The following is a 70,665-nucleotide window of genomic DNA, read 5'->3' as shown; positions in this document are numbered from 1 at the left end:
TAGCTCTGCTGTGTACAAAGAGAGTCTCAGGTGACCAGCCACAAGGTTTTGATGTTGAGATTTTGTCAGTTATAGCATACATTTACATTCTGCATGAATAATTTGAATCCTTAACACATATAAAGGCAACACAAAGTAAACCATGACTTTAGGCTGTATCCAGAAGAGATCAAAGCATTAGAAGTTACCAAGAACGCACTGGTATTGATAATACTGATGAATGTAACTGGTGGTATCAATCCAGTGTAAGATCCAGATTTTGAACAAAAAGTTTCAGAATGATCAGCCAAATATTACAAATTTGGTAGTTTCACAACCAGAACAGTATTTCCTGGGTGTCCTCAGAAGATCTATTGTTTTAAATCCCCAAATAACATCTAATAAACACAGTCTTCTTTTATTTCATCAAAGAACAAAACCATTTCTTTTCTACAAGTCCATTTTCTTCTGACATGTGGAAAATTATTTCAGAACTTTATTGTCTACTCTAGTAGGAAAAAATGAATGGTTTGGATAAAAAATCCCATATTTTATTCTCAAACAATCATTTATTTGTTTGCTCATAAGTGAAATTATAAGGTCTGAGATGTATATTTATATGAACATAAGACTTTAACAAATGTCTTCTTGTAGACATGATTCACTCAAAACATTTATTTAAAGTAATACATCATGTTAGACACTGGCCAAATTAAAAAGCATATTAAGCACAGTTCATTGTCATCTTTCTAGACCTGACAACAGCAATATAAAACTGGAGGACTCTAACAGTTTAACTATTATTTTTATTTCCTTCTTGTTGATCTAACATCCTTACTAATTACATATCCCACCAAAGCTCGCATTTTAATTCATCAACCCTCAGCCATAGGAGCTCTAAAACATTTTGTTTAACTTAAAAAAAATATAGAAGGGCTTGTACACCTCAGTTTAACATAAATCTAGAAGTGTTGCATGAGATGAAATGAATATTGGGCAGATAACACTTGAGGAACCTTAAAGCTTTCTCCTAACCAAAACCAAGTGTCTCAATTTGTTAGACTTCCAGGATAATCATGATCTTTCCAGGCAGATTTATATTTATTGTGGTATTAGATAGCCCATTTCCACTAGCAAGATCTTTAATGTTTCCACTGGGACATGCTCTGAAAATTTAAGGGCCTTTCTTGCCTGTGCTTGTGAGTGTGATTAAAGCATGGTCAGTGTTGGGAGAGCTCAATTGGTTTGAATGGGTTTTTTACCCAACCTATTCAAAGCAATGACACACACAGAAATTTATTCTTTACAGTGATAAAACCCAAAGATTTATTCTCACAAGCAAAATGAGGGTTAAACTGGGTTAAGTGCATCTGTATTAGACATTTCCTCCTTTTGTCCATGAAGATTTCAAGTTGGCAGTATTTTAATGACCTTAATTTTGTCATATAAGAACTTTCAGTTACATTGAAAATGCCAAAATCTCACTATTGTGTGTAATGACTGACAGTACAATTGTTCAGTGTTAGACACAGAAGGTGGAGTTGAGCTCAGTAATTTTTATGGCTGGTTAAAATTGTCATCTAAAAAGAGTACTTTTATAAAAAAGCATATGAATGTGTCTCAGTATTACAGCACTCACAATGAAGCATTCCAATATCTTCCAGTGGTTTCTTCTTGAAAGACCAGCATATAAATTTTATGTTATTTAAAGATATAAGATTTTGTGATAAAGGTATGAATTTACCTAGCAGAGCATTTTTTCTTTGCCTTGTCACATTAAATTGATGAAATATTAGTTTATTTTTCACAATTTTAAGAGTTTAAATAGATAAAAAATACCAATATTTTTGTTTTGTTATCATTAATATCAAATTATCTAAGGTCTTTAGTTGTACTGCACTTGCTAGTATTTAAATTTCAGGGAATGTGTCTGTTCAGCATAGGAATTTTAATTGAATATCCTTTTCATAAGATGGGCATTCTACCTTAAAAAAAAAATCAGCTGGAACCAAGAAATCATTTAAGAAGCCAGGTGATATTATCTTAATTTCAGAATATGGACATAAGCATTCAAATATTACCTTCTATTTCAATTAATTCTAATCTTTGCCTGGGAAGAGACAACAGAAAACCAGCTTCACTCTGAACAATCCTGCTTGGTCGACACCAATTATTGCAGCCAATCAGGTAATTAATTCCAGAGAATTTTCTCTTCTACAAAATTCCTGCTTATCACCCTTCTCTGTATGTGAAGGCTTTCTAGCCAGGCACTGCAGCAGGCAAGCCAATGTCTACAAGAGCATTACTTTTGTCCGGAAGGATGTCAGAGAAGTTCTTGGAAGCACTTGCACATCTCATAAATACAGAATCATATTTATTTCCTTAAACTTGTTGCTATATTTATCCTGCAGCATTTTTCCGTTGCTTCTACTTCTTGACAATACTTGATCACTCAGTACAAATGCTTAAAATTTTGTAATTATTTGGTGATGGACTTGTTTAATTTCTCTCTGTACTGGGTCTGTCTAGGATGGCATTAACACACCACAGTGTTAACTATGTGGAGCAAGTAACACCTGGATAAGTGGAGGATTCATTAAGAAAATAACTTTTCTGAGTCCAAAACAGTCACAGGCAGGGCTCCCTGTAACTGCCTGATTTAACTTACTGAGAATTGTTTTTCAAGACAGAATAAAGATGAAATTATCTTTGGTAAGTTTCCCTCCTTTTTCTTTAAGCCCTTGTTTTAAACTTTTTTGTAAAGATGTCTACTTAATTCAAGAAGATCATTTCCACTTTGATTGTATGTACTGCCTCTTAGTTAAGATGCCAGCTAAGCCAAAACCTCCATATTCCAAAGAAGTTCCAGATGTGTTTAGAACACCTGACAGCTTCAGCAGGGGGTGTAGCCATTCATGAGTAAATAAGTGATTTCCTGGCAAACAGAGATGCCATTCAGAGCATGAAGTTGCTTTTCAGAACATTGAATCTGTGCCAATGAAAAAGCATGACAACACTGCGATGGTTTCTCCCAATGTTAAAACAAGAGAAATAGAGGTAATGCAGGGAAATGAGAAAATAAAAAGGGATTGTTCCTTTCCTCCCCCACCCTCCCAAGCTGTCAATGTAATATCATGAAGATGAGGGAGGAGAATTTAAAATACAAAAGGAGAGGGGAGAAATAAAGAAGACACCAGCAAAGCAAAAAGGTTGAAATGATTCACTAAATCAACTCCAACTCCTCAAGGAAGTTGAAAGCTTCAGGAAACCAATTAATTTAAATTTAAATTTAGAAAAATACATATAAATATATATAAATAAGCAAAACCTGTCTTAGGATCAGAGTTCTCAAACTAGAGACAAAGAGAATGGAAAAGAAGATCAGGCATATTGCCAGGCAGATTCTCACAAGAAGCAGTGGCAGTTAAGAGTCACAAAGTTTCTATCTGTCCTAGAAGTAATTTTGATTAGGGGCACAGATGGACCGCACATGCAGAAGCAGAAAACAGGGGCTATAGTTCCTGGGAGCCATAGAGCCAAATATTTATTACTGTGTCCTATCCCAAGCCCCCCCATTGAGAAGCAAAGGAAAATTAGTTTGAGAATCACTGACCTATCTGGAAAAAAATTTGTGCTATTGCTGCCTAAAGAATAATCCCTCCAGTACCCCCCACTGCTGCCTCCAGGGAACTTGTCTGGTGGTGAAACTTGCCTGGGTGGCCCAGAGCCTAATAAATTACTGAAAGCCTAGAGAAGAGGATTATATTTTCTCTTAGTTATGTCAAAACTATTAAACAATATGTGAATAAGTTACCTCACCTACCAGTCATCATTCTTATCCCAGCGTGATCTATGCCATCAAACAAAAATTCTCTCCCTGTCACCATTACCAATTATGTGTCTTAGTGAACACATGTCCAAACCTCAAGGCTTTCTGTTAAGCAGAGTATTTTCTTATTCACCTGTGATACATCCAGTCTTCCTTGTCTTCTGACATTCTCTCCTTTTCCAGGTGTGTATTTCTGGGCATTTCCTTAAGCCTCATGTCACACTGTAAATCAGCTGTAGTAGCCATTCTCTGTGGTGCCTCCCAGAATAGATTCTGTAGGTAAAAAGCTCTTATTCCACCTAGAGGTCAAAAGTATTTCCAGAGAAGCATTTTAATGTGTCTATAACCACTATCCACAGCAGCAGAGTGTTATTATATTCTGTGTTTCATTCAAGCTTCTTATCCTCCTTCCATCCTTGCCCAGGGATTAAAAGATAGGCAAAGCTTTGACAATTTCCGCTACTGCCTGAGTGTTATCCAAAATGTACAGCATAAATCAGGGCAGGGGATGAGTGGCTGATTGTCTCTGTTCTAAATATTATCCTTTCAGCAGTACAGAATAGGACTTCAAGCCCTGGGGGACTCTTCAGCCATGATTGTTGCAAAGAGACATCATTCTTTTGAGGAAACCAGAATGCTTCCATTAATTCACCCATCTCTGAAGCTGCGTCTTTATCGAATTTCCAAAGTTACATAATATCCCTTTCTGCTACTAAAAAAAGAGATGTGAATGAAGTTTTTGTGCATTTTTTTGTTGTTGGTTAGGCCAATATCCCAGGAAATACAAAGGCTGAGTGTATCTACCATCTGAGCCGTGTTCAGGAAACCATAATTATTTAAAGCTATACTTTTCCCAAGTTAGTCAGAATCCTTTTACTGCCATTAGTGAGAGGAAAAGTAGATGAGGGCTGGTTATGAAGTGGTATAAAGCACAATGAGTTGAATTGTGTATTTTGTACCTCCTCACACCAGTGATGGGAGAACAAAAGTGGCTTTAAGTTGCTTTGGTGACTTTTATACACTAGACCCTGCCAGAGAGCTGATTAGTCAGCAATGAGTGAGAACCAAGTGGAAGCTGTGTGTAAGAGAAAAGTTAATGCACAGGTTTCTTGTCTGGAGTTGCTGCCAGCTTCAGTCAAAAGGGCATTACACAGCCGTGATAATTTAGTCTGAGTGTGTAGAGAGAGGTTATGATCTAAAATATTGCAGTATATTAAATTTAACATATTTTTTCAGATACTTATTCTGAATTTGTCAAGTGAAAACACCCAAGAGATTCCATGGAAAGTTAATAAAACCTAACATTTCACTAAGGATAGTGGCATATGGTACAAAGAAAAGAAATTTAAATTATTCATTATACTATTCATAAAGTGCATTTTATACACAAATTTTCAAAATTCTTAACATGACTTCCCCTCCAATTTTAGGACACAGTCAGTGACCATTGCCTTGCATGAAGAACTGCATCAGAGACCACATGTATCTCTGAAGGCAGGGGAAAACTGAAGGACAAATCATGGGTGACACAAACAGAGATTCAAAAAGGAGTACAGTTTTCAGTGTGGAGCAGGAAATTCAGTTCAGCTGTGGTGTTTGCCAAAGGCAATCTTGGCTTATAGAAAAATTATATAAAAATAATTATATATAAATTATAAGCTTGAGAAATCGTAAAGGAAGTTGTGGTCATGCAAATGTGTCCTACTAACAGAAGACTGACTTACTTGTATGTTGTTCCTCTGCTTTGGCATAAACAGAGCAATCCCAGGTCAAACAGAGCACTTCTGCCTTCCAGGCACAGGTCTTGAGTTTATGGCCTGCCCAAAAACCAAAGCACCGAAAAAGTAAAAAAAAAATCCTGAACTCCTCTAGGTATAAGAGATCACTTTAATAGGTTGCCCATAGAACAGGCAATTTTATAGATCTTAAGGGTGACACATCATTTAAGCTTCTACATAGATCTCTAATGTTTCTGTAACCAGCATAAACCAGGCTAAATTTAATTTTATATCTGCTTGATACCCATCAACACATACATAGATTTGCTTCCAGCCATGAATATTTTCCCCCCGTTCAAATTCAGAAGCACTGACACATGGCTTGTCTAATATCCGGGAGGTTATAATAAAGATACAGTTGATGATTATCTTTTCCAAATAGTCCCTGAAGACTGACCTGAATATATTGCAATCATCTGTTCCCCCCTGAAATTCCTCTTTCAGATACTTCTGCTATGAATTGTTGGGAAATCCCCAGGCAGCAATGAACATCAGTGATTTTGTGAGTAGTCTTAGGTATATCACAATTTATAAAATTCAGTCTTCTCGAGCAAGTTTATTTGGCTGTACATGTAAATAATCATCAATTAGTAATGTGTGATTAAGTTCTCTAATTTCACCAATTTCAAGATTAGAAATCTGTGCTCCTTCCAACCCAAAGAGAAAAAATCCATCTCAGGGATGGATTCACCTTGGCATATGAGAGGAATATAAGATGGATGAGAACAAGCATCTTCTGGAAGCAGGTTTTGCTCCTTTGTCAGTGAAGGTAAAGATTATAGAACAGAAGACAAAGTTGGGTGGGATGAATCTGATTCCACCTGGCCATGTCAAGGCAGCACATGAGGTACCAGCAGTTTTATCCTTGCTATCTATTGATAAGGAATGAGAATATGTCTCATTAAACAGAAGTATGTGCAGGTTTTGGCTGGGGTTGAGTTAATTTTCTTCACTGTGGCTGGTACAGGGCTGTGTTTCAGATTTGCCTTGGACACAGGGTTGATGACACAGAGATGTTTCTGTTATTGCTGAGCAGGATTTAGAGCCAAGGCCTTCTCTGCTTTTTGTGCTGGTGAGGGGGCTGGGGGTGTGTGGGAGGCTGGGAGGACACAGCTGGGACAGGTGACCCAAACTGACCAGAGGGATGTTCCAGACCACAGGACATTGTGGGCAGCTCATAAGGCAAGGGGAAATATGAGGAACGGAGGGACACATTTGCAATGATTTGTCTTCCCAGCTCACCTCACCATTTTGTGTGATGGGGCCCTGCCCTCCCTGGAGAAGGCTGAACATGGAAAGAGGGGACTTAATTCCTTGTTTTTTTCTTGCATGTGCAGCTTTTGTGTCCTTTATAAAGTGTCTGTATCTCAACACATGAGTTTTTCTGGCTTTTATGCCCTTCCAATTCTCTCTCTGATCCTGCTGGTGGGGTAGGAATTGAGTGGCTGTGTGGGACTTAGATGCAGCTGGGGTTAAATCACAACAGGTAAAGGGGAACTGACACAAAGAGAGTGAGCCATTTTCAAAAATAGCATAGAAAATCTCAGAATTAGGAACTGTATGTTTCTTATGACCTTGGGAAATATTTTGGGAAATATTATCAGTCCTAATCTCCTGATGTATTATATCTTATATATTAAAATTATCTATAACTTCTTTTGAGCACACAAACCTAAAAGAAAACTGACTTATATATATACATGTAAGAATATTACATTGACACCAAATCTCACATGTACTGAGTTAAAAGTCCTATAAAAAAAAAAAAACAAAATTAGGTTGAAAGTCAATTCCAGATTCCAACAAATAAAAGACAAATACCAATGTAACTCTAGATTCCAAAAATGAATAACTGAAACCTCATTTTCAACTAGGATTGCTTTGCCTTGCAAATGAATCCAAGTGATGCCTTCCTAGTATGTCTTCCTGGAAAATATTTGTTCTAATTTAATTAATTCAGAAAAAGGCCTTAATCACTAATAAAAGAGGCTGAGTAATTTTTTTTTTATAAAAAAACCCCAGAAGTACAGAGGAAATGGGGAAGAGAGAATTTCTTCAGCACAGAAGGTATTAATGAAACATTTGAAACTTTTACAAGTAAAATCTTCAGCTGAAGATTTAGTCCAGAATTAACTGGCATAACTCCACTGAAATCAAAGTAACTATGGCAATTTGCATCAGCTGAGGACTTGACCCAGTCTCACTCTGTGAAGTAATATTCTTTCTGTCTTCCAGAAATCCTTACTATGAATGTGTGATATTTTGTAGGTGGATCAGTCTATTAGTGTACAATGCCAGTTACAAGATATCAATCTAAACTATCCTCACCATATTTACATATCTTGATGTTGGTTCATCTTGAGTTTTATTTCAGTTAACACAGCGAAGCAGAGCAGTTGCTGAATCGTGTTTTATTTATTTTTAAAGTTTTCCTAATGTCTTTTGTTATCAGTCTCTTAATTTTTGCACATACTTGAGTTGTAATTTAATTTACTTTCCGAAGTGTCTGAATGCATTTCCATCTGTCTAGCCATCTAGAAGTGGTTCCAGTTGCCCTTCCTAATTTTCTGCTGCTACTTTCACACTTCTTCACAAAGCTGGCTGCTTCTCCACTGCTGTTCATCCCACACCTAATTCTTGCTGCTGCCAAAAGCAGAACCTCCATCAATCTGCCAATGAAATATACCTGTCCATACGTATGTGCCTAGTGATCCACAGCTGTTCTGGAAGGTATTTTAACCAATAATAGGTCAGCACTATAATCATATGAGATCTTTGTTTATGCCTTGGAATACGTGTTTTTTCTTGTTTCAACTCCCAGGCACACAGATTGTATCCGCACTGAGTGAAAGTTTAATGACTGATAAACCTTGGCAATAGCGCTTTTACCCTGAGTCATATGTTAAAAAAAAAAAAAAAAACAGCTATTGACATTTTATTTTGAAGAGTTCAGGCACCCAAAAGTTTTACTGCCAATGACTAAGTTGTTGGATATTCCATTTGGAACAAGAGAACAAAACCTGTATTTTGGATGAGAGAATTTCAGAGCAGACATCCACACATACAAACACAAGCATGCAGTGTCAAAGTCTGTGTTTACCTTCATCTCTCTGCAGGGAGTAGTTCTAAAATACATCCCAAGACCATTCAGTAAATAAAGTTAATTAAATCCTTTTGGAGCCAAGGTTTCAAACTATGCTAATTTGTAGTAATATTTATCACATTGAGTTTCCCTCACAGATGCCAGATGAATATGCTTCAGCACACATGGAACTGCTCAGACAAAATATCTTCTCCAAAAGGTAAGAATTTGATTGCCCTCTTAGACTGATGAGATGATAGAAGATCCAAACTGTCTTGGAGATAACTGAGGTAGTCTGGAAATACACTTCTGAAACAGCACAATAAAGAGCAAAGAACACGTATGATACGAGACTTATTAATTAACATCTGCTCTCAGATAGCACAGTTTGTGCTTTCACTCAAATATCCTAGACTACCATATAAAATCTGAATTTTTACAACATATTTCAGTGTACTGTGTCTGCAGTATGTAATTTGTACAGATGCTAAACCACTCTGGGATTTATTTGTCAGGGAAGCCTTGAAGCTGGATTCAAACGCTGAAATGGAAGTACAATTGCAATCGGAAAATGTAGACTGATTGTAAAAATGCAGTTGTATAGAGAGAAAAGACTTCATCAAGCTGGTGTCAGGATATGAAGGCCACCTCAAAGTCACTTGAAAGGTAATGGAGAAAACAGACATTCCTGAGGAACCATAACATCATAGACTATCCTAAATTGGAAGGGACTCAAAAGGATCATCAAGTCCAGCTCTTGGTCCTGCACACCAATCATATCCTGTGCCTGAGAGCATTGTCCAAACACTTCCTGCACTCTGCCAGGCTTGGTGCTGTGACTACTGCCCTGGGGAGCCTGTTCCAGTGCCCAGCCACCCTCTGGGTGAAGAACCTTTTCCTGATATCCCACCTAAACCACCCCTGACACAGCTTCCATCCATTCCCTCAGTCCTGCCAATGGTCACCAGAGAAAAGAGATGAGTGCCTGCCCCTCTGCTCCCCCTCGTGAGGAAGTTGCAGACCATCATGAGGTCTGCCCTCAGTCTCCTCCAGGCTGAACAAGCCAAATGACCTCAGCTGCTCCTTGTATGGCTTCCCCTCCAGGCCCTTCACCATCCTCACTTACCCTTCTTCACAAAAAGTGTTTCACAAAGGAGTCATTTAATCAATTTCTAAAATGTAGTTGACAATAGTTAGGAATTGAGAAATTGATTACAAAACTTGAGGTTCCTGGATATTTATTAGATGGACCTAAAAAGTCATGGCATGGTTCTGATTCAAGTATGCCTCACTCTTAGTATCTGACACTAATGCTGAAGCCTTTGTGCCTTTTTCTTGTCAGAGCATACTGGTATATTTAATGACCCGTGTGCTCTAAGCATAACATCATCTCTGGCAGAACAAATTCCTGAGCATCCAACTCTGCTTTTGATTTGCTTCAGAGTGAAAAATGCAGTGGTTTCTTGACCTTTTTTACTAGCAAGTGAAAGAAAATCACTTTGAAAGAGCTTTTTTGAGGTCTAGAATTGCATTGTAGATCCAATATGTATAGAATGACCTTCTGCAAGAGAACAATATGTTCTTAAGCATTATACAAGACTGGGCACACAATCAACACCCAGAAGAGAATAAGAAAGAGCAGAAACATCCTGAACTAGCTGCTGTGTGTTGTGCAGACAATGACACAATATATCTATCACTCTAGTGCAAGGAACAGAGCAGAGGTCATTTGTCTGAAAATTGCCTGGGCTTTCCTCTGGTTTGAGAGCCTGGCTCACAGGAAGGTTTTAGAGTATGTATCAGGAAAAAAGTCTTCACTGAGAGGGTGGTCAGGTTTGGAACAAATTCCCAGGGCAGTGGTAGAAGTGCCATTCGTGAAAATGTTCAAAAAAAGCAGGTGGATGTGGCAGTTGGGGACACTGTATAGTGGTGAACATGGTGGTGCTGGGTTAAGGGCTGTACTCGATCATAGAGATCTTTTCCAACCTTAACAATTCTAGGATTATGATTCTAAGTGCATCAGTTTTGCTCTCTGTACTAGCATGGGTGTTCAGGTGCCTGTGAGGATAGCAGTGGCCTGGAGTGAGCAAGCAACTGATTTACCTAACTCTAACACAGGCTCTGGAAGCACCTTGCTTCTGGAGATCAAGAAATCTGAAGGAGAAAAGGTGATAGGAAGGTCATGGAACAGGCAGTGAGCAGCACGACTAGAGATGAAGAATGGCCAAGTGCAAGGAGAAAACCTTCATGATAAATGAAGATGGGCTTTTCCACTTTAGGATATTCACAACAGGACTGGAGTCCTTTATCTGTTATCAGCTAGAGTCTCACAAAAAACTTCTGTAACCCTAGGTAAGCAAAATCATCTGTGCAGGAGTCATTTTTCCTGTGACAGTCTCCCAGTTCATAAAGCAAGATAGTGCTACTCCTTTAATGAGAGCAGAGAGAGTAAAATATATTAAAAAGGAGTAAAAATGAAGGTGAAAACAACATTCAGAAGAGAAATTTTTCATTACTTGATGTTTTGAAAGAAAGAAAATTGGAAGATGCGAGTGAACTTCTTATTAAACAAAAATCAGAAAGCATCAGAATCATTTTCTTTAGCCTGACAAAAGGATTGGAAAAAGAGGGATCAAATTTTGTTTACCACAAAGCAGTATCTTCAGCAAAAAGAATTCAATAATACATCTCTTTAAAAAAAAACAATTGGAACACATAGAAACAGAAAACTGAATGAAGCCAGAAAATGAAATGAAACTTTTTTTTTGTTAAAGTTGTTTTGAAACACTAGCTTAATTTCCATTTCATAAGTATTTCTGGGGGTTTGGGGTTTTTTCATTTAATGCTTGCTGCAGTGCATATTTTTCCCTTCCTAAAGAGAGGCTTCTGGCCACTTAAACAAAACTATTATATTGCTCTGCTGATGCTGAGGATACTTATAAGCAGACTGACCTGAAAAAATTATCTTGTGTTTTTTTCACAGATTTTATATTGTAAACAGTGTTTCCTTTCTGATGGCGAAGGAAGGGAAATCAAACCTGGCAAAACTTTTTCAGAGGTGGAGGAAGGGAACAAGGAGTGTGGGAGACAGAGGAAAAAGAGAGGCCTAGAGTAGAACTGCCAACATTGTGGAGGATAAGCTTTGCATCTGGCATGAAAAGAGCCAAGCCTCATGTTCCTCTTCTAAATTGGGCAGCTTTCCCCAAGTGCTGGCCTTTTTGGGTTTTGCATTCCTTCCTAAAAATTAAATCCTGAACCTGAGAAGTTGGTTCAACAAAAGTTTTGTCACTTCACAGTAAGAGACACACCAAATTATATACTTAGGTTTTGGGGATAATAATCTTTATTTCAAGCTGTGTGGAAAATCAAGTTATTATTATTTAAATGCTAAGGATAATCAGGACATCTGTTTCAAAGCAGGACAGGTAGAGGACAGAGAATAAAGAGGTATTTAAACATCAGGAATATAATTTGAGACTTCTTCAATGGAAATATTTACTTAATAGCCACTCTATTAAATTCTGTTTATGGCTGCCTGGACAAATGTGTGTTTTTTGTGAGAGATGTGTATTTTATACTCTGAAGTATTTCTCCCCACTGAGCCTAAAGGAGTAGTTCAGGTGAAGATGTACCTATCAGGCACTGAAACCTGGTGAGTTGCATCCATTATTTAACTATCCTGTAGTCACTGAACAGTCAGGAAATACTCTTTTGAAAGCCAGTTTCAAACGAAAATTTAATTTCAAGATTCAGAATGACTGTTTGGAGGATGACAGTCTTGTCTGGGATATGCAGATGACCCAGGAAGACTGTTGGTAAGTTATATTTAGATTTTTTTTTAATTTGGATATCTATAAAACCAATCAAATAAACTAATAACCATTTAAAAAACAACCCCAAAAGCCTATCCATGGTCAAAACAGTACATTTAAACACTTTTGATTACACCAATTATACTGGCTAAAACTTGTCATAATCTGAAACATTTTTAGTTAAATGGTTAAGAATTATGCTAAAGGCAGACAGGGAATACTCTTTTCAGTGTCTCAAATAATGTTTCAGCACCTTGTATTCCACCTAAAATAGCCCTCAATGAAATCAGCTTATCAATCCATCACCTCCAAGAAGTGTGCAAGTACTAAAGTAATTTTACAAGTAGTTATTCAAATGGAGAGAGAAGCAAACAGCTCATTTCAGTGCCTAGTCCATCCTGATGCTTTGTTTTTACCATACAACTGTCCTTTCGCCCTGTGTTACTTTACAACATGCAAAGCTGGCTCCCAGCTGGAGTTAAAGCTGCAATGAAATGCATGTTTGTTATACTCAGAGTTTAATGCAATCCCTATCCCTAAAGCTACACAAAGATTACTCTGAGACCTCTTTCAGTTCTGTTTACCTCTCTGCTTTAATTTTTCCATGTGGAATATCTTGTTTCTTCTCTGTCCAAGTAGTAGTCCAAAATGATTTTTCCCCTAGGAAATCCAATCTTCAAAAATAAGGGATGGCATTTTGTATTATTAGGAGGGCTACCACTGAATCCCAAACACATCATGACTGAAGGACTTGGATGGCAGACACTTGAAATGTAATAGGCAGGTCAGAGACTTATTGGCAAACAAGTAAAAACTTCACATATTTCACATCAGCCCACATCAAGCCTGTCAAGCCAAATGATAGAAATACTGGAGGATGTCAGATATTGCAGAGAAATTCTTCATAACAATGCTGCAGGAAAGTTAACATATTTCTCTGTAGAAAATTTGCATTACCTGCAAGAAGAAAGGCCTGCCCATTCTCCCCTGTGAATGAGAGTTGTGTTGGAAATGGAGCAATTAGAGCACTGTGAGGATGGAGCAACATTAGGGGGAAAGGCTGGGACAGCTGCTCTATCCCAGTGCTAGGAATCAGCAAATACCAGAAGTGGTAAAACCCCCTTTTCCAAATATCCTTCATGAAGGACTGGCTAGTGGAAGCAGAGTCTTTGGCTGTGAAAGGCAGTATCTGGTACCACAAGACACTTCCACCCATGTTGACACCATCTCACTGTTGAATCATAGACTCAGCTCTATCATTTCACTGCTGTCCTTTCCCCAGACTGTTCAATATTTGCCCAGAAAATAGAGCTACAAAGTGGAATTTCTTCTTTCCTCTACCACTGCACAATACAACATAACATTTCTGAGTCTGTCCCAGTGACACTGGGAAAGTGCCATTAAATCCCAAAGTGATCCTAGCCCTGCTGTTGGGTTTTTGCTACATGAACCCACTGAGTTCCACAGTGCTCACAGACAGCTCCCTGCTGAGCAGGGAGTGCCAAACTTAGCACTGTCCTGCAACGATGTTTGCTAGTCTTGGAACTCTCACATTCATTGCAGAGACCACAAGGAATAGGGGTTTAAACCAGCAAGAACAGAAGAGATTAACTGAATTAGGGTGCTAGAGTTCAATCTGAGACAGCTGGGTATTTTTGAGCCCTTGGCTTTTGCTCCTTATATCATACAAATAAAGTGGCTAAATCTCTTCTTTCTCTCCCTTTTTTTGCCCCAAACTGGGAGCTAAGGAGGAGTTTGTCCTTGTTGAAGATGTGCACAAATACTGTTACAGTAAGAATCAGATGGGCAACAACAAACAAGATTCCTCTGTGGAAACTTCAGATGGTGTGGAGTAAATGAGGCATAGTGTTATACTGAAGAGTAAGAAATGGAAAAGAATCTCAATCTCACTCATGGAATACCATCCTGTATTAATGTATCTTGTGCTCTGCTGGATGCAGCTGTACTGCAGGAAAGAGGGGCTCACACACTAAAACACGATTGCAATACAATTGTGCAAGGGGGCGTGTAATGATCTGACTCTGAGTCCTGTTGACATGTCAAGGAGGACTTGGGATGGACTGTGTTATTTCATACTTTTATTCTCTCTGGCCATGCCTACAACCCAGAGCAGTATAGTACTTAGGTTGGTTTATTATTTTTGCTCTCAGCCCATGACAGGGTTTTGCAATATTATCCATTTGTCTTGCAAATAATGTCCATTTCCAAGTAATTATGAGTAGTTCTTTGAATGCAGTATACACATCCAGATGGAGATGTTTCCTTATAGTGATTATTTCATACAACTTATACCCAAATTTTTTCTGTTTTACTCAATACAGAAATTAGGTAAAATACAGCATTCTTCTTACATTTGTGTCAATTGACATGAATAAGGGTTTTCTACACACAGGTAGATCATGAGTCAGACCTTGCAAAAATAATAATATGAGTAAAAACCCCACAGGAATTTGCAGTGCTGTTGAGGTGTTTGCTTTCTGATTCACTGGCAATGTGGAAAACACAACCAGCTAGTCACTGGCTAAGGATTGCAGGTCCTATTACGGGCCCTATTTCTAAACTACTGGAGTAATCCGTGAATTTAAAATACTGCAAAGAACACATTTGCTTCTTTTCTTTGCCAGCTGCAAGTTTCCAAACGCTCAGTCTGCCAGTCAATAATTTATTTTCTTTTGAATTGTATGACTTCATTAAAATGCTTATAATATTTTTGGCTGGTTATATTTATTTTAATAATTTAACTATTATCCTTGATCCAGCATGACCTTTGAGTCTAATCAAGCTTCTGTTGGTTTGTTTTTCAAAGGCAGTTAACCAAGGCCAGACCTCTTAAAAAAAAATTAATATTGAATTTATGCTGGGGGTTTTTTTTCAATTTTATCATAAATATAAGAAAAGTAAATTATTACCTTCTTATTCTGTACTTTCCTAAGTCAAAGCTGGAAAATTTGAGAAGAAAAAGGGTGTAAAACTTAAAAAAACAACAGTTGCAGCAAGCAATGCAGATACATGCTTCAAAATTCTCAGTGAATCCAACACATTTTTGAATTAGCTCTGCTTTTCCTGTAATGCAGGAAAAAAGTCTTAGTGCCAGGTTATACTTGTATTTTAATTCAACTCAGGATATTACCCAGAAATCCAAACCAAGTGTGATTATTGATAGTCCCAGCATGTGTAGTGGAAGACAGCTGAGTGATAATGGATTTGTGTATATTTTGCGATCTCATCAAGTAGTATGGTACCTCATCAAGTATTGGATGTGTTTGTGTCTCGTGCTACTTATCTCTGGCATGTCAAAAAACCATCTTGAGTACTTTAAGATGTGAAGCATGATGTGTGTATTTCCTCTCCTAGGAGCATGCTTTCCTCATTAGCATGAGGAGCACTTGCACATGCATGGGGAGGGGTTCTGGGGATCTAGGTCAGGTGGAGCTACACAGTTTTACAAATTAACACTTACTGTACTGTACCATTCACATTACTCACAGCAAAATCATCACACTTCTCAGAGAGATGAGGAGAAAGCACCACAATCCAGTGTGTGAAGCATTCTTTTTTCTTTTGTAAATTAACAGATTAATTGACCTATGGAGGTAACTGCAGCAAGAGATATGAGTAAGGATGACTTCAAACAGCTCCTTACCCATGTACACTGAAACGCTTTAGACAACACAGGATGTGCACTCTTGTCAAAGGGAGATTTCTCCAAATGCCTAAATGGTTCAATCGGTGCAATGGGGATACTCATACATTTGACAAAATTCAGATCTGCCTTTTAGATCAGATCTCAGATTTTCAAGATCACAGTGGATATTGTGTACCCGAGCTGCAAGAACATCACTAGACACTTAGGGCCTTCATGAAGGAAGACAACACTGCAAAGGGCTTATCATCCTCAGTCAGATCAATATAAATACCCTGAAAACTCCCATGATAATGTCATGGCAGATGTGTTGTTTTGGAGATGAACGTGTGGCTTCTGGAAGCTTGAAGAAACAGACAGCTGTTATCAATATGAATCCTATCTCTCTTGGACTATTACAGGGTAATGAAGAATGTGTTGGAAATGGATGTATCTGAGGGATGAAAAGTTTTAGGGAAAGGATCCCAGGTTTAATTTGCTGTGCTAGGACTGTCCACAAGACCCTTTCAGAAAAGCCCAGAGTACTGGCCCTGTGACAGGCCAAAGCAGCACGTGTATGACCCTGGTTTTCCATTCCCACACCATCACCTGTTTCCCAAGAACAACAACTGTCCACAACATACCCTCCTCCCACCTTTCACTAGGATACTCTGGGGTGAAAATGAGACTCCAATATTTACACCCCTGTCTGTAAATGTCTGTGGTTGGTACTGTGAACAGAGTAATAACAAAATGCTGCTTCCAGCAGATCAGTGATGGGACAGGCACACCTGGGGCAGCACGGGTTAAACCACAGTGTGGGTATGTATTGAAGTGAAGGGAGACAACCATCCGATTGATGAGCATCGAACTCCAATTTATTGATCAATCAGCCACTTTATATAACAGTGTTAATTAACTTCATGCATATTGCAAAATCCAAGCTCACGACAGGTAAACAGAGAAAACTCTAACCACTCCTTTTGTTTTACAATACCTATGATTGTTTATTAAAAACAGGATCAGTGTTCCCACTGTGATATGAAAGGTTCCCAAAACTTCCATATCTGTTCCCAGGGAGCTATCTTTTCCCAGAGAGCCCAAGGACAGAGTGTTTTGCCTGTTATGGGAAGACTGTCTGAGAATCTTATTGTTTATAAAGTGGTGCTTGAGAGAGCCTAATTGTTTATAGAATCAAGCCTGGGAACTGCTTTACAACTACCTTTTACTTTTCCCTCAATTGTATGCCTTCATGGCCTTTTTCTTTAAGCCATGCTTGAACCAAACTCTCCACAGGTATGGAGCATGGAGCTGGCACCTGGGACTTGGAAATGTTTAGTTTAAAAGATAATTGATGGTGTATAGAGGCTACGTTCTCATGCTCAGCAGTGAACCAGCATCATGGAAGTGATGGGGTGCTGCAGAGGAAGGACAAAACCTCTGCTGGAGTCCACAGGCCACAAAGATGATTTGTGGAATACCTCTCCTATGAGGAAATATTACTGAGGGGATTGTTCACTCTGGGGAAAAGAAGGCTTCAAAGTGGTCTTACAGGGGCCTTCCAGGGCATCAAGGGGGTCTACAAGAAAGCTGGAGAGGGACTTTTTCCAAGGATGTAGAGATAGGACAAGAGGAGGGATGGCTTTAAACTGAAAGAGGGTAGATTTAGATAGAATATAAGGAAGGCAGTATTTTCTGCAAGTGTGGTTTGGCACTGGCACAGGTTGCCCAGAGAAGCTGAGGATGCCCCATCCATGAAGTGTTCAAGGCTAGGCTAGATGGGGTTTTGAGAAACCTGATTCAGTGGGAAGTGTCCTTGTGTGGTAGGAGCATTGAAACTAGGTGATCTGAAATGTCTCTTTCAGCCCCAACCATTCAACAATTCTGTGATTTTAAAGTGTACCTACTCTGAAAATAGTCACCAGTTTCCTCTCTATTCCTTGTTCATTAGAATAAAACATAGAACATCTTTGTACATATTCACTTATCTTAGGGGGGTCAAAAGTGCAGATATAAAATCTACACAGCTTTCTTGGCCTCGGTTTGAGAAGCATTAGTACAGAGAGCAAAGGAAATGACTCCTAGTTGAGAAGTGGGAACAGATTCCTATGTTCCTCTTCTGCTATCATACATAGGAAAAAGTACATTTTGGTTTCTGGACCAGTGACTTCCCAGGAGCTTATACTGATTAAAAACAATCGCTTACAGCAAAAAGAAATCCAAAAGCCTATAAATATTTATGTCAGAGTCAAAGCCACAGAAAGATGAGTATGAAACAAGTAAGTAAAAAGGAAAAAAAGGGCTAGTACAATGGCTGGCACGTGAGGCAGGCTAAATTCCATACTGCACTCAACCCCACTATGAGGATTCTGCAATAGGAAAAGGTGATGCAACAGAAGATTTTTGGAGAGATACCCAAAGGAAGAAGAGACCTTCTTGCTTTCTGTGTGCATAAAAAATTCTAGGTTGTGCTTTTTCCACCTCCCCTGGATGGGAGAGGAGCCTCCCTGCGCCAAAGGTTCAAACAATACTGATGCAGGAGTGAGTGTTGTTCCCTGGATGTTTCTCTGTTTTGCAGGACTGTAACACTCTGTGTTTTATTGAATACAAACAAATCTCTTTTAAAGGTACTTAAGTCACAGGAATGGAGGCAACAGTCACTATTGACTTTCTGCAGATCTTCCCCATTCATGTTCTTCTAATCAAGAAAACATTCACCTTTCTTTTCTCTGCCACTGAAAGAAGAGATGAAGCTTGCTCAAGTGGCTGCAAATTTCACTGATTTAAAGTCTTTTACAACCGCACTTTGTATAAACCTTAAAAGAACTCCAGCTCACTTTCAATGCTCAGGGACAGAAGAGGGACACAGCAACATGGCCCTGAGGTAGGCACTTCCAATGCATATTTTAAGTTTACTAATGACATATGCTGCTCAGAAAAAGGAACAGAATTCCATAGTTTTGAATAAATGGTGGGGGGGTTTCCTTCCTGAAGACACAGAAGAATTTTCCTAATTACACCACATTAGCTACATCTGGACAAAACTTGTCTGAAGAGGTGTATTCAAAATTGATTTATGTGACATGATGTATGCATGTCAGGAGATTTCTGTAAATTTAATTTTTAAAAGAATAAATATATCTAATACTCATTAGATATAATATTTATTCTTTTAAGGCTCTGTAAAGGTATTGTGAGAAATGATACTCACTTCCAAAAATTTAAGAAAGTTGATTAAAACCTTATCAAAAATACAACAGAAGACTGAACAGAGAAAATATTATGGCTCCGGGAGCAGAAGATCTTTCCCACCACGTGCTCATCCACACAATGGATGTTCTACCTTATAACCCTTTAGCCCCTCCCAAAGTTCTGTCCATCGACTCCTTCTTCGCTGTCCAGTGGTGGAGTTTACTTCCTTAAATCTTGATTGGAGGTCAGTTGTTTGTTGTCATAGCAACAAGCCAACCCTCCAGAACCCAGCCCCCCCTCTGACAACAAGGCAAACAGGGTAACACATAAGTCTATAAAACTTCTCTTAACATATATATTTGCCTTTTAATTGTGAGTCAACCATCGCATTACTCATCCATCACAGTATGCAAAATAAAATCTTCTTCAGCAGAAAAGAAACATTAAGAAAAATTAATGTTCTATGTGACCAACCCAGTGTGGAGATACCCAAATGATGCATCTCATATTTGGTGTTATTTGTAATTACACATATATGAAACACATTTTGGATACTCCCCACAGTTTGAAAGAGTAACACATTTTAAAATAATCTAGATACAGTCTGCTTCTCAGACATTTCTGAACAACCAAGCAGTACTAATCAGCCTAGCTCTAAGAATGCTTTTTTAAAAGCTGCTGTGGATTTCACATTGTGATTAGAAAGGAATTCCCATTCCCTGCATCTTCATTATTCACGGAGTTTTGAGACTCTCACACTGTGTGCCACACTGTGCTGCAGAGAGATTTCTTTCAATCTAAACAGATGACTCAGAAAGAGGAAGAGGTTCTATATCTCCAGGTTAAGAAATGTACAACATACAGGAAAACTCTCAGGCACTGGTCTTGTATTCTTTAGGCCTTATTCCCAATCCTCTCACTTGTCTATATTTTCAGAGAAGTACTGTGCTAGACTAAATTTTTGCAAGAAGATGAAAACTCGCTTAGAGCAACTCTAAAACCAAAACCATTTCCTGGAATGCATTGAAAGTCAAGGACCCAATGGGATATGTGTTCAGGAAGACTGGTGAGCTGAGGAAAGCTGGACTGGATGCAGAGCTATAAAAACCACAGGAGAGGAAGAGGAAACTGAACAGCTATGAGGGCAGTCACAGACCTGCCACACTTGCCAGGACAGGCTGCAAATGTGTGTCCTCTCCTCCTTCTAAATACAGGCTGAAAGATATCTGAGAAACCCTATGTATGCCTAAAGGAACAAAGCATCTTTCATTTTGAGCTAAATGATACAGAAAGAGGTCCCAGAAGAATGGTGGTTGAAGACAGAGAAGCATTTGAACATGTATAATTCAAGTTCATATGAATGCTTGTTACATCATGTCCTGAAATCATATGATATTTTGTTGTCCAATTACTCCATTCTTACCTGAAGGCTCCTTGAGTTTGCTGTAGTCATTCAGCAAATCTCTGCTTTTGTGCTTCTTTTACAGTTCATTTCTTCCCCCTCATTGCTTCATTTCAGAAGTGAGGAAGGAGAAGGGAGAGGGGAAATAAAAGCAAAAGAGCATATCTGGAAAATGCATTCAGTGATCAATCAAATCTGAGCAGGAAGGCTTCAGGAAGAGGGGCAGACTGGAAAGTGAGGATCACCTCTTATGAATCACAGGTCAAATCTCATAAAGGCTGCATCTGCTCCATTGTGTTTCATGGGTGCAAATGCAGAGAAAAATGTTCAGGCTGGCTGAGTCACACTCCCCTGCAGGAAGAATCACTGAGGAAGGGCCATTGTGACAATGTGGATACCCATCCTTCATAACTGTGAGTGTCATAAGGGCAAGATAGCCATGTTGAAGATCTCAACTCAACAATCAGAGGCCTTCAGATACTATTATGCCACACTTTTGCAAGGGATAGGAAACATGACAGCAACTCCCTGTTACATCTGTCATTTCCTGGCCTCCCTCATGTTCATTGTTGTGCATCTTATCCAACTAAGGAGGAAGGAATAAGTCAAGACAAAATGGTTGATTTGGCTGCTTCTGCACACACAAATATTTGTTCAGAAAGATCTGAGCATAAAGAATACAGCAAATAATTTTTCCCTACTATACTTCAGTCTTGTTTCATTCCCGTCTCCATTATGGCCTAGAAGTTCCCTAGATCTCCTTTCAGAGGAAAACTTTTCCTCATAAGAACGGGCTGTTCAGCAATAGCAGAGCAAAAGCCCACCATATTCAGGTTTAGTAGATGCTCTTTTAGATCCTTTCTAAAGGAGCATGTTTCTGTCTCAAAAGCTGAAAATATGTGAGCACAGCAACAAGGTGGCTCTTCTCAAGAAGAAGGAAACATGCTGGCATTAGCTCAAAACAATGTCTCAGACTTGAAGTTCTTTAAGCCTTAACCGTGCAATTTTTTCATCGGTAAGTTTAACCTTTTCTTATCACTTTACCCTTCCTGGCAACTGTTTACATGCAGCACACATCATCACTGATAAAAGAATGGAACAGTTCCTGGAACAAAAATTTTCGGTGCATTCTCTCCTGAAAACCATGAGGTATTTATTGCCCTTACATTCAGCAGGGAGGAATCAAGCTGCAAGAGAATGAACTCTTCATGTAATGCTTCTCCTTAATGTTTTATTGGCTAGAATGGAATTCCTCATTTTTCCTTGTCCCTTCCTCATCACTCAACACAGCTTCCTAGGAGCCAAATCACTTAATCCAGCAAACTCATACCATTCCTAACACCTCCTCCTTTCTCTTCACACATTTAAACCTTCACCTTCATACTACCTCATGAGAACAATTTTTAAAATTTTATTGTAGGTTTTGAGAGTGATGAAATAAAGTTGCCATCAGGTTTTGTTCCTATGGACTCTTAAATCTTTCAGGTCTTTCCTTTTCATATGCTGATTTTATATTGTGGGTTTACAAGCATTTTATTTTAGCTCTCCCATTACCATCGTCTATTAAAATGCACAGACTCAAGGAGAACTTCACTGTCTTCCTTGCAGCTCTGTAGCTGTTTGTGTTTACCCTTAATGAAGTCAGATTTCAGCATCAGAAACTTCAAAACCTCTTGGTCAGGAGGCTGCATAGTGGTTTCCATGGAAGATCTTTTTACCATCATCTTGCTTCTCTAGAAGCAAAAGATGTATGTACAACTAAAATAGAAATTCACAAGTGCAATTTGTGCTTTCCTGATTAATTAGGAGATAAGACAGTCTTGTAATATCTGCTGAAAAACTGATGGCTATCAGAATTGTTAAGACAATTTTTATCTTTGTTTCCAGGACTACTGAACTAAGTAAACTGTTTCAGTTGTGCTGAGTAAGAGAGAATGGGAGAAAATAGAGAAGAGTGAGTAACATTTTTCACTGACAATTTGTTTTCTGCTTATAACTTACAAGACATAAATAAAGATGAAAGGTGTTGTCATTAAGAATTAGAATGAGTGGGTTTCTTGGCAGAACCAAAGGAAAAAAAATTAATATGCTGACCTATGAAACCTATAGTAATAGATGAGAATAGTAAAAACAGTCCATGCTTTTTTTATTCTCTTCATCACTCTCTTCAGCCAAGACCATGCTGTTCTTCATCTTTTCAATGGTTAAGGAAACTAATTTGAGAGTAACAATGGTTACAAAGTAACTGCAAATTCATGAGAAACATAAATAGAAAACAATGATTTACATTTTCCTAGAAGGGAAAATTCACAATGAATATGACAAAAGAAAGCAAGTAAGGAGCTGGTTTTAAATTGTGTGTGTGTGTGTGTGTGTGTGTGTGTGTGTGAATGAAAATCCTCCTTAACTGGGCTGTTATCTGTGCCTTCAACACAGTGGTGCCTATTATCATTCTTATAAAGTCGTGTCTGGAAGCCTTTCCTTTACAAACCTGTTTTTCAGGTATATTGAACTCTGCTCTTAAACAGAATGAGAACCCACAATAGATTTAATTCATTTTCATTTGGCAAAAATACGTTTCCTGATTTTTTTTTTTTCATTTTATCTCAAGGACTGTGACTCTGGCCTCAGAGATCTCTGGGCTAGAAGATGTAGCAAACTCATCTGTCTTGCCTCAGCATGCCATGTTCATGTCAGAGAATGTATTGTTGTCAGAACCCTTTCTGAGATGCAGTTAGTTGAAAATTGCAGGTGCAGGTGCTTGCAACTACTCCAACTATTTGTGCATCTTTCTGAAGGAAGCAAAGTCTGAAACACAGGAGTGGCAGTATTTTGAAGGCAAGTTCAATATAATGAGGGTAATTTGTTTGGAAAGGTAGGGATAGCACTACCTATAATTTCACAAAACATACTTTGAGAAAGGAAAAGCTGTATGCCTTAAGGTGCTAAATATGATCAGCATGTTCCATTCTCAACACCTGGACATGCTTGCAAAATGCAGGGCATGTCTCCATCCAGGTTGGAAAGAAGGAGCCCAGTGCTGCAGGGTGGAGGGGTTCCTTTGTGAAAGTCAGCACAAGTCCCAAACCCCTGAGGTGATTTTGAAGGTACACAGCTTCTAGACACAAGCTATTGCCAAAGTGTTTGTTAGCGTTGCCTGTTCCTCAGAGTGTGGACTAATCTCCACCCTTCATTCCCCATGTTTGCTTTCTTTCGTAAGACTCATGCCTTTCTGATTGCAAGCAATGGGCTTATGCGGCTGCAAGTAGCTGGGAGGTTGCTGAGCTGAGCTGAGCTGAGCTGAGCTGGTAGGCTAAGCAGAGCAGTAGAAGTGATTCACAGTCAGTGAGTTGACCTCAGGTCCTTCAAATAATGCAGTCCAAGAGGATTTTGCCAGTATTTCCACTGGAAGCTTACCATGGGTATCTTGCTTTTTTCTGTGTTTGATTGGCTGGTGCATTGGGAGGGACGAGACTGAGAAATGGTTGAGCAAGACATGAATGAAATTACTTTTTTCTTTAGTTAGTCCTAAGCATCTCAACCTGAAGTTCTAGGGAGAGGAGGAGTAGTAGAGTTCATTTAAAGCTGCCTTTTTCCCAGGGCCAGCAAATTCATAGGCTCTTTATCACTCTGGGTCTAATAATGTGGGCTTTCAGAACAGCTTTAGCTATAGGTGAGTCTAAACCATCTCCTTCAGAGTAGGGCAAAGGTTTTCTCTTGTCTACTTGATGCTCAAGTAACTGGAGGTCAGAAGAAATTATCCCCCATATTCTTCATCTTAGTTACTCCCGTGCCTCGAGTGAGAACTGTGATGAGACTGAAAGCTTGTCATCAGAAGAGATTTAAAAGGAGCAGGGTGATATGGATTGCTGAAACACAGTAGCCTGTGAAATTCATGGCTCTCTCCTGTTTCCTCCTGTCAATGCCTGTGAATGACTGATCAGTCGCTGCTCTTATCCTGTCTTTCTCTTCTTCCCTCCCTGCTAAGTAACACTTGGGACTAGAAACTGTTCAATAGTGATCTCATTTTGATGGCAGAATTTAGAAGGCATTGTTTGTTATTATATAGGATGGTTCAGAAAACTGTGTTTTCTGAGTGCAGCCAACTCTTGTGTCATGGGTGGAGAAAAGAAAGGCAATTATTCAGACATTCTGTGCTCTGTGGACCCTCAGCTGATAAAGAGATCATCCAAAAAGACTTTGAGAAGCCCAAGGGAGCAAAAACCTCCTGCTGTGCTGTGATCAGCATCAGAGAAACTCTTCCCAAGAAACAGCTCCATCATAGGCAGTAGCAAGGATCTCCAAGCAGAAAAATAGCAAGGAAAGAGGTTTGTATCCAGGATGGCATCCAAATGCAGACATGTCTACGTACCATACAAAAAAGATTTTCCCTCAGAATGGCTGTCATGCTAGGGTAGCCATTTGCAGCAAGTGTCAGGATGAGCACATCTTTGTGTGCTCTTGTGGGAGGGTACATTAGAGTGGAATGAGCTAAGCTTCAAAAGTTCTGTATTTCAAGAACTTTTCTTTTTCCATTTTAAAAGTTGTATTTCATGATTACAGTGGCTTGCCCAATCTTCAGCCAGACTATTGATCAGCCATCTCTGGTGTAAGAAGTAGTTTGTAGGGGCCTGTGGATTTTTACACTGCTGTGCAAACCATAAGTTGGTTGTGTGTGATCTTTTGTCAGTCAATAAACAGATCTGTGGAAGCGTTCCTAATTCAGTAGGGAAACCCTGACACATCTTTGTTTTCACAAAAGGTCTGTGACACAGGACAGGGCTGGTGTAAAGTAAGTGTAGGCCATAACACAGGATGGCATTACAACTTCCTCTACATCATTCAAGCAGTGTGGATTTCTTTATTTCTCACTAAATTAGTAAATAATATCAACTGATATGACATGTTGCCCCCAAAGTAATTGTCACAAATGGGTGCGCTTGAGATCGCACAAAAAAAATAGGATCTGATCCCAGGTGGTGTGTCAAGGCAAAGGCCTAACAAGTATTTCGCAGACCACACTGCAGCCTGGAAAGGAGCAAGAGAGGGAAGATGCACCACCAGAGTAATAAATATGAATATTAATAGCAAAAAAGTTCCATATTGAATAATAAAAAAAAGCTTATACCTGTAGACTGAAAACATCCTTGGGTCATGTCACCCAAATTTATATTTGAAAAGAGTTGCGTGGCAGGGCCCTTGTGCCTGCTCTGTCAAGGGAAGCTCTGGGGTTGCCAGGTTCCCGAGTGATGGGTCTGCACTTGGTGTCTGTTGGGGCTTTGGGGGCCCAGGGCCATGATGAGTTCCCTGAGCGGGCTGGGGAGGGCGGGCGGGGCTGGCCTGTGATGCGCTCTGGGTTCTGTGACAGCACAGGGGCCGTGTCACAATGGGGCCAGGTATAAAAGGCCTCAGCGGGTGCCGCTGCCCCAGTAGAGCCTGGGCAAGCGGTGAGCGCACAGCAGTGAGGAGACAGGGCTGAGTGAGGCCAGGGGCTGCAGGAGGGCTGGGGCAGGAGCTCCGGTACCAGGCCGTGCGTTCTGCCCCTGCACCCAGGGCCCGGCCCCGGCGGCAGCGCCTCGCTGAGGGCGCGGTGCTTGCTGGGGCAGCGGTGCAGGCCTGGCCGCCCGCCAGCTGCCGGGGGCCCTGTCCTTCCTGCTGCCACATCCCTGCGGCTCCTGTGCCCCATGTCTGTCTCCATTCCGGCCCCACTGAACCCCTTCTGTGTGTCCTCCTGCAGACCATGGCTTTACTAGCGATGATCTTTGTGCTGGTGCAAAGCCTAATCCAGTACCCTCAGCCAGCTGGGGATGGGCTGGATGAGGCCACGCACCGGCGAATGAAGGAGCGTGAGGAGCTGCTGGACCACGAGATGGCTCGACTACTGCAGGAGCTGGAGGAGCAGGACGAGGGCTGGGGAGCTGTGCTCTCTGGTGCCCTGCAGCAGTGGCCATTTTGGGTCGTTGCTGGAGTCCTGCTCCTCTTGGCCCTGTGGTTTACCTGCAGGAGGAGGAGCGGTGAGGCCAGCAACAATGGTGTACGTGAAGGTGAAGACAGCGTAGATGGACGGGAAGGATGTATGGAGGTGAAGGTGCAGGAAAGCAGCGATGCCAGTGAACAGAGAAGCAGAGAAAAAGAAGACCATGATGGTGGCAAACGAGAAAGTGGCAGTGATGGAATGGAAGACAGAGAAAAGACCAGATATGCTGGGAATGAGCAAGGAATCCTTTTAGTGGACCGCATAGAGTGGCCTGTGGAGGACCTGGAGAGAGGCTGCTCAGTAATAGCTGAGCTGATGGAGAGCCTCACGCGTGTCTTTGTGGACAGCGTGAGCAATAGCTTCTATCCAGTGCCTCAAGAAGCCATCGGATTGGGCAGTGCCTTTGAGGGTTGGAGTCCCCGTGACTGGGATGGGGTGTACCGTGTGCTGGTCCCACTGAATCCCCCACCAGGGCACGCCTTCCACCTGAAGCCGAACAGTGCAGGGCAGGTGGCAGACAGGACCTTCAACGTCTGTGTGGAGCTGGTGTGCACGTGCGAGAAGGAGCAGGTGGAAGAGAAGCCATTGTGCTTCCTGCACCACTCGCGGAAGGAGCTGCAGCGGAAGCAGAAGCGCAGCCTCCTAGAGACGCTCTGCACCGGCTCCTACCTGGACGTGGAAAAAACCTCCCACTGGTTCTGCCACTTGGTGAGAAGCTCGTGGCTGCAAGTGCCTCAGTGGCACTCATGGTACGTGGTGTTTCAGCCCTGCAGCTGGTCCTGCCGATTGGAGCTAAGCAAAGGCAGCGAGAGCCTGACGGTGGAGATGCTCTTTGGGGTGCGCCGAGGGGACTCTGACATCTTTGTGAGCAGCCAGACCACCAAGGCCGCCATCACTGCAAGCACAGCGTGGGCAGAGACGTACGCTGTGGCAGAGGCGAAATTCTTCCGGCACATCGCCAGGCAGCTGCCGTGTGAGAGCTTGCACCTGAAATGCCTGCAGCTCTTCACCTGCATCCTGAGGGGCACAGGTTTTTCCAGCTCTACCTGGAAGACTGTGGTCATGCATGTGCTGACCACAGTACCGCTGTCCCGGTGGCACAGGAGAGCATTTGCACGGCGGCTGTGGGACATCATGGCCTACCTGGACCGCTGCCTGCAGCTGACACACCTGAGGCACTTTGTGCTGGGCAATGAGAGGCTTCCTGCCGAGATCAGCTTGCCGCCAGCAATGCGAGGGGTTGTGCCACCCAACCTCTTTGAGCACCTGGCCCGAGATCCGGCCGCCCACAGAGAGGCAAGGCAAGCTTATGGTCGGCTGCGATTTCGCCTCGGGGTGCTGCTCTCCAGCCACTGAGAGGAGTTCCCTGCACAGAGCTGTGCAGGAGTGTCACACCCGATGGCAGCCACCTGAGCTCTGCATAGCTGGTCCATTTGTCACTGGCATCCTGAAGCTGCTTTCCTGCTCCTGAAAAAGGAAGACGCTGCAGATGGATTCGCTGTGCAGACGCATCGCTGGATGGCCTTGCCCTTCACCTTCCAGTTCCAACAGTCCTGCTGACCAAGTGTGCGAGGCAGAACCTGGCTCCACCTGCACATCCTGACGGAAGAAAGTGAAGTGGAGAGAGGTTGCTTGGAACACCTTGAAGACAGCAACCTAGCCTGTTGGGGATTAATGTAGTTTTTTAGTTGTAGTTATAGCTGTATTTGTAGCTGTAGCTTTAGTTGTAGTTGTAGCGGTATGTGTAACTGTAGGCATAGCTTTAGTTGTAGTTTTAATTGTAGATTTAATTAGACTTGTTTATTAGCATTCCTTCTAGAGACCCTTTGGTTTAGACTGTTTTACAAATTTACCCAGGTACTCTGAGTTTAGAGAATTTAGATATGCTACTGTATTTGCCTGTGTGCTTTTAAATATTGTTTGTGTATCGACGTTTATAAATTTAATAAAAGGAGATAAGTTTCTCAAATTGCCTGGAATGTCACTCTTCATAGCTAAACGTCTGTATCTTAGAGGACTGTTGTGGTGTGCTGTAATGTCCCATTTTAGACTTCCAGGTCACTTCCCCAGGTGTGCCTGTACCTCTCTCCCTTCCCCGTTGCCCCCATGCTGAGTGAGTCCTGTCAATCAGGCTTAACATTCCAGCAAGGCGTCGCGTGGTTGGTCAAGTTCAAAGGATGCCCCTCAGGCCCAGGGGTCATTGGCCTGACTGGGTGTCATCTTCCCCTGAGACCCTGCCCCTCTCACCTGGTTGGTGGCTCACCTGTACCTCCCCTCCCCCTGTCCCTGAGCTTAAAAGGTGAATCAGAGCATGCGGCCGGGATTCTGTTGGAGCAGTTGCTCGCGTTCAGACCTCTGTAACCATGGAATAAACCTCTGGACATTAAACCCTCCAGCAGAATCCTCTCCTTTTTCTATTCACCATCGCCTGAAGCCATTCCTCCTGACGTAAACGGGGTTCCTAACAAGCCTGGACTTGTTCAGTGCCAGGCTGCAATCTCCAGCAAGCCAAGGTATCTCTGGGGTGACACACCGCAGTTGCTGCCTTTGGCCCAGCAGCAAGGGTCAGACTGGCCCAGGCACAATCTAACTGGTAATATTGGGAACCGTATTCCAATAGAGGACATCCTTCCTATATCCCTATCTGAAATAAAGACTTTTTGCAAACAGAGATGTTAGATATATTAAGTGTGTGGCCTCTCGAGCATTCCCATAAATATCCTTGAATCTTGAGGTGAAAATGCCCTGAAATGGCTGAAATTTAATATCGTGTTGAACTATAGTGTTTGAGAGCTAAGAGGCTATTGAAGGCACCAAAATTTTGTAATTAAGTTATTTGGCGTTTTAGGATGGTATTAAATCTTCCTGTGCATTATCCAAGCAACCTATATTTCTTTCAGGAAGATTTTTCACTAAATCTGGAACACAGCACACGCCTACATGACATCCTGCCCCAAAACTAATAAGTATAAATACGAATAATAAAAAATGTCCCCCACTGGTATTAACTAAAAGTGTACACTTGTCTACTGAAAACATCCGTGGGTCATGTCACCCAAATTTATATTTGACAAGAGTTGCGTGGCAGGGCCCTTGTGCCTGCTCTGTCAAGGGAAGCTCTGGGGTTGCCTGGTTCCCGAGTGATGGGTCTGCACTTGGTGTCTGTTGGGGCTTTGGGGGCAGCTCTAAAAGGCCCCAGCAGGTGCTGCTGCCCCAGTAGAGCCTGGGCAAGGGGTGAGTGCACAGCAGTGAGGAGAGAGGGCTGGGGGAGGCCAGGGGATGCAGGAGGGCTGGGGCAGAAGCTCCGGTACCGGGCCGTGCGTTCTGCCCCCGCACACAGGGCCCGGCCCTGGCGGCAGCGCCTCGCTGAGGGCGCGGTGCATGCTGGGGCAGCGGTGCAGGCCTGGCCGCCCGCCAGCTGCCAGGGGCCCTGTCCTTCTTGCTGCCACATCCCTGCGGCTCCTGCGCCCCATGTCTGTCTCCATTCCGGCCCCACTGAACCCCTTCTGTGTGTCCTCCTGCAGACCATGGCTGTACTGCCATTGCTCCTCGTGCTCGTGCAAACCCTGATCCAGTACCCCCAGCCAGCTGGGGATGGGCTGGATGAGGCCACGCACCGGCGAATGAAGGAGCGTCAGGAGCTGCTGGACCATGAGATGGCTCAGCTGCTGCAGGAGCTGGAGGAGCAGGACGAAGGCTGGGGAGCCGTGCTCCTTGGCGCCCTGCAGCAGTGGCCATTTTGCGTCCTTGCTAGAGTAGTGCTCCTTTTGGGCCTGTGGTTTACCTGCAGGAGAAGGAGCGGTGAGGCCAGCAACAATGATGTAAATGAAGGTGAAGAAAGAGTACATAGACAGAAAGCATACACGGATGTCAGTGTTGAAGAACAGGGTGACATGAATGTGGCGGCAAACACAAAGGAGGATAGAAAAGAAGCCAAACAAGGTAACATGGCTGCCTGTGAAAAAGAAGACCGTGATGGTGGCAAGGGAGAAAGTGGCAATGTGGAAGACAGAGAAAAGACCAGAGACGTTGGGTATCAGCAAGGCATCCTTTTAATGCACCACCGAGAGTGGCCTGTGGAGGCCCTGGAGAGAGGCTGCTCAGTGACAGCTCAGCTGATGGAGAACTTGACGCGTGTCTTTGTGGACAGCGTGAGCAATAGCTTCTACCGAGTGCCTCAAGAAGCCATCAGGGTGGGCAGTGCCTTTGAGGGTTGGAGTCCCCGTGACTGGGATGGGGTGTACCGTGTGCTGGTCCCACTGAATCCGCCACCAGGGCACACCTTCCACCTGGAGCTGAACACTGCAGGGCAGGTGGCAGCAAGGACGTTCAGTGTCCGTGTGGAGGTGGTGTGCACGTGCGAGAAGGAGCAGGTGGAAGAGAAGCCGTTGTGCTTCCTGCACCACTCGCGGAAGGAGCTGCGGCGGGAGCAGAAGCGCAGCCTCCTAGAGACACTCTGCACCGGCTCCTAACTGGACGAGGAAAAAACCTCCCACTGGTTCTGCCACTTGGTGAGAAGCTCGTGGCTGCAAGTGCCTCAGTGGCACTCATGGTACGTGGTGTTTCAGCCCTGCTGCCGGTCCTGCCGATTACAGCTGAGCAAAGGCAGGGAGAGCCTGACGGTGGAGATGCTCTTTGGGGTGTGCTGAGGGGACTCTGACATGTTTGTGGTCAGCCAGACCACAGAGCCCCAGAATGCTGACTCCAGCACCTTTGTGAGCAGCCGGACCACCAAGGCCAACATGTTTGCAAACACGGCGTGGGTAGAGACATACATTGTAGCAGAGGAGAAATTCTTCCGGCACATCGCCAGGCAGCTGCCGTGTGAGAGCTTGCACCTGAAATGCCTGCAGCTCTTCACCTGCATCCTGAGGGGCACAGGTTTTTCCAGCTCTACCTGGAAGACTGTGGTCATGCACGTGCTGACCACAGTACCGCTGTCCCGGTGGCACAGGAGAGCATTTGCACGGCGGCTGTGGGACATCATGGCCTACCTGGACCGCTGCCTGCAGCTGACACACCTGAGGCACTTTGTGCTGGGCAATGAGAGGCTTCCTGCTGAGATCAGCTTGCCACCAGCAATGGGAGGGGTTGTGCCACCCAACCTGTTTGAGCACCTGGCCCGAGATCCGGCCGCCCACAGAGAGGCAAGGCAAGCTTATGGTCGGCTGCGATTTCGCCTCGGGGTGCCGCTCTCCAGCCACTGAGAGGAGTTCCCTGCACAGAGCTGTGCGGGAGTGTCACACCCGATGGCAGCCACCTGAACTCTGCATAGCTGGTACATTTGTCACTGGCCATGCTGAAGCTGCTTTCCTGTTCCTGCTGAAGGAAGATGCAGCACACGGATTCGCTGTGCAGACACATCTCTGGATGGCCTTGCCCTTCACCTTCCAGTTCCAACAGTGCTGCTGACCTCGTCTGTGAGGCAGAAACCTGCTCCACCTGCACATCCTCAAAGAAGACATTGAAGCTGATAGAGGTTGCTTGGAACACCTTGAAGACAGCAACCTAGCCTGTTAAGGTCTTAATGTACTTAATTTGTTTTAGCTGTAGCATTAATTGTAGTTGTAGTTGTACTTGTAACTGTACCTGTAGCTTTAGTTTTAGTTCTAAGTATAGCTGTAGCATTAGTTGTGCATGTAACTGTAGCTGTAGCTTTCATTGTATTTGTATCTGTAGCTTTAATTAGACTTGTTTATTAGCATTTCTTCTAAGGGACCTTTAGTGTTGTTAGTTTTGCCGCGTTACCCTTAGTTTAGAGAATTGAACTGCAGTTCTATAGTGCCATGTCTGCTTTTCAATAATATTTGGATATCTATGTTTGAAAAATTAATAAAAAGTGATAAATTTTGCAAATTGCCTGAAGTGCATCATTCTTTGTATTTAACTCTGGGTATCTTAGAGAATGTCCTTCCTAAATCCATATATGAAATAAAGACTTTTTGCAAACAGGGATGTTGGATATATGAAGTATGCGGTCTCTACATGACATCCTGATCCAAAAGGAATAATTATAAATACAACTAACAAAAAATGACCCCCACCAATATTAACTGAAAGCCTACACTTGTATACTGAGAACATCCGTGGGTCATGTCACCCAAATTTATATTTCACAAGAGTTGCATGGCAGAGCCCTTGTGGCTGCTCTGTCAAGGGAAGCTCTGGGGTTGCCAGGTTCCCGAGTGATGGGTCTGCACTTGGTGTCTGTTGGGGCTTTGGGGGCCCAGGGCCATGATGAGTTCCCTGAGCGGGCTGGGGAGGGCGGGTGGGGCTGGCCTGTGATGCGCTCTGGGTTCTGTGACAGCACAGGGGCCGTGTCACAATGGGGGCAGGTATAAAAGGCCTCAGCGGGTGCCGCTGCCCCAGTAGAGCCTGGGCAAGCGGTGAGCGCACAGCAGTGAGGAGACAGGGCTGAGTGAGGCCAGGGGCTGCAGGAGGGCTGGGGCAGGAGCTCCGGTACCAGGCCGTGCGTTCTGCCCCCGCACCCAGGGCCCGGCCCCGGCGGCAGCGCCTCGCTGAGGGCGCGGTGCTTGCTGGGGCAGCGGTGCAGGCCTGGCCGCCCGCCAGCTGCCGGGGGCCCTGTCCTTCCTGCTGCCACATCCCGGTGGCTCCTGTGCCCCATGTCTGTCTCCATTCTAGCCCCACTGAACCCCTTCTGTGTGTCCTCCTGCAGACCATGGCTTTACTACCAGTGATCTTCGTGCTGGTGCAAAGCCTGATCCAGTACCCCCAGCCGGCTGGGGATGGGCTGGATGAGGCCACGCACCGGCAAATGAAAGAGCGTCAGGAGCTGCTGGACCACGAGATGACTCGGCTGCTACAGGAGCTGGAGGAGCAGGACAAGGGCTGGGGAGCCGTGCTCCTTGGTGCCCTGCAGCAGTGGCCATTTTGGGTCCTTGCTGGAGTCCTGCTCCTCTTGGCTCTGTGGTTTACCTGCAGGAGGAGGAGTGGTGAGGCCAGCAACAATGATGTACGTGAAGGTGAAGACAGCGTAGATGGACGGGAAGGATGTATGGAGGTGAAGGTGCAGGAAAGCAGCGATGCCAGTGAACAGAGAAGCAGAGAAAAAGAAGACCATGATGGTGGCAAGGGAGAAAGTGGCAGTGATGGAATGGAAGACAGAGAAAAGACACGATATGCGGGGAATGAACAAGGAATCCCTTTGGTGGACCGCATAGAGTGGCCTGTGGAGGACCTGGAGAGAGGCTGCTCAGTAATAGCTGAGCTGATGGAGAGCTTGACGCGTGTCTTTGTGAACAGCGTGAGCAATAGCTTCTACCCAGTGCCTCAAGAAGCCATCGGATTGGGCAGTGCCTTTGAGGGTTGGAGTCCCCGTGACTGGGATGGGGTGTACCGTGTGCTGGTCCCACTGAATCCCCCACCAGGGCACGCCTTCCACCTGGAGCCGAACAGTGCAGGGCAGGTGGCAGACAGGACCTTCAACGTCTGTGTGGAGCTGGTGTGCACGTGCGAGAAGGAGCAGGTGGAAGAGAAGCCATTGTGCTTCTTGCACCACTCGCGGAAGGAGCTGCGGCGGGAGCAGAAGCGCAGCCTCCTAGAGACGCTCTGCACCGGCTCCTACCTGGACGTGGAAAAAACCTCCCACTGGTTCTGCCACTTGGTGAGAAGCTCGTGGCTGCAAGTGCCTCAGTGGCACTCATGGTACGTGGTGTTTCAGCCCTGCAGCCGGTCCTGCCGATTGGAGCTGAGCAAAGGCAGGGAGAGCCTGACGGTGGAGATGCTCTTTGGGGTGCGCCGAGGGGACTCTGACATCTTTGTGAGCAGCCAGACCACCAAGGCCGCCATCACTGCAAGCACAGCGTGGGCAGAGACGTACGCTGTGGCAGAGGCGAAATTCTTCCGGCACATCGCCAGGCAGCTGCCGTGTGAGAGCTTGCACCTGAAATGCCTGCAGCTCTTCACCTGCATCCTGAGGGGCACAGGTTTTTCCAGCTCTACCTGGAAGACTGTGGTCATGCATGTGCTGACCACAGTACCGCTGTCCCGGTGGCACAGGAGAGCATTTGCACGGCGGCTGTGGGACATCATGGCCTACCTGGACCGCTGCCTGCAGCTGACACACCTGAGGCACTTTGTGCTGGGCAATGAGAGGCTTCCTGCTGAGATCAGCTTGCCACCAGCAATGCGAGGGGTTGTGCCACCCAACCTCTTTGAGCACCTGGCCCGAGATCCGGCCGCCCACAGAGAGGCAAGGCAAGCTTATGGTCGGCTGCGATTTCGCCTCGGGGTGCTGCTCTCCAGCCACTGAGAGGAGTTCCCTGCACAAAGCTGTGTGGGAGTGTCACGCCCAATGGCAGCCACCTGAACTCTGCATAGCTGGTACCTTTGTCACTGGCATCCTGAAGCTGCTTTCCTGCTCCTGCGGATGGAAGATGCTGCAGATGGATTCGCTGTGCAGACGCATCGCTGGATGGCCTTGCCCTTCACCTTCCAGTTCTCACAGTGCTGCTGACCAAGTGTGTGAGGCAGAACCTGGCTCCACCTGTACATCCTCAAAGATGCCAGTGAAGTTCAGAGAGGTTGCTTGGAACACCTTGAAGAGAGCAACCTAGCCTGTTGGGGATTAATGTAGTTGTTTAGTTGTAGTTGTAGTTGTAGCTGTATTTTTAGCTGTAGCTTTAGTTGTAGTTGTAGCGGTACGTGTAACTGTAGGCGTAGCTTTAGTTGTAGTTGTAATTGTAGATTTAATTAGACTTGTTTATTAGTATTCCTTCTAGAGACCCTTTGGTTTAGACTGTTTTGCAAATTTACCCAGTTACTCTGAGTTTAGAGAATTTAGATATGCTACTGTATTTGCCTGTGTGGTTTTAAATAATGTTTGTGTATCGACGTTTATAAAATTAATAAAAGGAGATAAGTTTCTCAAATTGCCTGGAATGTCACTCTTCATATATAAACGTCTGTATCTTAGAGGACGTCCTTCCTATATCCCTATCTGAAATAAAGACTTTTTGCAAACAGAGATGTTAGATATATTAAGTATGCTGCCTCTCGAGCATTCCCATAAATATCCTTGAATCTTGAAGTGAAAATGCCATGAAATGGCTGAAATTTAATATGGTGTTGAACTATAGTGTTTGAGAGCTAAGAGGCTAGTGAAGGCACCAGAATTTTTTAATTAAATTATTTGGCGTTTTAGGATGGTATTAAATCTTCCTGTGCATCATCCAGGCAACCTATATTTCTTTCAGGAAAATTTTTCACTAAATCTGGAACACAGCATTAGCCTACATGACATCCTGCCCCAAAACTAATATCCTGCCCCATAACTATAAATACGAATAATAAAAAATGTCCACCACTGGTATTAACTAAAAGCGTACACTTGTATACTGAAAACATCCATGGGTCATGTCACCCAAATTTATATTTGAAAAGAGTTGTGTGGCAGGGCCCTTGTGCCTGCTCTGTCAAGGGAAGCTCTGGGGTTGCCAGGTTCCTGAGTGATGGGTCTGCACTTGGTGTCTGTTGGGGCTTTGGGGGCCCAGGGCCATGATGAGTTCAATGAGCGGGCTGGAGAGGGCGGGCGGGGCTGGCCTGTGATGCGCTCTGGGTTCTGTGACAGCACAGGGGCCGTGTCACAATGGGGGCAGGTCTAAAAGGCCTCAGCGGGTGCTGCTGCCCCAGTAGAGCCTGGGCAAGCGGTGAGTGCAGCTCACAGAGGGTCAGGGCTGGGGCAGAAGCTCCGGTACCGGGCCGTGCGTTCTGCCCCCGCACCCAGGGCCCGGCCCCGGTGGCAGCGCCTCGCTGAGGGCGCGGTGCTTGCTGGGGCAGCGGTGCAGGCCTGGCCGCCCGCCAGCTGCCAGGGGCCCTGTCCTTCCTGCTGCCACATCCCTGCGGCTCCTGTGCCCCATGTCTGTCTCCATTCCAGCCCCACTGAACCCCTTCTGTGTGTCCTCCTGCAGACCATGGCTGTACTGCCATTGCTCCTCGTGCTCGTGCAAAGCCTGATCCAGTACCCCCAGCCAGCTGGGGATGGGCTGGATGAGGCCACACACCGGCGAATGAAGGAGCGTCAGGAGCTGCTGGGCCACGAGATGGCTCGGCTGCTGCAGGAGCTAGAGCAGCAGGACGAGGGCTGGGGAGCCGTGCTCCTTGGTGCCCTGCAGCAGTGGCCATTTTGGGTCCTTGCTGGAGTAGTGCTCATTTTGGGCCTGTGGTTTAGCCGCAGGAAAAGGAGCGGTGAGGCCAGCAACAATGATGTAAATGAAGGTGAAGAAATAGTACATAGACAGAAAGCATACACGGATGTCAGTGTTGAAGAACAGGGTGACATGAATGTGGCGGCAAACACAAAGGAGGATAGAAAAGAAGCCAAACAAATTAACATGGCTGCCTGTGAAAAAGAAGACCGTGATGGTGGCAAGGGAGAAAGCGGCAATGTGGAAGACAGAGAAAAGACCAGAGACATTGGGTATCAGCAAGGCATCCTTTTAATGCACCACCGAGAGTGGCCTGTGGAGGCCCTGGTGAGAGCTTGCTCAGTAATAGCTGAGCTGATGGAGAACTTGACGCGTGTCTTTGTGGACAGCATGAGCAATAGCTTCTACCGAGTGCCTCAAGAAGCCATCGGGGTGGGCAGTGCCTTTGAGGGTTGGAGTCCCCGTGACTGGGATGGGGTGTACCGTGTGCTGGTCCCACTGAATCCGCCACCAGGGCACGCCTTCCACCTGGAGCCGAACAGTGCAGGGCAGGTGGCAGACAGGACCTTCAGTGTCCGTGTGGAGCTGGTGTGCACGTGCGAGAAGGAGCAGGTGGAAGAGAAGCCGTTGTGCTTCCTGCACCACTCGCGGAAGGAGCTGCGGCGGGAGCAGAAGCGCAGCCTCCTAGAGACGCTCTGCACCAGCTTCTACCTGGACGTGGAAAAAACCTCCCACTGGTTCTGCCACTTGGTGAGAAGCTCGTGGCTGCAAGTGCCTCAGTGGCACTCATGGTACGTGATGTTTCAGCCCTGCCGCCGGTCCTGCCGATTACAGCTGAGCAAAGGCAGGGAGAGCCTGACGGTGGAGATGCTCTTTGGGGTGTGCTGAGGGGACTCTGACATCTTTGTGGTCAGCCAGACCACAGAGCCCCAGAATGCTTACTCCAGCATCTTTGTGAGCAGCCGGACCACCAAGGCCAACATGATTGCAAACACGGCGTGGGTAGAGACATACATTGTAGCAGAGGAGAAATTCTTCCGGCACATTGCCAGGCAGCTGCCATGTGAGAGCTTGCAGCTGAAATGCCTGCAGCTCTTCACCTGCATCCTGAGGGGCACAGGTTTTTCCAGCTCTACCTGGAAGACTGTGGTCATGCACGTGCTGACCACAGTACCGCTGTCCCGGTGGCACAGGAGAGCATTTGCACGGCGGCTGTGGGACATCATGGCCTACCTGGACCGCTGCCTGCAGCTGACACACCTGAGGCACTTTGTGCTGGGCAATGACAGGATTCCTGCCGAGATCAGCTTGCCACCAGCAATGCGAGGGGTTGTGCCACCCAACCTCTTTGAGCACCTGGCCCGAGATCCGGCCGCCCACAGAGAGGCAAGGCAAGCTTATGGTCGGCTGCGATTTCGCCTCGGGGTGCTGCTCTCCAGCCACTGAGAGGAGTTCCCTGCACAGAGCTGTGATGGAGTGTCACAGCCGATGGCAGCCACCTGAACTCTGCATAGCTGATACATTTGTCAATGTATCAGCATGCAATGTATCAGCAGGCAATCCTGAAGCTGCTTTCCTGCTCCTGTGGAAGGAAGATGCTACAGCACATGGATTCGCTGTGCAGGCACATCTCTGAGTGGCCTTGCCCTTCACCTTCCAGTTCCAACAGTGCTGCTGACCTAGTCTGTGAGGCAGGAACTGGCTCCACCTGCACATCTTCAAAGATGACAGCGAAGTTCAGAGAGGTTGCTTGGAACACCTTGAAGAGACCAACCTAGTCGTTTGGGGCTTAATGTTGTTGTTTAGTTGTAATTATAGCTGTAATTGTAATTGTAGTTGTACTTGTAAATGTAGCTGTAGCTTTAGTTGTAGCTGTAATTGTACTTGTAGCTGTAGCTTTAGTTGTAGTTGTAGTTGCAGCTGTAGCTGTAGGTATAGCTTTAGTTGTAGTTGTAATTGTAGCTTTAATTACACTTGTTTATTAACATTCCATGTCGTGGCCCTTTCTTGTGGACAGTTTTGCAAATTTACCCGGAGTACCTTAAGTTTAGAGAATTTAACTTCCCTGCTCTAGTTGCTTGTCTTCTTTCAAATAATGTTTGAATATTGTTTATAAAATTAATAAAAGAAGATAAATTTCTTAAATTGCCTGAAATGTGCCATTCTTTGTATTTAACCCTCTGTATCTTAGAGGATGTCCTCCCTCTACCCCTATCTGAAATAAAGACGTTTTGCAAACAGAGATGTTGGATATATTAAGTATTCTGTTTCTCTAGCATTCCCATAGAAATGCTTGAAGCGTCAATTGAAGATGCCCTGAAGGGCCTGAAATTTAATATGGTGTTGAACTATAGAGTTTGAGAGCTAAGAGGATATTGAAGGCACCAAGATTTTGTAATTAAGTTATTTGCCCTTTTTGTCCTGGTATTAAATCTTCCTGTGCACCATCCAAGCAATCTGGATTTCTTTCAGAAAAATTTCTCACTGAATCGGAAACAGAGCATTAGCCTACATGACTTCCTGCCACAAAAGTAATAAGTATAAATACTGTTTTGGTTTGACAAGGAAGTGAGTTTTTTGTGTTGTTTTGGTTAAATTAATAGGTGTTTAGATTTGAATATTGGCACTTCTTGGGGCTATTGAGGACATGGATATGTCCTCAATAGGAGATGAAAAGCAGAGAACTTTTAGGGAGAAGTTTTTTTGGGTTTTGTTTGTGAAAGAGGTCAGACTTTTTTTGTTTATCTGCAAGCTGGGTGAGGGAAGGGAAGAAATGCAGCTGGGTGAGGTAGGTTGGGGCTTTGGACAGAGAAGGGAGGTGAAGGCTTTTGCAGGATAGAAGGGTTGAGGAGTACTGAGAGGTATTAGGCAGTTACATGTTACAGGGCTTGCAAGGGTTGCAGGGGGAAGAGAGAGGCGAGAATCTTGACCTCATGTTCAGAAGGCTTGATTTATTATTTTATGATATATATTACATTATTACTATGCTAATAGGAATAGAGAGAAAAAGTCTCAGAAGCTTGCTATGCTAAGAATAAAAAAGGAATGAATCATAAAGAAGCTCTCTGTGATTCTGTCCCAGAGAGAGCTCGGTCTCTGATTGGCCCTTAATTGTACACATGCAACATGGGCCAATCACAGGTGCACCTGTTGCATTTCGCAGCAGCAGATAACCGCTGTTTACATTCCTTTTCTGGGGCCTCAGCTTCCCAGAAGAGGGAAAAAATCCTAAAGAAAGGATTTTCATGAAAAGATGTCGGCGACAGTTACATTCTTCTTTTTTTAGGAGAGAGAGAAAGCTGCTGTTTGTGTTTGTGCTACTTTGAAATTTGATAGTACGGTTGGTTGTGGAGGAGAAGTGGGGGGCTGTGGTGAGAAGGTGATTGGCAGGGCAGCTGTGGGAGTTTTGGACAGGTAGAGCTTGAGATTTTAACTTCTTTTCCAGATGATGGAAACTTTACAAACGTTGATTGTTTTTTTTAGAGATGAAATAAGAGGAAATAGGCAGGTGTGATGTAAGTTTGTGCAAGTGAACGATGTCTGGGTGAAGTTGACAAGAATCCTAGGTGGGAGGAGATGATGGAGTGGCCTTTGGCTGGACTTTTCTTGTATAGCCATGGACAGAACCATTTTCCTGTGACACAAAGACTGCATTTAGGGGGAGGCAGTAGCTTAGAGCCAAGAGAGTGCAGTGATATGAGGGAGTGTGTGAATAGAGATGACGAGTGAGGAAAGTAGAAGTGCCCGCCGTCTTCAGGGAAGAAGAAGAACTCTGTTCTCAAGACCCCTCGGCCCAAGGGGGTGAATTTAGGGGGACATGTGAGAGACTGGTTTTTATAGAACAGAGCAAAGCATCCTTAAAAAGAGAACCCTAGAAGTAGCTCTGGTCCATGTGCAGTGGTGAGAGCACTGGGCATGGAAGGAAGAGGTCACGATGGCAAATGTTCTCTGGGTGGTGCTACATGTGAAAGGAAACACAAGAAGTATCAACTGTGTTTCCAGGGGGAGCCTATGGTACAAGAACGACTACTCTCTTCTTAATGAATTGAGAACTGATTATCTGAAAGGTGGTAATAGACTGAGAGTTGGTGATCTGAGGGTTGGTAACTGAATTGAGAATCCAAGGTTTTGTACTACTGTAATGTATTAGAAATTTAGTAGGGGGAGGAGGAATGTTTTTAGAAGGTTTTCATTCTGAGTTCTGTGTGAGTTGCTTTTAAAATATAGTTGAAGTTAATAAAGTTTTCCTACTTTATTCCTAAATAAGAGCCTGCTTTGATCTATTCCTACTCACATCTCACAGCAGACACCAGATAGAATTTATTTGCATGGAGGCACTGGCATTCCACCAGCGTCAAACCAAGACAATTTTAATAATAAAAAAATGTCCCCCAGTAGTAATAAATCAAAGACTACACTTAGTGTACTGAAAATATCCATGGGTCATATCACCCAAATTTATATTTCACAAGAGTTGCGTAACAGGGCCCTTGTGCCTGCTTTGTAAAGGGAAGCTCTGGGGTTGCCAGGTTCCCGAGTGATGGGTCTGCACTTGGTGTCTGTTGGGGCTTTGGGGGCCCAGGGCCACGATGAGTTCCCAGAGTGGGCAGGGGAGGGCGGGCGGGGCTGGACTGTGATGCGCTCTGGGTTCTGTGACAGCACTGAACCCCTTCTGTGTGTCCTCCTGCAGATCATGGCTGTACGGCCATTGCTCCTCGTGCTGGTGCAAAGCCTGATCCAGTACCCCCAGCCAGCTGGGGATGGGCTGGATGAGGCCATGCACTGGCAAATGAAGGAGCGCCAGGAGCTGCTGGACCACGAGATGGCTCGGCTGCGACAGGAGCTGGAGGAGCAGGACAAGGGCTGGGGAGCCGTGCTCTCTGGTGGCCTGCAGCAGTGGCCATTTTGGGTCCTTGCTGGAGTCCTGCTCCTCTTGGCCCTGTGGTTTAGCCGCAGGAAAAGGAGCGGTGAGGCCAGCAACAATGGTGTACATGAAGGTGAAGAAAGAGTACATAGACAGAAAGAATACAGGGATGTGAATGTTGAAGAACAGGGTGATATGAATGTGGCAGCAAACACAAAGGAGGATAGAAAAGAAGCCAAACAAGGTAACGTGGCTGCCATTGAAAAAGAAGACAGTGATGGTGGCAAGGGAGAAAGCGGCAGTGTGGAACACAGAGAAAAGACCGAAGATGCAGGGAATGAGCAAGGCATCCTTTTAATGGACCACAGAGAGTGGCCTGTGGAGGGCCTGGTGAGAGCTTGCTCAGTAATACCTGAGATGATGGAGAGCTTGACGCGTGTCTTTGCGGACAGCGTGAGCAATAGCTTCTACCGAGTGCCTCAAGAAGCCATCGGGACGGGCAGTGCCTTTGAGGGTTGGAGTCCCCGTGACTGGGATGGGGTGTACCGTGTGCTGGTCCCACTGAATCCCCCACCAGGGCACGCCTTCCACCTGGAGCCGAACAGTGTAGGGCAGGTGGCAGCAAGGACCTTCAACGTCTGTGTGGAGCTGGTGTGCACGTGCGAGAAGGAGCAGGTGGAAGAGAAGCCATTGTGCTTCTTGCACCACTCTCAGAAGGAGCTGCAGCGGAAGCAGAAGCGCAGCCTCCTAGAGACGCTCTGCACTGGCTCCTACCTGGACGTGGAAAAAACCTCCCACTGGTTCTGCCACTTGGTGAGAAGCTCGTGGCTGCAAGTACCTCAGTGGCACTCATGGTACATGGTGTTTCAGCCCTGCAGCCGGTCCTGCCGATTGGAGCTAAGCAAAGGCAGCGAGAGCCTGACGGTGGAGATGCTCTTTGGGGTGCGCCGAGGGGACTCTGACATCTTTGTGAGCAGCCAACCCACCAAGGCCACAATCACTGCAAGCACAGCGTGAGCAGAGACGTACGCTGTGGCAGAGGCGAAATTCTTCCGGCACATCGCCAGGCAGCTGCCGTGTGAGAGCTTGCACCTGAAATGCCTGCAGCTCTTCACCTGCATCCTGAGGGGCACAGGTTTTTCCAGCTCTACCTGGAAGACTGTGGTCATGCACGTGCTGACCACAGTACCACTGTCCCGGTGGCACAGGAGAGCATTTGCACGGCGGCTGTGGGACATCATGGCGTACCTGGACCGCTGCCTGCAGCTGACACACCTGAGGCACTTTGTGCTGGGCAATGAGAGGCTTCCTGCCGAGATCAGCTTGCCACCAGCAATGCAAGGGGTTGTGCCACCCAACCTCTTTGAGCACCTGGCCCGAGATCCGGCCGCCCACAGAGAGGCAAGGCAAGCTTATGGTCGGCTGCGATTTCGCCTCGGGGTGCTGCTCTCCAGCCACTGAGAGGAGTTCCCTGCACAGAGCTGTGATGGGGTGTCACACCCGATGGAGCCACCTGAACTCTGCATAGCTGGTACATTTGTCACTGGCAATCCTGAAGCTGCTTTCCTTTTCCTGCAGAAGGAAGATGCAGCACATGGATTCGCTATGCAGACACATCTCTGGATGGCCTTGACCTTCACCTTCCAGTTCCAACATTGCTGCTGACCTAGTCTGTGAGGCAGAAACCTGCTCCACCTGCACATCCTCAAAGAAGACATTGAAGCTGATAGAGGTTGCTTGGAACACCTTGAAGACAGCAACCTAGCCTGTTATGGTCTTAATGTACTTAATTTGTTTTAGCTGTAACATTAGTTTTAGTTGTACTTGTACTTCTAACTGTACATGTAGCTTTAGTTTTAGTTCTAACTAAAGCTGTAGCTGTAGCATTAGTTGTGCATGTATCTGTAGCTGTAGCTTTCATTGTATTTGTATCTGTAGCTTTAATTAGACTTGTTTATTAGCATTTCTTCTAAGGGACCTTTAGTGTTGTTAGTTTTGCTGCGTTACCCTTAATTTAGAGAATTGAACTGCGGTTCTAAAGTGCCATGTCTGCTTTTCAATAATATTTGGATATCTATGTTTGAAAAATTAATAAAAAGTGATAAATTTTGCAAATTGCCTGAAGTGCATCATTCTTTGTATTTAACTCTGGGTATCTTAGAGAATGTCCTTCCTAAATCCATATATGAAATAAAGACTTTTTGCAAACAGGGATGTTGGATATAGGAAGTATGCGGTCTCTACATGACATCCTGACCCAAAAGGAATAATTATAAATTCAACTAACAAAAAATGACCCCCACCAATATTAACTGAAAGCCTAGACTTGTATACCGAGAACATCCGTGGGTCATGTCACCCAAATTTATATTTCACAAGAGTTGCATGGCAGAGACCTTGTGGCTGCTCTGTCAAGGAAAGCTCTGGGGTTGCCAGGTTCCCGAGTGATGGGTCTGCACTTGGTGTCTGTTGGGGCTTTGGGGGCCCAGGGCCATGATGAGTTCCCTGAGCGGGCTGGGGAGGGCGGGCGGGGCTGGCCTGTGATGCGCTCTGGGTTCTGTGACAGCACAGGGGCCGTGTCACAATGGGGGCAGGTATAAAAGGCCTCAGCGGGTGCCGCTGCCCCAGTAGAGCCTGGGCAAGCGGTGAGCGCACAGCAGTGAGGAGACAGGGCTGAGTGAGGCCAGGGGCTGCAGGAGGGCTGGGGCAGGAGCTCCGGTACCGGGCCGTGCGTTCTGCCCCCGCACCCAGGGCCCAGCCCAGGCGGCAGCGCCTCGCTGAGGGCGCGGTGCTTGCTGGGGCAGCGGTGCAGGCCTGGCCGCCCGCCAGCTGCCGGGGGCCCTGTCCTTCTTGCTGCCACATCCCTGCGGCTCCTGTGCCCCATGTCTGTCTCCATTCCGGCCCCACTGAACCCCTTCTGTGTGTCCTCCTGCAGACCATGGCTTTACTATCAATTATCTTCGTGCTGGTGGAAAGCCTGATCCAGTACCCCCAGCCAGCTGGGGATGGGCTGGATGAGGCCACGCACCGGCGAATGAAGGAGCGTCAGGAGATGCTGGACCACGAGATGGCTCGGCTGCTGCAGGAGCTGGAGGAGCAAGACAAGGGCTGGGGAGCTGTGCTCTCTGGTGCCCTGCAGCAGTGGCCATTTTGGGTCGTTGCTGGAGTCCTGCTCCTCTTGGCTCTGTGGTTTACCTGCAGGCGGAGGAGTGGTGAGGCCAGCAACAATGGTGTACGTGAAGGAGAAGACAGCGTAGATGGATGGGAAGAATGTATGGAGGTGAAGGTGCAGGAAAGCAGCGATGCCAGTGAACCAAGAAGCAGAGAAAAAGAAGACCATGATGGTGGCAAGGGAGAAAGTGGCAGTGATGGAATGGAAGACAGAGAAAAGACCGGATATGCTGGGAATGAGCAAGGAATCCTTTTAGTGGACCGCATAGAATGGCCTGTGGAGGACCTGGAGAGAGGCTGCTCAGTAATAGCTGAGCTGATGGAGAGCTTGACGCGTGTCTTTGTGGACAGCGTGAGCAATAGCTTCTACCCAGTGCCTCAAGAAGCCATCGGAGTGGGCTGTGCCTTTGAGGGTTGGAGTCCCCGTGACTGGGATGGGGTGTACCGTGTGCTGGTCCCACTGAATCCCCCACCAGGGCACGCCTTCCACCTGGAGCCGAACAGTGCAGGGCAGGTGGCAGACAGGACCTTCAACGTCTGTGTGGAGCTGGTGTGCACGTGTGAGAAGGAGCAGGTGGAAGAGAAGCCATTGTGCTTCCTGCACCACTCGCAGAAGGAGCTGCGGCGGGAGCAGAAGCGCAGCCTCCTAGAGACGCTCTGCACCGGCTCCTACTTGGACGTGGAAAAAACCTCCCACTGGTTCTGCCACTTGGTGAGAAGCTCGTGGCTGCAAGTGCCTCAGTGGCACTCATGGTACGTGGTGTTTCAGCCCTGCAGCCGGTCCTGCCGATTGGAGCTGAGCAAAGGCAGCGAGAGCCTGACGGTGGAGATGCTCTTTGGGGTGCGCCGAGGGGACTCTGACATCTTTGTGAGCAGCCAGCCCACCAAGGCCACCATCACGGCAAGCACAGCGTGGGCAGAGATGTACGCTGTGGCAGAGGCGAAATTCTTCCGGCACATCGCCAGGCAGCTGCCGTGTGAGAGCTTGCACCTGAAATGCCTGCAGCTCTTCACCTGCATCCTGAGGGGCACAGGTTTTTCCAGCTCTACCTGGAAGACTGTGGTCATGCACGTGCTGACCACAGTACCGCTGTCCCGGTGGCACAGGAGAGCATTTGCACGGCGGCTGTGGGACATCATGGCCTACCTGGACCGCTGCCTGCAGCTGACACACCTGAGGCACTTTGTGCTGGGCAATGAGAGGCTTCCTGCAGAGATCAGCTTGCCACCAGCAATACGAGGGGTTGTGCCACCCAACCTCTTTGAGCACCTGGCCCGAGATCCGGCCGCCCACAGAGAGGCAAGGCAAGCTTATGGTCGGCTGCGATTTCGCCTCGGGGTGCTGCTCTCCAGCCACTGAGAGGAGTTCCCTGCACAGAGCTGTGCTGGAGTGTCACAGCCGATGGAGCCACCTGAACTCTGCATAGCTGGTACATTTGTCACTGGCATCCTGAAGCTGCTTTCCTGCTCCTGAGGAAGGAAGACGCTGCAGATGGATTCGCTGTGCAGACGCATCGCTGGATGGCCTTGCCCTTCACCTTCCAGTTCCAACAGTCCTGCTGATCAAGTGTGTGAGGCAGAACCTGGCTCCACCTGCACATCCTCAAAGTTGCCAGTGAAGTGGAGAGAGGTTGCTTGGAACACTTTGAAGACAGCAACCTAGCCTGTTGGGGATTAATGTAGTTGTTTAGTTGTAGTTAATAGCTGTATTTGTAGCTGTAGCTTTAGTTGTAGTTGTAGCGGTACGAGTAACTGTAGGCATAGCTTTAGTTGTAGTTTTAATTGTAGATTTAATTAGACTTGTTTATTAGCATGCCTTCTAGAGACCCTTTGGTTTAGACTGTTTTGCAAATTTACCCAGGTACTCTGAGTTTAGAGAATTTAGATAACATACTGTATTTGCCTGTGTGCTTTTAAATACTGTTTGTGTATCGACGTTTATAAATTTAATAAAAGGAGATAAGCGTCTCAAATTGCCTGGAATGTCACTCTTCTTATATAAACGTCTGTATCTTAGAAGATGTCCTTCCTATATCCCTATCTGAAATAAAGACTTTTTGCAAACAGAGATTTTAGATATATTAAGTGTGCTGCCTCTCGAGCATTCCCATAAATATCCTTGAATCTTGAAGTGAAAATGCCATGAAATGGCTGAAATTTAATATGGTGTTGAACTATAGTGTTTGAGAGCTAAGAGGCTATTGAAGGCACCAAAATTTTGTAATTAAGTTATTTGGTGTGTTAGGATGATATTAAATCTTCCTGTGCACCATCCAGGCAACCTATATTTCTTTCAGGAAGATTTCTCACTAAATCTGGGAGACAGCATTAGCCTACACGACATCCTGCCCCAAAATTAATAAGTATGAATAATACTAATAATGAATGTCCCCCACCGGTATTAACTAAAAGCATACACTTGTATACTGAAAACACCCGTGGGTCATGCCACCCAAATATATATTTGAAAAGAGTTACGTTGCAGGGCCCTTGTGCCTGCTTTGTCAAGGGAAGCTCTGGGGTTGCCAGGTTCCCGAGTGATGGGTCTGCACTTGGTGTCTGTTGGGGCTTTGGGGACCCAGGGCCATGATGAGTTCCCTGAGCGGGCTGGGGAGGGCGGGCGGGGCTGGCCTGTGATGCGCTCTGGGTTCTGTGACAGCACAGGGGCCGTGTCACAATGGGGGCAGGTATAAAAGGCCTCAGCGGGTGCTGCTGCCCCAGTAGAGCCTGGGCAAGCGGTGAGCGCACAGCAGTGAGGAGACAGGGCTGGGGGAGGGCAGGGGCTGCAGGAGGGCTGGGGCAGGAGCTCCGGTACCGGGCCGTGCGTTCTGCCCCCGCACCCAGGGCCTGGCCCTGGCGGCAGCGCCTCGCTGAGGGCGCGGTGCTTGCTGGGGCAGCGGTGCAGGCCTGGCCGCCCGCCAGCTGCCGGGGCTCTCTCCTTCCTGCTGCCACATCCCTGTGGCTCCTGTGCCCCATGTCTGTCTTCATTCCGGCCCCACTGAACCCCTTCGGTGTGTCCTCCTGCAGACCATGGCTTTACTATCAATGATCTTCGTGCTGGTGGAAAGCCTGATCCAGTACCCCCAGCCAGCTGGGGATGGGCTGGATGAGGCCACGCACCGGCGAATGAAGGAGCGTCAGGAGATGCTGGACCACGAGATGGCTCGGCTGCTGCAGGAGCTGGAGGAGCAGGACAAGGGCTGGGGAGCTGTGCTCTCTGGTGCCCTGCAGCAGTGGCCATTTTGGGTCGTTGCTGGAGTCCTGCTCCTCTTGGCTCTGTGGTTTACCTGCAGGAGAAGGAGCAGGGAGGCCAGCAACAATGGTGTACGTGAAGGAGAAGACAGCGTAGATGGATGGGAAGAATGTATGGAGGTGAAGGTGCAGGAAAGCAGCGATGCCAGTGAACAGAGAAGCAGAGAAAAAGAAGACCATGATGGTGGCAAGGGAGAAAGTGGCAGTGATGGAATGGAAGACAGAGAAAAGACCGGATATGCTGGGAATGAGCAAGGAATCCTTTTAGTGGACCGCATAGAATGGCCTGTGGAGGACCTGGAGAGAGGCTGCTCAGTAATAGCTGAGCTGATGGAGAGCTTGACACGTGTCTTTGTGGACAGCGTGAGCAATAGCTTCTACCCAGTGCCTCAAGAAGCCATCGGAGTGGGCTGTGCCTTTGAGGGTTGGAGTCCCCGTGACTGGGATGGGGTGTACCGTGTGCTGGTCCCACTGAATCCCCCACCAGGGCACGCCTTCCACCTGGAGCCGAACAGTGCAGGGCAGGTGGCAGACAGGACCTTCAACGTCTGTGTGGAGCTGGTGTGCAGGTGCGAGAAGGAGCAGGTGGAAGAGAAGCCGTTGTGCTTCCTGCACCACTCGCGGAAGGAGCTGCGGCGGAAGCAGAAGCGCAGCCTCCTAGAGACGCTCTGTACCAGCTCCTACCTGGACGTGGAGAAAACCTCCCGCTGGTTCTGCCACTTGGTGAGAAGCTCGTGGCTGCAAGTGCCTCAGTGGCACTCATGGTACGTGGTGTTTCAGCCCTGCAGCCGGTCCTGCCGATTGGAGCTGAGCAAAGGCAGCGAGAGCCTGACAGTGGAGATGCTCTTTGGGGTGTGCCGAGGGGACTCTGACATCTTTGTGAGCAGCCAGCCCACCAAGGCCACCATCACTGCAAGCACAGCGTGGGCAGAGACGTACGCTGTGGCAGAGGCGAAATTCTTCCGGCACATCGCCAGGCAGCTGCCGTGTGAGAGCTTGCACCTGAAATGCCTGCAGCTCTTCACCTGCATCCTAAGGGGCACAGGTTTTTCCAGCTCTACCTGGAAGACTGTGGTCATGCACATGCTGACCACAGTACCGCTGTCCCGGTGGCACAGGAGAGCATTTGCACGGCGGCTGTGGGACATCATGGCCTACCTGGACCGCTGCCTGCAGCTGACACACCTGAGGCACTTTGTGCTGGGCAATGAGAGGATTCCTGCCGAGATCAGCTTGCCACCAGCAATGCAAGGGGTTGTGCCACCCAACCTCTTTGAGCACCTGGCCCGAGATCCGGCCGCCCACAGAGAGGCAAGGCAAGCTTATGGTCGGCTGCGATTTCGCCTCGGGGTGCTGCTCTCCAGCCACTGAGAGGAGTTCCCTGCACAAAGCTGTGATGGGGTGTCACAGCCGATGGAGCCACCTGAACTCTGCATAGCTGATACATTTGTCACTGGCAATCCTGAAGCTGCTTTCCTGTTCCTGCGGAAGGAAAATGCAGCACATGGACTCGCTGTGCAGACACATCTCTGGATGGCCTTGCCCTTCACCTTCCAGTTCCAACAGTGCTGCTGTCCAAGTCTTTGAGGCAGAAACCTGCTCCACCTGTACATCCCCAAACATGACAATGACGCTGATAGAGGTTGCTTGGAGCACCTTGAAGACAGCAACCTAGACTTTTGGGGCTTTATGTAGTTGTTTAGTTGTAGTTGTAGCTGCAGTTGTAGTTGTAAGTTGTACTTGTAAACATAGCTATATCTTTAGTTATACTTGTAGTTATATTGTAGCTTTAGTTCTGTTGTAGGTGTAGGTTTACTAGTAGTTGCAATTGTAGCTTTAAATAGACTTGTTTATAAGCATTCCTTCTAGAAGCCCTTTACTGTTGACAGCTTTGCAAAGTTGCCCTTAGTTTAGTCACTACTCCACTGTACTGATTTGTGTGCTTTTAAATAATGTTTGAATATCAACGTTTGTAAAATTAATAAAAGGAGATAAGTTTCTCAAATTGCCTGTAATGTGTCTTTTTTTGTATTTAACCCTCTGTATCTTAGAGGATGTCTTTCCTCTATCCGTATCTGAAATAAAGATGTTTTGCAAACAGAGATGTTGGACATACTAAGTATGCTGTCTCTCGAGCATTCCTATAGAAGTGCATTGAAGAGATTGTAAGTGCTCTGAAGTGCCTCAACTTGTACAGCATCGTACTCCTGAAAGTTTTAGGAATCTTTGGAAAAGTTTTCTTTACACTGTCACTTTTATACGCTCCTGGGAAACAATTCAGTCCAAATAAATTGAGCTACCCTGGTAGAGCTGCCCTTCAGTAATAGCTACATATATATGTGAAAAGAAGTAATAAAAGGAGAGAAGTTTCTCAAATTGCCAGAATTGTGTCCTCCTTTTTATTTAACCCACCATTTCTTAAAGAATGTCCCTCCAGTGCCGCTGCCTGAAAAAAATGACAGTGTCTCAAATGGTGTTCATGTTCAGCAGTCACTTCTTGGTATTCAACTTCTGTAGCACTTCAACACAGGGCTATTAATTTTGCCTCTTGAATTCAGCCAGAAGTCATGATGGTCAACACTGCTAAAATACTAATTAATCAATCCTCCCTCTCTCCTTATAAAAGTTCCCTCTCCTTCAAGGCATGGAAAAGAAAGATTCTGTGGCCCATATCAGAGAGGGAAGCCTGCTGTGGGGACAGGAACAAGCAGCTCCCTGTAGGGATACCAAGCAGGAACCTGCTGAAGCTGGATCGCTGCCAACAGCCGAATTTGCTGCTCCACTGATAGAGCGAGAACTGTGCTTGCAGAGGTCCCTGCCTTTTGTCTCCTTTGCTGGGCAAGAACTGCCCCCACCACAGCCCCTTTCGTCCTGCTTGTGGAAGGAGGAGAAAACTCTCCCCACTCTGATCCTCCAAACACACACACCCACTTTGTTCCCCTCTGCTCTGCCCCCAGGTGCAGAGACCTCCCCTCTCCCTTGCCCCAGCTCCTGTGCTCATCAGTCGCTTCCACAGGGACACGTGCTCTCAGTGGAAAGGCCTCGATCCCTGTGTGTCATTGAGCCTGACCACACAGCTTGTGTGGGCTCTGAAGCACTGCTTGGAGTCAGGGAGAAGCACAGCCCCCATGGCTTCCTGCTGCACAGTCCACCCAGGGCCAGGATTATTGCAGGTGGTTAATCTGCTGGTCTGGCTGTGAGTTTTGTTGCTGTCTGTGTGAGGGACATGCTGAGAGAGGGGAAGGCTGGAACATACAGCTGTTCACTGTTGCCACTGAAACACTGTTGTGTAACTGAAGTGCTGATTTTTAGTGGTGGGGAGTATGCAGTAACACTAGGATGGAAATTGAAAGCAATGTTCAGTAATAGCAAGCATAGGCAAATGATTTGGATGTTTTTTCTGTTGCAGAGCTGCTCTTTCAGGCCTTGAAAACAGGAGGCAGCACTGATGAGGTAACTGAGCAAGTCTAGTTGGTATTAACTGCATCCCATCAGCTCTCTGTTCATATGGCCCTCTCATCTCCCCAACCAATCACTGCCTTGCTTCCAACCGGTGCTAAACTGACATCAACTGCATCCAATCAGCTCTGTGTTCATATGGCATTCATATCTCCCTGGCCAATCACTGCTTCTCTGCCAACAGGTGCTCAACTGCCATTCAACTGCATCCAATCAGCTCTGTGTTCATAGGGCACTCACATCTCCCTGGCCAATCACTGCCTTGCTTCCAACCGGCGCTAAACTGCCATTCAACTGCATCCAATCAGCTCTCTGTTCATATGGCACTCACATCTCCCTGGCCAATCACTGCCTTGCTTCCAACCGGCGCTCAACTGCCATTCAACTGCATCCCATCCCTCACATCTCCCTGGCCAATCACTGCCTTGCTTCCAACCGGCACTCAACTGCCATTCAACTGCATCCAATCAGCTCTCTGTTCATATGGCCCTCACATCTCCCCAGCCAATCACTGCCTGGCTTCCCACCGGCACTAAACCCATGTTCAACTGACTCTCAAGGTCTCTCACCTGCCCTGCAGCTGAGCCCTTCCCAGAGTGCCTCTCGGTGAGCAGAATTTAACAATTTTAATTAAAATAAGGATTTAAATTAATCCTTTATAAATAAGGATTTAGAAAAGGCTGAATGGAGCAAGGCCTGGTGTCAGATGCATGTTCAGAGAAAGCAGCTTTGAGTAAAATGAATCCCAGCCAGAGAACTGTCAGTGCGTGCCTGTGGTGTCAGAAGAGCTCTTGAGTCAGATCAGGGTTTCTGTAGGCAACTGTCCCTTGGATTTACTGAAGAAAATCCCTTACAGGTTGAACACTGAAATCCAGAAGAAAATGCACATTTGCTCCAAGTGTGAAGCCAAGTCCTTTCTCTTTCTTCCTGCTTCCTTCATCAGCAAAGCACAAACTGAGTTAGAATTTTAAACTGTGTTGTGTTCTGTACAGCTGCTGCCAGAGAGGATGAGCAGAAGCAGCAGGAAAACTTGCTGCTGTCTTCAGGTTGGAAATATGAAATGTCATGGAATCTTACTGGTAATAAAAGATTTTTCAGGTCCACAATTACCACTCCCTAATTTGAAATAAAACTAAATATGGCCCTAATTTGAAATAAAACTAAATATAGTCTGACTCCTAAGAATTTTACTGCACCTGCAAACCCATTGACTTGATGAGAGGGTGGAAGGACACAGCCTTGGAGGGAAAAGAGGGTAACATAGGTTATGAAACTGAATCCTATTAAAATTATTCTTCATTATAAGGTCACACCCAGCCCTTTGTGAATCTGAGCTGAAGTGGTTTTGATGCACCAAATGTCAGGTTTACTTGCTTACAAAAATCTGAATCAGAACTATAACCTGTATCATCTAAAGCATAATTTCCAACAACCAGTGTGACAAAACACTAAGTTCACATAAAAACAGAGAAATTTTATTTTTTTATCCATTACTTTTTTCATCCATCACTGGGATCTCTATTAAAGAGTGATGTTAATAAGTGCTTCCTAAGGGATCAGTAAAAATATGCAATGAACTTTGCTAATAGCCTAGTACAACAAATATTCTGTATTTTAACCTTACAGGGAAGCACCATGAAAGGTTAATTCTTTCTTATTTATTCCCACCCTGTCACTCCACCCTTCCTGACCCAACCCCAAAAATATCTTGCACTCATCTTACATAATGCCATCAAAAAATTTCCATGTGTTATTCCTGACTGATAATTCTTCTTAAGCAATTCTGGAGTGATCAGATTCAGGCAGCTTTTGGAAGCAGTTTTCACCTAAATGAATTTTAACAAGCCTATAAGCAGAATGATACAAACAGGGTAATAGTGGGACAAATAGAGACATTTGAACAACTAGGAGGTTTGATTTGTATTCTTAACTATTTTCCAGACAATTTTAAACTGCTGAAGGACACACTTCATTACTTGTACCTCTCTTAAAAACAGTGAACCTCTGAACACAGAATTTTTCATCTTTGAGCTTACATGACCAAGATCTAATTACATTCTTGTGGACTGCACCAAGAATCTGGGGAAGGAAACTCATTTCATGCCTCATGACATTGTGTCAGTGAAGAAAAAGGCATTTTTAACTCGGGCATAACAAAGACAAAGAGCCAGCTGGTGACATATTTTCCATTGGTTTGAGTGGAATGTCACATGGTCTGAAATTCTAAAGACCTAATAAAAAATAAAATAAATTATTTTTAAAAAGTAATTCAGTAATAGAATTCCTAATGCCAAAAGTCACAGTGAGACCACAGTATATTTAGGTTTTCTTTTTCACATGTATTTTCAGGCTAAACTTCAGGAGGGTGTTAATTTCTCAGTAATGAAATCACCCAGCATAGCCAAGAATGACAGATCTGTTACCATCTCTACCAAAGCTTTTCCTCTGCTCTTCTAACTTTGGCTCCTTATCCTGTATGTATTACCTTTTCTTCATATTCTAATAATTTTAATTTCTTCATATTCTCATAAATATTTCTTCATATTTTAATAATTTGACAAAGTCTAAAGTGACCTGAAAAATATTTTTGCTTGTACAGGGGTTTTCAGGAAAAAAAGTCTCTCCAGGAGAAGAATATCCAGATTGGATGAGAAAGAGCCAAAAGTTAATTCAGTTTCCTAATCCACAAACAATATAGATAACGCATTCAGTCAGTTGCAGTGATAATTGTACTCTTTGATACTTACTCGTCCCTGATGAAATAAAACCTCAGGAATTAAATGTACATTAATATAAAATTATATTTTCAATAAATTGAAAAAAAAAACCAAACCTTATGGCACCACTTATTCACATGATGGAGGGGTGAATTTCATCAGATGTAGAGATCTCCAGCTCATTACTGCAAATAGCCAGAAAAACATTTCTCATCCTTTACACAAACACATTGTAAAAATCAGCATGAAAAGCACTGCCACGTTCTAATTCTCAAGCCCTACCAAATAGCACCTGTGGAAGTAAGAAGCCTTTGAGTTGTTTTTGTCCTGTCTGCTTTTGTATACTTTCCATATGATACTAAAGTCAGCAAAATATATTTATTTTTCATCAGCAGAGAGAAAAATTAAAAATTCATAACTTCAGTTCTAAAGGTTTGTTCTCAGCTAGGAGGAGTCAAGGAAACAAAAGGAGAGAAAAGGTCTGAAAAAGAAGAACTTGCAGTAAAACTTTTCAATTTGGTTTCCTGCAGAGACTTTTTCTTTTCAGGAGATCATATAGATTTCTATGAATTGTTGTTTATGAATTATGAATCTATGTATCTATCTCTATATAGTTTTTTCTTTGGTCAATGAGGGACTTGGATTAGAAGGACAGATGACCTAAAACCTGATCACAAGTGTATCGCACTTGCTTGATAATTTACCAGCAGAGTATTTTTGTGGTCCTAAGACTAGTCACTCAGACATTTCTGGGGTTCACAAGACCTTATATTCTGCACCTATCCTTCTGTGCAGATAGATGGAAAACTTTCCAGGTCTGTCACAGATGTGTGATTGTGGGGGAGCCCTCTGGCTGTCCTAAGTCTTCTGAGCTTCTTATCCAGGTGCAAGGAAATCTTCCCCATGCTGCCAATGCTTAGTCCTTCAGCACTATCAGGGGCTTCCTGAGTCAGGAGAGCAGCTTAACCTCTGATGCCAGAATCTTTGGTAAAATTTTTAGGAATTTTGTTTTCCAGGAGAAAATTCAGACTTTCTGGGTTTTGTTCAGATTTGGGATAAGATTTCTCCTGAAGCCCTGGATTTTCCCACAGAACAGACTTTTTGATTTTGAGCCTTTTAAAGTATACTAATACATCTCTATTAGGATTCTGATCACCTAATATCTAGTAAAATCTTCTTTTAAGGTTATAAAAAATCAAATAATCAGTTTTCTGCTGTACTGCAAACATAGTTTTATTTCTACCTATTAGGAAAACTGATGTCTGTTCTTACCATAACAAAAGGTTGCATAACATAAAACTTGGAGATTATGGCTTCAACTTCCTTTAAAATGGTTTATGTGTTTTATCCTCTAAAGCAAGATATTTATTACTCTTTCAGAAGTGGGAGATTAGGTCACCAGTAGAGGAGTAATCATGGTGTTTGCTGTGTTATTAAAGTGTAGATCAGTAATGACATTATCTCCTCAGTGGTGTGACATACCATCAGTTATTCTGTCATCATGGATTTGCAACTGCATCACCAGGAGTAGGCTGAACCTAACTTATAACTCAACAGCAACTTCCAAACATTTAAACTCAATTTTCATGGCTATTCAAGGTAAGAACACATGGTCTTGTGTTATGTGCCAATTGAAAAGTACTCCATGATTTGAACTACTTTTTTGAGCCAGGGATGATTTTGTAATGGACAAGCACAGACCAGTGTATCAGAATTGGTTCCATCTGTCAGCTGAGTTATGATTCTATCACTCTATATATTAGTCCTGTCAGCATTTCTGGAATTTCTTGCCAAAATTAGCCTGGCTTTGGATTCAGCAGTTATTCAAACTGATGTAAAGGCAAATTCATGAGAAAAAAATAGCAAGTCAGGCTAAGATCAGGGAATTTATTTGGCAGCCTTGTTGAATCCCTCTAAGGCATTTGATTGCAAGGAGCATACTCAATCTTTTATGGTACTCTTTATCTACAGCCTAAAGGAATATTTAGCTTTATCTCTTGATGTGCCTTCTTTAGGCAATAAATACACTGTGGGTGATGTTTTAAGTTAACATTTATCTCATGATATTTATTGCTACCCATACTTATCTACTCATTTTCAGCAAAGTTCCCTCTCCAGATAAGGTACCTTTTAAAATAAAGTATTTACTATTTGTGCTGTTTTCTCCAATCAAAATTCAAATTAAAATTTATAGAAATTATATCTGAGATGAATCATTTCACATGCTTACAAAGGAAAATGAAAGAAAAGTAAGAATAGAAAGATACTTTATATCATCCTGTCTGTGTTTAACCAACTAATTTGTTTAATTCTTATCCTTGAATTTGCAACTAACCTGAATCTCCAAGAGAAACCAAATAAATCTTTATTGCACATTTCAATGTTGAGTCTAATCATTTTTTAGTTAAAACTAGAATAACTGCAGTTTCTAATAAACAAAGGCACAATCTATCCTCATAAACATCTTCTAAAATTTTCATTCCATTAAATTCTGTAAGATTTTTCTTTCAGAAAGGTTCTGTGAACTAAATTTCCACACAGCTGAGTGAGCAGGACATTTGGAAGTCCATTCCTCCCTCATGGTACAGCTGCTGCACAATGTCAGTCAGAGCTTATGACTTCACAATCGTTGCATGCAACCCCATCACAGAGCCTCAGTTGTGAGGTGGAATGATGCCATAAACATGACACATGGCTCCAGTGCTGACTGGTTCTGGAAATGAATTGTGGACTCATACTCAGCACATCTTTCTAAATTTGCTTAAAAACATTCCATATGACTCAGTCTTCCATTTGAATATTAATCCAAATTTTCAACAATTTCATCTCCTGAACATGGCAATAAATGTAAATTACCAAATGCAACCTTGAATATTTGCAGTACAGGCTGTATAAAATGAAACAGCTGGTTTAACTTTAAAGATAAGCCAGTTATCTCTTGCCTCCAAAATAACAAGTCTCCCAATGGTGTTTGGCACATCTGATAAAGAAAAGTCAAGCAGTAGGTCCAGGAGCTGGAATGTGTAAGCAATCTTCATCCCATCTGTGGATGCATGCCAAGGATGGGTTGGCCAAAGTTGCAGATGTGATTGACTTGCTACCTAAATTGCTCTCCTTCAGAAGCTGATGATTATGGGATGTAGAGCTGCATGTTGAGAAAGTCCAGATTGGCTAATGGCAATTTCCTGCTGTGCCTTTGACACAGCTTGACTCTAAATCAACAAAAGGTTCCTTCTCTATAGCAAATGTCTACATTTTCATTTGACAATGCTAATTGAATACTTCCTCCTCAAAATCTGAACACTGACATAGAAGATGTAATTGTGTGTTGACTTCCAATAGTGAAGAGTTAATGAGCATGCAACAGTTCAGGGCAGAATCAAGTTTCATGTGCACAAAAGCCAAAACAACCTTTTTCAACATCCTATTCATTTAACATTAATTTCAGAAAATAATGAGAGGCCACGCTATAGACCAAGGTGTTATTGTCTTTCAGGTCAGGTTTGTTTGCTGAGAAAGGAAGGTTTAATTTGACTTGATCAGCTAAAACAGTGTCAGCTGTGTTTATTACTAAATGATGCAAGCATCTAGACAATGAACTCATAGATACTCTGACTAGACTGTTTCCACAATACTGGTAGGAAAGGATCACAGAATTTAAAGAGAAACAAAAAAAAAAAATCAAGCCAGGAAGGTATCTGGTGTTAGAAAACACAAATAACATATTTCTTCCGTGTGCAAATTAGTTCAGTGATTAAACTACATTGCCATTCGTGTATTCCTTGCGTTCAATTATATACTAAACCTGCTACACCCTTCAAAAGCCACAGCCTTCCCTGGATAGGGAATTCTCTTTGTGCCAAACCATGTGGTGGTTTTATACTGCAAACAAATGAGAACTGGTGAGATCAACAGCTCATTTTGGGTTATGATCTAAGACAGTATGAATGGTGTTCCCCAGAGATGCATCCCCAGAGATGATGTTCCTTTACATTGCACTGTGTATTATTTTAACAAGTAGCTGTGACTACAGTCAGTGGAAAAGAAATACTCATCAAGCTAGAAGGTAGAATTGAAAGGATAACCCTTTCCTTCTACTCACAACAATTCGTATTTCAAATAAGAGTTTGAGTACAGCAGAACTCTCTCCTTAAGGCAATTAAAGCTCTCATCTATTGGCCAAGTTCCAATGAGGACACATTTTTGTAAATCCTTCTTGTTAATTAAAGGGTTTAATTGTTTTTGTCATGCTGGAAACAGAATTTATATTCATATTATCTTTGTGTTCATAATCTACAAATATGGGGTTTTGTTTTCCTTTATTTGTCCCCCGCCCCTTTCCCTCTTATTACAGTTAAATAATGTTACTTAAGTAGGGAAGTAAACCAAACCAAACATACAAATCTCTGCTAGATGTCCAACAGCAGGATAAAAATGGCAATAATGCCATTCAATATTTTTCCTCTGGTTCTTTTAGATTCACATAAATCAAGGTATGTTGCTACAAAAAAAGTGCCACCAAAGGCACATTGTATCTCAGTCTTAATAGAAAGAATCAGCTGTGTGAGTTTCAAAAATCAATCACTATATACAGTGTGTTCTGGTCACTTCAAAAATATGGCCAAATTTAGAAAAAAAAAAGTTATTTCAATCATAATTCTTTCGTGTTAATTAATTTTGACATCCCTAGAGCAGGTGGCTCCCTATAATTCAATGGTCAGGGTAATCTGAAATACCTTGAGAAAATTCTCTATGTCATACTGAGGAGTACTGAACTAAGGAAAAGAAACTCTGTAATCTAATAGTTTGGATTTCCAGATCCTAATTTCTTTCCATTTGAGCACTGCAGTATTTTGAAGAGCAGACCAGGTTTCAGAGGAAATATCAACATTAAGGAATCATAGACTGAAGAGTTTATGGAAGAAAATTCTCAGACTGGAGCTGGTGGTAAAAAATAATACTCTAAATCTGTTGCTCTGTTTCAGGGATTTAATATTTGACTCAGGATGTTTCAAGTCCCACATAACACTGGCTTATACATCAAAGAACACATTGTAACATCACCTCTCTTCAGTGTGGAATCAGCCTTTTTCATATCATTTTAATTCCCAGAGGGAAAAACATGGGGGTAAGAAAAGCTTTAAAAAATTACTACCAGGCCATTCTTTAAACCTTTTGTTTCATACACTGGAATTAAAAAATAAATTGGACAAGAACATGACAGTGACTGACACACTAATAGTTAAAAAATTGTTTGATCCCCAGGAGGCATTGTGAGCAAGGTATGGACAAACACAGTATCTACACCTTCATAAAAACCTGAAAAGCTAAAGCCTGCCTTAACTGAAGCAAGAAATATCACAAGTGTGTGACTGATTAACAGCAGAACAACAACAGTTTGAAGAGAGAGAAGTTCGACAATATTGGACAAGGAGATGATAAAAATTGCTGGAAGACTGAAAGCATGGGAGACAAGGAGAAGACAAACTCAAACTACTTCAAGAATGTGAACATGGAGAGGGGAAGTTTCCAACAGCTGTGGAGAAAAGCAAGCAGAAGAGATACCAGGAGGAATTAGTACTTCTATCCTTAGACATATTGAAGTTCAAATTGGCATTAGAACTTCAAAAAGGGGATATTAGACAAATAACTCCACACTGACTATCTGTTCTGGAATTGCTGAGGTAAAAGTATGATTGATCCACTTTAAGGGAATCATTCACATCCTGAGGTCATTTTAAAGAGAGAGGTATGCAAAGCAAGACAAAAAGGAATGGACTATGTAAGATTTTGAGGCAGTGGAAGGAGAAGGCAAAACTGGGTCAATAATGTTAAGATTAGACAGAAGGAAAAATACAGGTCAAAATAGGGAAGAAGAAGGCTGATGTGAGGCTGTGTCAGAGACTCCAGTAAGGCAAGAAATAGTTTATTTATAAAGCATGAAAAATAATATGCAGAGTAGTGCTTAGGAAGTTTAGGCACAGCAAGGAGAATGAAATCTATCCAGGAATAAATCAGTCAGCTGAAAGAGAAAAAATGTGATTGCTTAGGTCCAATTCACAAAGTTTTGGATCTGGGTGAATAAATGTCCTTTCAGGCTTAGCTTGCTGGGTGATATTAAAAAAAAAAAAAAAAAGCTTTTGGAGATATAACTACAACAGCAGGAATATTTTGCTGAAAGACATGAGTGCAAAGGTAACACATTCAATATGGTTATTAAATGCAAAGCCAAAAGAATAAGGAAAGGACCAGACTCAAGCTCTCTTTCAGTGTTGAAAATGTAAATCTCATTAGGTCATTATAGTCCATGTCTGGTCCTTGATATCCCAAGCTAGAAAATAGTGCTACCTCTTAATTACTCCTATGCACAGGGAGATTTTTCTTTAATTCATGCTCACAGGGGCTAAGTCAACAAAAATGCTCCTGTGCTGTTCCCCACTACTGCCTTTGTCAGGCAATTACTGTGAAGGGGGTAATATAATAGAAAGGACAAAACAACTACTGTGTCTCTGGCTCGATCTGTAACTGCAGCTCCTTTGGCTGTCTAAAACATTTCCTAGGCACCCATGCTGAGAGTCAGCCTTAGCTGTGCTGACAACTCTGGACATTTTCAATGCAGTGCAACAGTAGGAATCTTTCAAAGCCACAACCAGGACTTCTTTATTTAGTTTTGTTTATTCCTGCTACCATGTTTTGGATTAGTTTGGATGTCAGAGTGATTTCATGCACTAAACCTGCAATATATTGAACAGCGAAGTGAGGTAACAGCTGGGTTGTATGGTTAACCAAAAATGTAAACCCATTACATTTCTGTTGATGTTAATGTTTTTGGACAGCAAGCTTCCCTTTGAAGAATGGGAAAATTCATGAAACCTGCTTATTTCTTTCCTAATCACTGTCCCCTGTCCCATCTCCCTTCCACTCCTCCCCTCTCTCTCCATCCACTTCCTTTAAAAAAGGTTCCAAAAAGCTCTGGTCCATGCCAAAGCCCTGAGGAACGTCATTTCAACCAGAATTTAAGCCTATACATCAACTCCTACTCTAACACCAGCTCCTTACCAAGTAAATCATTGAACTTCAATTCCAATATGAAATTCCACGTGAATTCTAAAGTAAACTCTCATTTTAGGGTTTTATATAGTAATATTTGACAGTGTTTTTCTCATTCACTTAGTAGCAAGTGATCTAAGATACCTAAGACTTGGAACTTTGGGCCAATTTCCATTCAGAAAATATTCAACACTCACTTGAGCCCTTTCAATAGGTGAGACTTTTGTTTTCAAAGTCCTTCTGAAATAGAAGCTTCCCAGAAAATACCCCTGGCCTCAGTGTGTAAGAGGAGCTATAATTATTACCAGCCGACTGACAGGGATCGTTGCATTGCTTCCTTTGAACTCCCCTCTGCCAACAAACTACTTGAAAACTACAGCAAACCCTTAGCAAGCTGTAAGTTTGCTGTGGCAGTTGCCTGAGCCTGCTGAAGGTCTCTAAACCCCTTAAAAAGCCGAATGTTGCTGCCTTGATGTAGAGAACTAAGAGGATGAGAGGCACAATCAAGGAGGCAAGAAGCAGGGCATGTTCGTGAAAAAACACTGTTTCTCAGGGAGCTGGGAGGGTCACAACTGTAGTCACTGGGGTTCAGGGAGAGGCTGTTTTAATAAAACCATTCACAGAATCATTTGGGTTGGAAGGGATCCACAGACCGTGTCATTCTGACCCCTCTGTCACAGGCAGGAACACCCTCCACTAGACCAGGGTGCTCAAAGCCCCATCCAGCCTGGCTTTGAGCACTTCCAGGGATGACACAGTCACTTTGAGCAACTGTGCCAATGTCTTAACACCCTTACAGTGATGAATTTCTGCATTATATATATCTAAAGCTACCCTCTTTCAGTTTAAAGTCATTACCCCTTTTCCTATCACCACATGCCCTTGTAAAAAGTCTTTCTCCAGCTCTCTTGTAGCCCCTGCAAAATGCCCTAAGCTCTTTCCCTTCTCCAGGCTGAACAACCTCAGCTCTCAGCCTGTCTTCCCAGGAGAGGTGCTCCAGCCCCCAGAGCATCCTTGTGGCCTCCTTTGGATTCACTCCAGCAGTTCCATCTTGTATTTGGGGCCTGAGGGCTGGACACAGTGTTCCAGGTGAGATCTCACAAGAACAGAGTAGAGGGGGAGAGCAACATGGTTTGGTGCAGCCCAGGATATGGCTGGCTGATGATAATCACTAATCACAGCCCTCGAACTCCTATCTTCCCCCGGGGAGCAGCAAGCAGCTTTGGTTTCCCAAGTCGGGCAGAGAGGTCATGGCCTTCCTGGTGCTCCCAGCGCCTCCTTCTGCCCTGCCCAGCTGTCGGCTGCTGCCCTGCTGGACACAGCACATCTGTCCTTGGTGTGACAGCACCACCACACTGCAAACCAGGCTTCTAAGTGCTCAGGCAGTGCCATAAACAAAACAGATTTTGCGGAGCTTATTCATATATTCCACCATCCCCCAAGTTTCCTGCGTATTTATTAATGTTTTAAACCCAAACATCCAAGGAGTCCTTTGCAGTCCTTTGTCATACTCTGCAGTGTCAGGAATCCTGCTCAGCTTCAGCCAGCAGATGCTCATTGCGACAGAGCAGGGACACTGCTGTTTGTTTTTAAATATTAGAGGAGACACTTTGACTATCATCTCACCAGATAAACATTTGGCCTTGTTTTGTACTGAAAGAAGAGTTTCCTTGATGCAACAGCAGATTATGTCGCTGTGCTCAAAGGCCCGGGAGGTGATAATGATTTAAAGTATCTGCCATAAACAATCACTTAGCCACAGCCGGGGGCAAGGGAGAAGAAAACATCAACGAAGTGAGAAGTGTCAGATTCCATCCTGGCAGGGGGTGGGAAAGAGATAACGTCCTCTGGGCCACAGTGTCTGCCCACAAACACCCCCTTTGAATTGGTCAAGTAAGCACAGAGTTGTGCCGTCCACCTTTGGCATGGCTTCAATAAATCAGATCTACAGAAAGATGTTTGACAGGCTTTTAAAGTCGATGTGGAGTGTTATGCTGAGGGAGAAGCTGTTTTTCTCAAACTGCAAGATTTAGACTTTTGAAAAAAGATAAGCAAACAAATCAAGGAGCCCCTTTCACAGATGAGGATGAAAAGAGCAAATCTCAAACTTTTAATACCAGTAAACAAATGCAAATTGTGAAAGTGGAAACGTTCTGAAAATATCAGAAATGTGTAATGTGATTACAATGCTAATTTTTCACCATCTGTTTTACTAGCTGAAATTGTAGTCCAGAAGTTATTTATTCTAAGACCTTTTTTTTTTCAAGTTACAGAATGTTTAAAAAAATTTCTGAGAGACATTTTCTGAAGTACACAATCATGAAAAAACCCCAAACCAACAAACATTTTCTTTTTGTGGGTTCTGCATCTATAAGAAAAGGCCAAAATGGTCCATTAAAAGTCTTTGACCAGATTCACTGCCCCTCTGTGCAGAAAGCTGCTGCCACAGTGATGTCCTGGCTCTGGCTGACTCCTCCAGTCCAGTGCAGGTAGGTGGCACAAGGATATTATGGATAAGGCCAGGTAGGCACACACAATCATGTAGCAGCTAATTCCATTTGGATGCCAGCAGCAGGAGCAGAGCTAACAGCTGAATTCCTGGAATTAAGTTAGCCAGTCACACTTTTAGGAACAAGCTTAAATTAGTGAACAGCGCAGTGAGTGAACCCAAAACACAGACTATATCAGTGCTTTACTTCATATGATTGCAGAATTTTTGATCATGTATTAAAGTGTTATAAATAGATTTATTGCCTCATGAAGTCACAGCCCTGGTCCTTTGAACCAAACAGCTTTTGCTGCCCCAGGTGGAGAAAGAAGAGAGTAAAATATGTTAATTATGACAATTGATTGTAGCTGTTTCAGTTATTTACAAGGGGGCTAATTGAGTTTGATGGGAAATATTCTGTAGAAACTGAATTTACTTTGTCAAGCAGATGAATGAGAATCAACAGATTTAACAGAGTTTTGATGTTCGCCTCTGAAGGCAGGAAAATGAACACTCTCAAGTAAATTAATAACTGGGATGTTTCTGTATATATAATTGCTTTAATTATCAATCCAGAAGACTAGCATAAAAACAAGATGAAATAATCTCTTTCTGCAGGGATTCCTTTACATACAGGCTTCCCCACGATTCATTGCTGCTTATTCAATAATTGCATAGCTGTAAATTTTCTGTCTGTCTCCTGCACAGAATAATATGGCTGCAGGCCTACAGGAGGAAACCCAAAACTGCACCACACCTGCCCGGATTTACCCATAAGTAGCTGTAGATGGCTTAGATACTGACAAGTGAGTTCCTCTCCTTCACTGACAAGATTTATAGGGAAAGAGGTAGGCCCTGTGAAAGGTTTCATTGTCTGCGAGTTAAATGCCAGAGTGGTTCCCTGTTCCCTGAAGTGGAAATCAGAAATGTCTTAGTACAGCAGAAAGCAGTTTTCCAATAGAAAATCTGGGGAGAAAGAAGTACATTTAAAGCCATTGTGTGGCAGGTGGGTCATTTACAACTACCTGATAGAAACAGGAGCATAGGGTTGTGTGCAGAGAAGTCTGATATTTGACTGAAGGCTGCAAGCAGTCACCCTCTGCTTCTAGCTGGTCCAAAGCTCAGGACCTTCTCCTGTGATAAAGGGTCTGCCATGCCAGCTCAGGAAACAGCATGGCTGCAATTTTGCCTATCCAGCAAACCAGTTAGCTCTGAACGTGAAAGTGAAAGACACATTTGAAAAAGCTGATGGAAAGGGAATAATTCTGAGGAGAAAAGTCCTAAATGTTCCACAACCCTAATATGTGCCAAGCTGAAGGGTGTCAATAATGATTTAATGAGAAGTAAAATGAAGAACAGTACCTGGTCCACTTGCTCCTGTATTTTTATGCTATCTAGTAGTACTGTCATTACCAGGAGCCCTGTGGCTGGTAAGGATGTGCCAACACATCCTGGATACCTCATGTGAATGGCTCAGGACACAGAGGTTCTCTGTTAAAGTAAGCCAACAGGAGGTGGTCCTGTTATCAGGGCTAACACAGCTGTCCTGGGTGATGGAATGAGGTTTGCCTGTGTGATTTAAATCCTTTTTGAGAAATAAGCCTTTCAGCTGTCTTGCACAGTTGCAAAGTGTTCTGTATAGGGAAAAAGCGCTGAGGTATGAAGTTTGCGTGGTTTAGGGTATGAATGGCCTACATATGAGAATCCTTAGATGCCATGAACAAGAAATGGGTTTTTAGGTAGCTCAAGGTGCCTGTGTCATTCTTCAGCATCCAGCTCTGGAATGCCCAGCACAGGAACAACATTGACCTGTTGGAGCAAACCCAGAGGGATACACCAAGATGAGTAGAGAGATGGAGCACGTCTCCTATAAGGAAAAGTTAAAACAATTGGGATTGTTCAGCCTGGTAAAGAGGTGACCTAACTGCAGCCTTCCAGTACCTGAAGGCAGCCTGCAAGAAAGATGGGGAGAGACATTTGTAAGAGTCTGTAGTGACAAAACAAGGGGAACAGCTCCTAACTGAAAGACTGCAGGTTTAGATTAAACATTGGAAGAAAATTCTTTATTGTGAGAGTGACGAGGCGCTTGAACAGGTTGTCCAAAGAAACTGTTGTTGCCCCATCTCTGGAAGGGGGGTTTTGACCAACATGTGAAACGTGAAATAGTGAAATGTGAAATAGTGAACTGTGAAATAGTGAAATGTGTCCCTGCCTACAGCATTAGATGGTTTTTATGGTCCTTTCCACTCCAAGTCACTGATTCTATGATTCTACATTTTTTAGATCTAGCTTTGAAACAGTATGAGGGTTATGGAAGAAAGCCCCCTAGTGCCTGGTATGTTGTTCTGTGCCATTATTACTGTTCTGAGGTCAACAAGAGCCTCGATCCCAATTATCCATTCCCATCACTGCATGGAGTGCTGGTAAACCTCATTCTCTTCACTATCATGAGCAGTGACAGGACCCGAGGGAATGGCCTGAAGCTGAATCAGGGGAGATTTAGGTTGGATATCAGGTAAAGGTTCTTCACCCAGAGCATGGTTGGGCACTGGAACAGACCCCCCAGGGAAGTGGTGACAGCACCAGCCTGACAAGAGTTCAGGAAGAGTTTGGACAACTCTCTCAGGCAGACTGTGGGATTCCTGGGATGTCCCATCCAGGGCCAGGAGTTGGACTCAGTGATCCTGATGGGTCCCTTCCAACTCAGCATATCCTATGATTGTTTTATTTCCATTCCTGCTATACTTTAAAAAGTTGACACATCAGAGCAGCAGCTTAACACCCTCATCCTTAAAGCAGCAGTTATTGAGTGTAATGTACTTTAATAGCAAGCTTGTCTCTTTCCATCATCCTCTCTTCTCTCATCCTTTGTAAGTAATTTTGGCTAGAGACATTCCAGTTCTGCTGTCAGAAAAGTAGTTGTCCAAAACTAATGGAGAAACTCATGCAAAGGCTATCCAGTGAATTAAGTATCAAATATTGATGTGTTTTTCTTATCAGGAGAGAATACAGCTTGATTTTAAAGAAATTGATAGCACATATTCTTCAGAAACCAGTTTGTTTGTCAGCTCACACAGCAGTACTATCACCACTCATCTTCTGATAAAGTCACAGATTCATCTCCTTTATCATCAGCTGTCCAAAGGTTAGGCATCTGGCCTCAGCTCATCATCTGGGCTCCCCTAGTAGTTTCTGATGAAAGACAGACTTCCTCCTCATCCTTCATACACATCTGTCCTTCAAGAAGATGAATTATCCTTTGTAGGTGCCTGCCTCTTCATCAATACAGAGTACTGGCATGGCTGGCTTAAACTCGATGCCTAGCCCTTAGATAGCTGACATGGGGTGAGATGCATTTCACCCCAGGAGGACATGATTTCCTACTTCTATTTCTGTTCTTTCAATCCTTTGAAAGCCATGTCAAGAATTTTTATTTTTCTCTCTGTGGCCCTTGAAAACACAGGGACAGACATTTGTCTTGCAGGAATGTTATTCGATTCAGTTGAAGAATCCTGATCCAAACATCAACCTGGGCTTAGGAAACTCTGCCTCTCCTTATGTGTGGAACCTTCAGGTTTGGTGGGTTTCTGCAAATCTATTCTTTTTTGACATTGACAGAAAATCTTCTTAATCCCATGCATAAAGAAAAGAAGCAACAGCAAAACAATCAATAAACCCTCAAAAGAAAAGAAGATAGTTTTGATAGCAAACTTTGAGATAATCCTATAGAAAAGGTACTGCTGTATTCTGTCAGCTCTCCTACCTTTTTATTCTCTTGAATAGAGTGTGGATATTCATGTGTCCCATTGTCCAGGAATCTGTCATTCAGACAAGCATGGAACCAGCCCCTCAGGGACAGTCTCAAGCAATCCCCCTTCCTGAACTAAAGGAGGATTTAGAGAGGGTTTTTTAAAGTAAAAACTGCCTCAAGGGTCTGGAGAGCAGATGAAAGAATTCAGAAACTTCCACATTTTCTTCCTTTAACACCTGGACTTTTCTGCATGCCTGGTAAGTAAGGTAAAGTTTAAAATCCATTATCTCCTTCACAATCACGGGTTACAAGATCAGCAGGTGTAAATGAATGCCATTTTTCTGTGAACCTACATATTATTTCTTGAGTTTTGCTGTTTTACTACTTTAATGGCCTTCCTTATTTCTGACTGCAGTGATAAATGTAAATCTATTTTTAAGGTTGTAGTCTGATGATCTGTTTAAATTAGGTGGTGGGTTATTGGGGTTGTTGTTTTTTGTTTGTTTTGTTTTGTTTTTTTTTTCTGGCAGAGTGACAAGCATTGGTTCTGATTGGGTTTTGTGTTTGATTTTCAGATTTCAACAGCACTGAAAGGTCCTCTGCACTTCTAATGAGCTAGCCACATATTTTTTTTAGGTACTTAACTTCTGGCATCTGACTTTGAATGCCTTGTTCAAAGATCAAAGTCTCTGAATTTGACAGCTCTAGTTAAATTATATTTTAAAAATTGTTTTATACTATTACACAATTTATGTGCACTACATATCAAAGCTGTGTTGGGGAGACAGGTAGAAACATGTTCTTATAGAGAAAATTGATCAGAGTAAAACTTTGGCTGCTGGGGAGGCAGGAAGTGCTCCAGGACTCTTAGTTCTGGTTTCCAGCCAAATCTGGTGGCTCTTGCTGCTCCTTCAGCTCACTTCCCAGAGGGAAGAGGAGTTTCCTGCCTCCTCCTGATCTCACTCCCAGCTCCCAGCATATCACAGAGTATGTGAGGCCATGCAGTTCTCAGCTTAGTCTGAGTCTTGCCCTGTCCTTGTGTCCCTGTAGGTCCTGGAGCAAACCCATCCCTGCAACAGAATATGGAATAGATGTACAGGGCTTGCCTGATGAGAATGTCCCACGAGGCCACTGCCACAGACACAAGAAGCAGAACATGATGGCAAATGGGAATGTCTCCAGAGGAAACAGTAAAGAGGAGATAAGCTAAGTTAGCTGCTGACTGCAGATGCCTCTGAGGAAAGTTAGTTCCAAGAAGATCAGAGCATTGGAGAAAGCAGGGGAAGGGAAAGGTGAGTGAGCAAAGTAACAGACGAGATCATTATGGGGACATTTCAGAAGAGACAGAAGTAAAAAGGGACAGCAAGCAGTTTTTCAGTTAAAACTTTCCCCCTGTTGGACACCAGAATTTTCAACAGAGGAAAAAACCCCAAATGCCCATTTTCACATCACTCTTGATTTAAGCATCAGCCTTTTCCTAGTGCAGGATAAAACCTCTGCTCAAAGTAAGCCATTAAGCAAGCTGTGGCTAAAGCACCCCACTGAACTGAAATGGGGAGAGCTTTGATCACAGTGTCTGTTGGAATTGTTCTCAGGGCATTCACCTTCTCTTCCCATGTAGATCAAACGTGAGATATCATCCTGTGTTTGAGATAATCAAGACCTTGCTGGAAGGCAGACATCAGCTCCAACAAATCTCTTCATTAAGATGGTTAGCACACTTTTGCTCTGGGGCTGCCTCTGTCAGCTCAAAGGACAGGATGAGCCAGATCACAGCAAACTGCACCCATCTCTGTATACACAGCACTGCGTATTTCACATAAACTTCTTATCTGTACTAGTGCATCTCCTCTACAGTAAAATTTATAACAAATAAACCTGTTTTCTTATTGATGGATCCTTCACAGCTGGGGTCTCTAGGGTGGGCTTTGACAGAAATTCTCCCTCTAATGGGCATCTTCATTATGTCTCACCCTATCTGGTGAATCTAAGCCCTTGATAAAGTCTTTCACTCAGGAGGAAAAAAATACTGTCCCCCCACCCTTAGTCAGCTGCTTCAACACATGAAGGGATAAAATATCTTTGAGAACTTCAGATCTTTGTTAAAATGCACTGAATTTGACAAGTGGATGCAAAAGGTATTGTGAGGAAGGGGATAAGACAAAATGTGTAGGTATACATAAGTGATCCCATAAATTCTCATTTCTTAAGAGATTAAGCTAAAACATCAATTTGCTACTGTCTGAAGCTTTCTTCTCTTTAGTACAGGGATCTTCTTTGGAGTCAAGAGAATAACCTTCTGACCTTGAGCCACCTCCCTGACTAACAGCTGGCCCGTACAGCTAATCCTTCAATTTCATGAGCTGACCAAAATAAAGCCATAATTATGCTATTTGTATTTTCTCTGTTCTACAATTTTAGGCCATCCCTAAAACGCATTTGCCAGATGTTTGAGAAAGACAGAGTGTGCTTATGGACAAAGCAGTTTTCCAAAAGATGAAAAATAATTAAGAAAATAATTCACCTTTATAAAGTGAATACTTTCACCTATAAAATGGTATGTTATTTAATATGTCCCTGTATTTCCAAGGATTCACAGCTTTTGTCTTCTGTTAGATTTACTTTTACAATCAATGTTGTGGTTACAGTGTTGTGCTAGAAGCTGTGCAAATAAATAAGAAATAAAATCTTAGACAAACATTTAAGATAATTTCCCTGCACACCCCAGGAGCATAAACTAAGTATTTATTTCCATGTGATCAGCTAATTAATAATATATCCCAGCAAAAGGCAAGCCACGAGACATCATTGGGATTTTAAACTATGATTCCTAGGTGTTTGTGGATGGACCAAACTTGAAAAATCTGCCAAGAATTAAGGGATGCATGCCGGACATCCTCCCAAGAAAATGTATTCAGCTGCAGCCCATGGTATGGCTCTGTGTACAGCAGCCTGGTACAGCAGCACCGGTACTTTACCGTCCTGTCCAAGCAGCTCTGATGCTCAGCAGGGCTGGATCAGCAATGCTGAGCTAACACAGATCTGCTGGATCT

At 44.1% G+C, this 70,665-nt stretch overlaps 6 protein-coding genes and 1 pseudogene across 6 annotated transcripts; all 7 read left to right on the top strand.

Moving 5' to 3' along the window:
* The first annotated feature begins 26,472 nt into the window (after positions 1 to 26,472).
* LOC131082405 (inositol 1,4,5-trisphosphate receptor-interacting protein-like 1) lies at positions 26,473 to 28,050 on the top strand. Its single transcript, XM_058022287.1, has one exon. The coding sequence runs from the start codon at positions 26,473 to 26,475 to the stop codon at positions 28,048 to 28,050; it is 1,578 nt and encodes a 525-aa protein (XP_057878270.1).
* Positions 28,051 to 30,221: 2,171 nt separating this feature from the next.
* Positions 30,222 to 31,901, top strand: LOC131082404 (inositol 1,4,5-trisphosphate receptor-interacting protein-like 1; annotated as a pseudogene).
* Positions 31,902 to 33,373: 1,472 nt separating this feature from the next.
* On the top strand, positions 33,374 to 34,966 carry LOC131082403 (inositol 1,4,5-trisphosphate receptor-interacting protein-like 1). The gene has a single exon (XM_058022286.1). The coding sequence runs from the start codon at positions 33,374 to 33,376 to the stop codon at positions 34,964 to 34,966; it is 1,593 nt and encodes a 530-aa protein (XP_057878269.1).
* Positions 34,967 to 36,626: 1,660 nt separating this feature from the next.
* On the top strand, positions 36,627 to 38,306 carry LOC131082398 (inositol 1,4,5-trisphosphate receptor-interacting protein-like 1). Its single transcript, XM_058022271.1, is given in 1 exon segment — positions 36,627 to 38,306. A coding segment is annotated over 1 exon segment (1,680 nt).
* A 3,094-nt stretch (positions 38,307 to 41,400) lies between these two features.
* On the top strand, positions 41,401 to 43,185 carry LOC131082395 (inositol 1,4,5-trisphosphate receptor-interacting protein-like 1). Its single transcript, XM_058022268.1, is given in 1 exon segment — positions 41,401 to 43,185. A coding segment is annotated over 1 exon segment (1,785 nt).
* A 1,477-nt stretch (positions 43,186 to 44,662) lies between these two features.
* LOC131082392 (inositol 1,4,5-trisphosphate receptor-interacting protein-like 1) lies at positions 44,663 to 46,255 on the top strand. Its single transcript, XM_058022264.1, has 2 exons — positions 44,663 to 44,820; positions 44,926 to 46,255. Exons 1-2 carry the CDS (start codon positions 44,663 to 44,665, stop codon positions 46,253 to 46,255), a joined length of 1,488 nt encoding a protein of 495 aa, XP_057878247.1.
* A 1,670-nt stretch (positions 46,256 to 47,925) lies between these two features.
* Positions 47,926 to 49,518, top strand: LOC131082391 (inositol 1,4,5-trisphosphate receptor-interacting protein-like 1). Its single transcript, XM_058022263.1, has 2 exons — positions 47,926 to 48,083; positions 48,189 to 49,518. The coding sequence occupies exons 1-2, from the start codon at positions 47,926 to 47,928 to the stop codon at positions 49,516 to 49,518; spliced, it is 1,488 nt and encodes a 495-aa protein (XP_057878246.1).
* Positions 49,519 to 70,665: the final 21,147 nt, after the last annotated feature.

This window comes from Melospiza georgiana, chromosome 4 (genome assembly GCF_028018845.1).
Source record: "Melospiza georgiana isolate bMelGeo1 chromosome 4, bMelGeo1.pri, whole genome shotgun sequence".
Classification (NCBI taxonomy): Eukaryota; Metazoa; Chordata; class Aves; order Passeriformes; family Passerellidae; genus Melospiza; species Melospiza georgiana.
The sequence above is the reverse complement of the archived record's forward strand: the minus strand, read 5'-3'. Positions and strand labels throughout refer to the sequence as shown.

Excerpts from the sequence above, each read along its gene's own strand:
- LOC131082405 (XM_058022287.1), top strand. The coding sequence starts at position 26,473 with ATGATCTTTGTGCTGGTGCAAAGCCTAATCCAGTACCCTCAGCCAGCT.
- LOC131082403 (XM_058022286.1), top strand. The coding sequence starts at position 33,374 with ATGGCTTTACTACCAGTGATCTTCGTGCTGGTGCAAAGCCTGATCCAG.
- LOC131082392 (XM_058022264.1), top strand. The coding sequence starts at position 44,663 with ATGGCTTTACTATCAATTATCTTCGTGCTGGTGGAAAGCCTGATCCAG. Across the intron at positions 44,821-44,925 it reads CTGCTGCAGGAGCTGGAGGA|GCGGAGGAGTGGTGAGGCCA; the intron begins GCAAGACAAGGG and ends GTTTACCTGCAG.
- LOC131082391 (XM_058022263.1), top strand. The coding sequence starts at position 47,926 with ATGGCTTTACTATCAATGATCTTCGTGCTGGTGGAAAGCCTGATCCAG. Across the intron at positions 48,084-48,188 it reads CTGCTGCAGGAGCTGGAGGA|GAGAAGGAGCAGGGAGGCCA; the intron begins GCAGGACAAGGG and ends GTTTACCTGCAG.